General features: G+C 36.6%; 1 protein-coding gene across 1 annotated transcript; it reads right to left on the minus strand.

Moving 5' to 3' along the window:
- Window positions 1–8,677: 8,677 nt before the first annotated feature.
- LOC121411884 (carnitine O-palmitoyltransferase 2, mitochondrial-like) lies at window positions 8,678–32,308 on the minus strand. Its single transcript, XM_041604771.1, has 12 exons — window positions 32,206–32,308; window positions 29,650–29,699; window positions 27,115–27,311; window positions 26,067–26,126; window positions 24,941–25,044; window positions 22,533–22,666; window positions 20,783–20,985; window positions 19,111–19,384; window positions 16,268–16,460; window positions 13,570–13,743; window positions 11,728–11,953; window positions 8,678–9,387 (listed from the first exon to the last, which is right to left on the minus strand). The coding sequence occupies exons 1-12, from the start codon at window positions 32,257–32,259 to the stop codon at window positions 9,059–9,061; spliced, it is 1,998 nt and encodes a 665-aa protein (XP_041460705.1). The 5' UTR covers window positions 32,260–32,308; the 3' UTR covers window positions 8,678–9,058.
- Between the last annotated feature and the right edge of the window lie 18,420 nt (window positions 32,309–50,728).

Below are 50,728 nucleotides of genomic sequence, written 5' to 3' on the forward strand. Positions count from 1 at the left end.
CCAGTCTTCCAATTGCTGTATATGACATAGCGCTTCACCAAGTGTTACACAAATAAGAGTTCTGGGTAAAATTGATGCAAAATTTTACAAATTAGGGAATCTCATTCTAAGCACTCAATGCTCATAAGGCCTAATGCATTACCCAGAATTTTTTTCTTTAATTTTGGCAGACAAGCCCATATAGATTGAGCGTCGACCCTAAACACTAACAATAAGCAATTAGAGAGTATTTACGTTCCAATGCCTTAGTTTTACAACTTCATTCCCTACTCCCTTATAGAGTATGAGGATACTTGAAAGATGAAGTTCCGAACATTGAAATTACCCTGCTTGAGACATGAGCGAAGGACCAAGTTTTTTGTTTTGGTTAAAGTTATCTTGAGGAAAGTATTTCATTGGAATTCATAGGAAGACGAACATAACATGTTTGCAAAAGAGTGTGTATTATCAGCAAGATGGTATCTCATACTCATTTTTTTCTCTGAATGATGAAAACTTGACTTCATAGAACATTTGATCAGTCATGATGGATTCATGTTAAAAGGGCATGGAGGGGGAAGAGTGGCGGAGAGGTGTAGGTGGCAGAGCCAACTTGTCAGAGTTCAGTCAACTCAGTTGCTTTTAGTCACATCATGGCAGGTACGGTGTGTATATACAACATGTACCATGATGTGCCCAATATGAACTGAATCGGCCAAACTCTTCTAATCAGGGGCTCTGGCGAACAGTACAGGAAGGTGTGGAGAGATTGCAATCCATGGATTAAGAAATGAAGAGAGGGACAAAGTAAAAATGGAAGCGGTGGATAAGGCAAGGTAACAAAAGTAAATAGGGCATTGAGGATTCTGCGAGGGAGGGTGGTATGAAAAGATTTGCAGAGAGACTGACAGATGAGTGAATATTCAATGAGAGGATGAAAGAATGAGAATGCAGAGGAGAGAGGGTATGGTAATAAAAAAGAGAATTGGTGGGGTATTACATGTGTATGATCACGAGAGACAGAAGAATGATGAAGAATTTGAGGAACAGATTTTAAGTTACTTGTTTGGTCATAATGTAAAAGCCAAGCGGTAAATGCTACCCAAAATTCTACGGCTAACTTAAGATCAGAATATGACATAGACATAGCTTAACCATTAAAATATGCTCCGTAATTGTCACCCTCAGCAACTGCACTGCTAGGGAATCTTAATGCATTGTCTCAAATACTCAAAGCAAACGATTAAAATCACAACTGAAGCACTCACTTTAGGTCCTGGGGTGGATCATGCATGATGGAATCATCTACTCCTCACTGTGCATCATGAAAAATGGTTCCTTTGGTAGTGAAGCCATAAAATGGTTGATTTTGGAAGGAAGACCAAAGCTCAGACTGGGCAGCAATCCATATCCATGAGGGCCATAGTCCATCCCGTCGATCAATCAGTCGTTTGCTCTGGTATTCCACTTGAATAAATCTTCTGGGCTGCCATTCAAATAATATATTTAAAACAAAGAGATAATTAGGACAAAGAATTATACACTTTTGATATAACATGTACATATATCATCTGAGCAATTTCAAGAGTGGCCTTGGGTGCTAATATGTTGGTTTGATAGGATAATGAGAGGACCTTTCCAATAAATTTTTCAAAACTGACATATTTTCAGGAGACAAAGTTTGATGAAATGCTCCCCAGGTGCTGGAGAGCTTCATGATAGAGTATATAGGTGTAAAAAATTTGTAGCACATTTTAAATCTTAACGCAAAATTACATTACCTAAACACTAATGGATATCAAGTCTGAAAACCAGCTCAATTGTGGCTGGTGCTTGGTTTGACACAAAAATTACACCAGCTCTGAACATCACTCTTGATACCACCCATTACATTGGATGTTTGTAAAACTAAGGGCAGGTCCAAGCTACATACAAGCTACAAAAACATATCATATATGATATACAAAATAAATCGCTACATGAACAGTATTCAACAGAAGTTAACATACCCATCGTGAACATATCATTAAATATACAAAATAAATCAATACATGACCAATAAACATACAAAATTAGCAGAACCCCCATGAAAACATCAAATTTTCAGTAATTTCAGTGAAGGGGTTAAAGACTTAAAACTATTGTAAATTCTCTTTTAGTGAAATTGCAATTACTATGGTAACAGAGCTCAACAGCCAATCACATTCAAAGTTCCCATGTTAGTTACAATAATGATTGAGTTATCATTGTAACTCTTTATGAAATAGGCTCAAAATCGCTATTGCATACCATCATATAATGTTTAAAAGAAAATTCCCTTTCGCATATTCTACTTTCGCATATTCTGATCTTTAGTTCTGATTTACCTATGGACTAAAAAATGTGACACATATCTCAAAAGGTAGGGACTTGCTTTATCAGCATATTTGATACTTAAAACTATTAACAATCATCTGGGAATGATAATTACAATATTTTTCTTCATCATTGGAGCATTAGGAAACACCATAGTACATAAGATGATCACAAACAACGTTTTTAACATTTTCAGCTTCCCATAATAGTACAGACCAAAATGTGACTTCAAAATATGGTCTTTAATCAAGAAACTACAATAATAATAATAATTGTGATATCTTATTGAGCACATAAACCGTCCAGAGACTCTCATGGCGCTAGCCCAGCAACAGTTCCTGAGATAAAAAAAGAGATCTTAACAAATACGACCGAGTGCATAATTTCAAGAAGAAGTTTTGCATTAGCCACCAGAAATCCTGGTGGGGGCTGGTGGCCTCTTGCTGCTCCATTCACCGACAATTTAAGGGCAAACCCGGTCAGCTCAGAACTCACAGGAGCTCTAGCATATAAGGGCACCAGCCCCCATAGTAAGCCAGTCAGACCAGTGAGTAATGACAAAACAAAATTTAGTGAAGAGATTAAGAAAGTGAGAAGTCTCGCAGTGGAGTTTTGAAGAGATTGTTATCTGTTTTGCTGCTCTTTAGGAAGTCCAAAGAAAATAGAGTTACAAAAAAAAGCGTGATGAAATTAATGCATGTTGTTATTGTTCAAATGCTTTAGTCAAGAACCGAAGTTTGAATCCAAGATTTCGCAGTTGATACCGTACTGACTTTGAAATGCTAGATACTTGTTCAGTAAAGGACATGTTGCTATCAAATATAACGCCAAGGTTCCGTACACTTGAGGCAGGCAGAGTGACTTTATTACCTACATGCAGAACCAATTGATTCTGATTGGGCTCCAAGAATTCCTTTGATGAAAGATTTCTTGGAGCCCACTCACAATCAATCAAAATTATGAATTCGGTTTTAGTTTCATTCATCTTTAGACTGTTGGAATTCATCCAGCAATTCATTTTGTGAATACACGTTTCAATATTTTCCAAAGCTTCAGAGATCTAAGGATGGAGGAACAGAGACAAAAAGCTGAATGTTGTCAGTGTAGCAATGGTAGCTAATATTATATTTCTTAATTATTGTACTTATTGGTTGAAGATACATGTAAATATCCAACCCAAAAATTTTCCATCATTACAGGCATCAATAATATTATCTATGTTATTAATGCATGCAATTCAATTTTACATTGCATCTTGGTCTTCTTTCCAAACAATAAGGAATGTATCAGGGTTTTAGATATCTAAATTAGTTTTAAGCAATACTCCTGCATCTTTTGATCCAGAAACAAAAAAGAAAATTTTTCAAATGTACACTTAACAATGGTATTGCGCTCTCACAATACACACAATCATTCAAAGATGTTTTGTATATCTGTGATAAACTCTTCATGTATATCTTTGTTGGTGGTTACATTCAACAATTTCTAAATCACAACAGAGTCACGGTTTGAATTATTTCCAAACTTCATTTAGATAAGAAAAAAAAACTACGACAGCTTTATAAAATGTATATCCTACATTTATCAGAATTTGAATCTCCAATAGGAGAATATATTTAGCTTGGACCTGCCCCAACATTTAAACAAGTGTGTTATAATACACATACACATGTACATTAACATATAATACCATAAAATAATGCAGGCTTTGAGAAAGTATAGGGGGAATTATTTGATTTTATTTGGAGCAGCAATATCACTATTTTATGCCCCTCAGTAAAAACAGTAATTTACAGTCCAACTTCGAACAAATAATTCCCTTTATTTTAAAAAGAAACATATATATGTTATATTTGTCATTACATCCTATTTTTAGTCTTTCAACATCACTTTTTTATTTGAAATAAAAATTGCAAGACCATCCTTGGATCAATAATTTCTTCTACACTTTCTGGAAACCTGATATATTTGTGTACATGAGTGGATTCATAACTCAAAGGTGCTGCCATTGGCAAGCCCTTGCACAGGACGATTTTCGTGACTTGTTGGCCTCATAAACATGTATCCATTCAGGGAAACACAACAAGAAAATGGCCAGTTATCAAATCTTCAGCTTGTTTTGAGAATAGTTGGAATATTTTTGGAATCCACAAAAACACAAATTTTCACCCTGATTATGAAATTTATCAAAATCCTCCCAACCAACAATGAAGAGAAACATCAAAGTCTTGCACTGCATTTTTGTTTTTCCCATGATGCACCATGAGAACTCTAGTAAAGCTGTTCCCTACTGGATCCGGTCATTTCCCATGGATACAGTGGTCAACATTAACCACGGAATTCAGAAAACAACAGATAGGACTGGTGTTGCAGGGCAGCACTGTGAATAATGAATCCACTGCACAACACTTCATTAAAATAACACAGAGATACTGGCCCGTATTCTCAAGAGAGCTTTCAATTGTTCCAAGGTACAAAACCAACGTTGCAGCTTTAAAACATTATCATGCTTAAATAAGGTGCCCTTTTTGCCAAAAGTCTACATTTATAATTGGACTTTTCTCAGTGAACACAATGAAATAAGAATTATTTCCACAAATCTGCATAATTCATGGTTTTGTACCATGGTGCAATTGAAAACTCTTGAGAATCCGGGGCAAAAAAATGAGAAAAGTTAAAACACTGGGGCCCAAATTTAATGAAAGTGGTACATGAACATAGACATAATCTAATGATGATAAGAAATGAAAAGCCAAGCTAGAATAATATGATCGTTCATGAATAGACTATGCTTTCCAGCACTAAGTCCATGCATCTGCTTTTCGTCCAATCATTGCATTGACCAGCTTGGCTTTCATAGAGATGTGACATTGAGATGGACTTATGATGATTTCTATGCAACAGGCCGCTGAAAGCTACACCTTCCGTACAAGAATGTACTGTAAATATCACCTCAAAGAAAGCTTAAATCTATGAAAGAAACTAAATAGAACTTTTTTTCGGGCACACTACACTTTTGAAGAACAGACAAAATAACTGAGAACTGTAAGGATCTAATATGCATGCTGCTTCTGAAATATGTTTTGCATGTAAGCTCCTATATTTTGGGTAGATCACTTGGTGCAAAATAAAACTTAAAGATCAGTTTCTTGTGAGCACTATTTTTTTTTTTTCATTTGTTTTCCAAAATGGTTGGCGATGTACAGAATACCTGATTTTGAGGTTCTTTGAGGTCACTTTCATACATTTAACTTTACACGAGTTACAATAACATAGAGGCATAGAATATTTCAGAAGGTACACTTGAAAGCATAAACGTAATACCAATATACATGAACATCTATTCCACCATCAAGGCCTATTCAAACATGGTGAAACAAATACTCTAACAATTTTCAGTATGATGTGGAAGAGGTTCATCGTGGTGAAAGATTGAGTAGAAGAAATAACCAGTTGTCTCACGATGTATCAAATGTAGTAGGAAAGCGACGTTTGATACATCGTGAGACAACTGGTTATTTCTTCTACTCAATTTTCATTATGTTCAAATAGTGCAACAAACAACCTCAATGATGTTAGTGGATGCTCATTAAACATCCCCCTTGATTTTAAAAGGATGTTTGTACAAAGTTACACAGATAAATACATGACATAATATTTATCAGATGAGAGAGATTGATCTTCAAATTTTTGTAGCAAGATGGCATAAAAATTAGTAATTTTGGCTCACATGTTTTTGGCAGAGTTTTGTTTTGAATGCTTAAACAGGCCTTCGTATGGTGATCAGACCTTTGACCTAGCAACAACAAGGGGCAAGTCCAACCAAAGAAAAAAGTTATTTTGGGCAAATTTAGATATATCAAACAAGAACAAGCGGGTTGCCTCTGGCAGTCTCACCTGCATTACACGATTCAATATAGCTGCAGTGCTGACTCTGAAAACTACTATAAAATAATTATTCACAAAAACACCATCATATAATGACACAATACTACATTTATTGACCCTAAATGACATTTGACCTTGATCATATGACCTAAGACTTGTCAGTAATACTTGATTGCCCCTATGTCCACATTTCATAAACTATATCCATAAACTTTGAAATTTACATGTATGACAGCAATTTAATAATCACCTCCAACATCGCCATAGTTCACTGACCTTAATGGCCTTTGACCTTGGTCATGTGATACTTGATTACCTTATGTCCGAAGTTTTATGAACTAGGCCAATGCAATTTCAGAGTTATAATGGTAATTCAACAAATACCCCCAAAGCTTCATGAACTAGGTCCACATACTTTCTAAGTTATGATGACATTTCAAAAACTTAACCTAAGGATAATTTTTTTTAAGTTTTAAGCGTTAACCTTAGATAAATTTTCTCTTTGTATTCCATCAAATTTTTCTTGGGATGGACTTCCCCTTTAATGACTCTGATTCTGAAGATACAAGTTCAGGGCAAGCATTGTAATAAGCTTTTTGTTTGGGAATATTTTAGTGATGTCTAAATCTTGCAGGGGGATAAAAAAAAACAATGACATACAGTGCGCTGAGTTGGTCTATACACTGCAAAGGCAATATGGACCCTGTCACATTAAACTATTGCAATCGACTAGGACATCGTGTGACATCTTAAAAATGATTACCTCTTCAAGTAAATTATCACAATGCCATCAGAATGAAATGTATTCACTTCACAGGAATGCTATAATAATCACCGCATAAAAAAAACATTTATACAACACAGCTCAGGGCCCGGTCTTACAAAGAGTTATGATTGAAACGATCAATCGCAACTATGGACGGCAAGCAACGTCAACATCTATTATGCATGTTTGTTCAAAATATTTTCTAGCTGTGATGTATATTCATGCATTCTTTGTTTTCTTGAAAATTCATTGCGCTTTTCTATGCATACGAAGGACATTGTACAAATTTTTTCGTAGAAAAATTTATTACACTGATGGATTTCCATAGAGTTACGATTGATTGGATCAATTGTAACTCTTTGTAAGACAGGGCCCAGGATACTTGGCAACGTTTGCATTGTAAACCTGAGTTATTTCCCAACATGCAGTATGCCTCTGGCAGTATCGCCTGTATTATGCGATTCAATATACCAGCAGTGCTGACTTTGAAAAACAACTAAGTTCAAGTTTCATAAAAAGATCCATTTACTTTTTCAGCTTTAACATTTCAAAATCTGAATATTGGTTGAGATTTCAAAGTTGAAACCCCAAACATGGGAATAGTTCATTGACCCTTTATGACCTTTGACCTTAATCATGTGACCTGAAACTTGAATGTGTGAGATGATAAGTGATACATCCTTATGACCAAGTTTCATGAACTAAATCCTTAATCTTTCAAAATCATTATATTAAAAAAAACATTGTCACAGTTTATTGATCCAACATGACCTTTGACCTTGATTAAGATTTTAGAGTTGAGAACACCACCATTGTCACCGCTGCCGTCGAAAAAATAGGGCATATGTCTCGCTCCTGCTATGCAGAGGAGACAAACAGTCAATATAAAACAATACTATGTACACAATCACCTCAATCAATTACCTACATCAATACATTTCATTTCCTTTTGAAGGCATTAAAGAAAGTGCTCATATCGAGCTTTGAATAGATTTGAATATATCTATACAGAGCGTCCCAGAAAAATCAAAACCAAGAATTATTGATCCTTCATCTTAACTTCATCACAAATATGATAGACAAATGACCTATCATTATCATAAAGCTTTAGAGTCTCTTCTTTCAACTGATATAACTTATATGGTTACTTATTCACGTATTCAGTCCCAAGAAAGTATACAAATAAAAAATCATCCAGCAAACAGTATCTGAACGAAAAACAAAAATAATTTTTCAAAAGTTCAATATCTACTCTTTAATATGTTAACTCAATAAAAGAATAAATTATCAAGGAAATAACAAAGTTCTGTTTATTTAAATCAATGTTTGAATTTCACCAATCTCAGTAAATGAAGATATTTTACTGGCTACATGTAGCTGTCAGACTTAATCAACATTTCATTGCTTGCGAGAGCTACGGTAAACCATGAAATTGCAATAGTTTAAAGATTCAATCAAAACATGAGCATTCTTTTCTCCAAGCAAAACTCCTTGCTTGTGTTCTATAATCAGAGTATATCAAATCATATCAGATATTGAACTTTTAAGGAAGTGATTTTTTTTTCTTCTTTTTTGAATTTCAGATACCTTCAGCTAAGTGACTTTTGGTATCTTTTCTTCAAATTGTTTTTCTCACTGATGCATGACTAATAAATCATTTACATGATACTAGATGAAAGAGGAGATTCTAAGCTTTACAAATATACTCATCTATCTATGATAATTGTGAAGAAATAAAAAATAATGACATGCATAATTTATACAGAGCTTAAACGCTGCATACTATTTCCTGGCTTTAGCATGGCTACTCTTAATGGGCGCTCAAGCATTTAATGAATTCCTTCCTACCGGGTATACATTTACTACACCTGGGTGGAGAGTGTGAATGTAGATAAAAGCCAAAGGATACAAGTGCTGCGGTGGGATTTGAACCCTGGACCTTGTGGTTCAAAGTCCGGAGATGTATCCACTGAGCCATAACACATCTACATGTTAAATACAAGCTACAATATACAAATGATTAATTTTGTTAATTCTGGGAAGCACTGCTACATGTATGTACAGCTATCTTTATTGCTTATTTGTTCTACTCAAGACATCGTGAATGTCTTTCCAACAGTCAGCCACGCACGCCACGAAGTCGCTCCCGTTCAAAGAATTGGGATACGACGTGATGTGGCATCCCACGGAATCGTCGGAAGCGGTGTAACCGATCCCGAGACCGTTGGGAACGACGGGCGCGAACCCCCCGATCAGGATAGCCGGTGCACTTAGAGTGCTGGTGGAGAGGATGATGTGGTTGATGAAGCTGTAGGCTGGATCGGCAAAGATGGCTGGGGTCTTGCCTTCCTTTGCAGCCAGCGTACGCAGAGCGAAGAGGTGTCTATCCCATCCTTGTCCTAGAGCAAAAGAATAATAATAATACAATCAATTTGTACAGTGCAGATACCAGGTAATTTTTTTTCAGTACTTCTTTTCGCAAACTCCTGCCTAAATCTGCAACATGGACTATATAGCTTTAACATTTTAGTGAAAGGGTATTTTCCGTGGTTCTCTTTTTTTCATCTTCCAGTGCTCTTTTGAGCAATTCAGGGGCAAAATGGCCATGGCATGTTTTCCTTTGGCATGAAATTTATTCACAACTTGCTGCTCTCGACCCAGGTGAGGTGAATGGGTACCTGGCAGGATTAATTTCTTGATGCACTGAGCCCCAGTGATGGTAGCTTGAGCTAAAGCCGGGGTAATATTAGCAAGTGCTTTGCATCCTCAGGCAAAAAGCACTATATAAATCCAGCTATTATTACCATTATTATTATTATCAAAATCACCTCTAGCACCTATGTATCTATATCCCTGGCAGACACTAGACAATGATACTCTACTACGCTCAACCCTATCTTAACTGGGCTATTTTGGACCAACCCCCCCAGATCTCGGCCGCTGATTGCGCATGATCGCCGTGAAGATTTGCTAGCACGTAGATCCAGATGTAAACTCCAAGAAAAAGTAAAATTGTACAGTAAAATGTCCAAAAAATTGATCGCTTATATTTTTTATTAATTAATTATACAAGTAAGCATATGAAATATGCCCTAAATTTGTTCATTTGCGTATGTTTTTGCTTTTAACCCACTTTATGTAGCTAGCAGAAAGCTATTTTTTGGTGAACTTATCAATCTTTACATTTCTAACAAAAATCTACAGAAAAATTGCCCCAAAATCATTAATTTCCTATGTATTTTATTGGTTTTTTTATTCTTATGTATTTCTTTGTGTTTTCAAAACTTTGTTTTTATTGTTTATTTATGAAATTTGTCGGAGACCCTTTTGCGATCATGAATAACATAAAAATCCATCTAAACAACAAGAGAAAAAATAATCAAACATTTATGATTTTTGGTTGAAAAACACAATTTGCATTGACTTTGTACAGGAATCACGTTTTATGATGCATGTATTTTGGGACTGATATGCGCCAACAAAATATTGCGTAACTTCGGAACCATATACTTTGACATCGCATATTTGTTCTCAAAAGGTGCGCAAGACTTGAAAGTAAAAAAGTCAGTGAGCGGCGCGGTCAAAAAAAATTTGCGCGGTGTCATGGCGATGAAATTTGTTGAGGGGGGGTCAAATTGACCCCACAGTTTAATAAGGGTTAACCCCTCCTCCCTGGCCATATGATCTCCTACAATACACAGGCCTAGATAGGATTAAAAGAAATCCATATCACAACAATCAACTCAAAAGCTTCCCTAATGCATCTATGATTTCAAAACAGGAACAGACTGGGCTTTCCTTGTTACAATGGGAATTTGATTCCATTGCATCCAGTAGCTACATATCTGAATGCACAATCCATAAAGAGTTTCCTTTTAGTGTAAGGTACTTTCAGAAAAAATCCATGGCGTAAACTTTGCAAATTAAATACTGTTGGCTTATTTTTTTTAAGGAAAGCAATTCAGAAGTATGATTAGGGGTGTGACCTTTCAATGCTTGTTAATCTGTAATTCCACATTTTCTTACAAAATGGTATATGTATGGCAGATATCATTCATTTACAATTTTTATGATTATTTGTAAGTTTTGTTCAATTCTGTGAACAGTTTATGTTCCGTTGTTACCATTACCAGATTTTATCTTTAGAGGGGAATCTAACCTCGGGTCATAAAATGTTGTGCGTGAGAGGAAGAAAAATAAGAAAAACAGAAAGGTGGAAGTTTGAAAGATATCGGACAAGCAATATTGAAAGTTACAGGTGTATTAAATTGAGATCTCAATGACTAAACTTCAAATTGGCAACTGGCTGGGGCAACAGTCCCATAGGCCATGTACTAACTGATCAGGGATTTATGGTTTTCTCCTAAAAGTATCTATTCCCCCAGAGCAGCAATTAAAATATAACACTGGAAGCAAATTATTTCATGAAAGATAAATATTATTTGAAGTAAAACTTTTGAATAAAATGAAATGTCACTTTATGTACTGGTCAAATGGAAGAGTGGTCCTTGCCTTTATACATAACTATAACATCAACAATTTGAAGTCTCCATAAATATAGTGACAACCAATTATCACGTTTGATTGAAAATTCAGAACTTTCTTATCTTTTTTGTCCGATATTGTTCACACTTGCACATATCTACTTGTGTGATTTTTCTTTTTCCATCTAATAAAACAACTTTAAATTTGGGTTGGACTCCTCTTTAATCAAAGGATTTAAACCTATCCCAACTTACCCATAGCAGCCTCCTTGGTGAGGACGTTATGTTTATCCGAACACTCGTGTAGTAGTCTCCTCTTCTCCTCCAGGCCTGCTGAGGAATCCTTCTGGAATGCCTGGGAGCAACTGAAGGTTTCCTTCGTGGCAGATCGAAGGGTTTCCGTCCTGCCGTGCTTGAAGGCGGCTGTGCTGCAGGACTCGTACGTGGCACCAACCTTGCCCGTCATCCTGTAGTACGCCATCTGTGTGTGGAAAACAACGGTAAGGTACCTTGACAAAAGTCTGTGCCACGTATTTACGCAGTCCATCTTACAACAAAGACACTACATGTACGCGCAGAGGTGACAACCTAATTGGACCAAAAACTACTTTTTCTCTTTAAAATCCTATCTTTGCCACATCGGAAAAATTTCAGTATTAGTAACATCAGTCACCAGCTTCTGAAAAATTCTATTTTCAACACAAAAATCCTACTTTTCCACACTGGCAAAAATTCACGCATGGAAAATAGCACACAAGCATTAAGAATAACCACTAACTTTACAGTTTGCATACATGTGCGCTACCTGTACTAGCCTCTTGTCCAAGTGTCAGTGACTTGTAATCCATTCTATGCAAACATGACTCTTATATAAAGTTCAGTTACATGGTCTGATGATGAAAACGACAGATTTATGTTTGACTAAAAAGCATACGAACAAGCAAAAAAAAGTGTTTTGAATAATACAACACATGTAACACACATGGTCGAACTTCAGAAAAACTCTACTGTCCTATTCTTGTGCAAAAACCCTTAAAAGAGGATAAAATCCTACTTGTTGGCAGCTAGGTATGCGTGGGGGCCAGGATAAAGTGAGAGAATCGATAACAAAAGGCCACTTGCCGGATTCCCGCAAAAAAGATGCAGCTGTTGACAAGTTACCCACCACAAAGCATGATCATGTTTACCCGCTACAGTGAAAAATTGCGCATTGATTGGCAACCAACATTACCAGAAACATCAGAGACACACATGAATATGGACAAAAAATGAAGGAAAAAAAAGGACTAATTCCACTTCTATTGACTGAACAAAAATATGCATTTTTGGTGTCTTTTGGAGCATCTATTGATATCAAACATCTCCTTTATATTTAGAAACAAAACGTTAACAGCTTTTCAGAAAATGTTACCTTTTTATTGCATGTGGGAACTACATGTATCTAACATGATTTTCACGGTTTTCTAACCCTAAATAATGAAAATTTGTTATGGTCTTTAAATGATCATAACTTGGACAGTCAATGGACTGAATTAAGAGTAGGAAAAACTGGGGTTGAACATACAAAATGATTTATTATTTTAATGGAATTGCACTCTGGAATATGATGAAGCAATTCAAAGAATGCAGGGCCTCCTCTTACAATGAGTTATGATCAAACCGACGACCAGCAACGTCAACATCTACAATGTAAATTTGTTCAAAATATTTTCTAGATATAATGTATATTCATACATTCAGTCTTCTCTTGAAGTTTCAGTGTGATTCTCTTTGTTTACTACGGAGATTTTGGCATCTTCGTAGTTTTCTCTTCCTGTAGAAAAAAAATTGATGGTATGGATGGATTTCCATACAAAATTGACAGGATCAATCATACCTCTTTTTTACGATGGGACCCAAAAGAATACATTTGTATCACCATGCCATTAATAGCCAAATGATCAAATCAAATTCTATAAAGGTTAGTGCAAAGTTATTGTTGTCCAAATATGAAAATGAAATCATCATTATCATCATCGATCCATTTTAGGATAGTGGGTTGCCCTATTTCTTCATGTCCACCCCCTCACACAGTGATTATATCATAATCAAACTGACCTGGAATGAAAGCTGCATGACAGAGTCTGGGCTGATCTTACAACTTTTGAGGAAATTCTTTCCAAGCTCCATGTGTTGGTTGGTATCAATGCGTAGCTTGCTTGTAGCAGCTTCATAGTTTTCTCTTGCAGTCTTGATGGCATTGGATACACTTGGTTCAAGGTCAAGGGTCAACTAAGAAGGAAAAATCACATCAAAATAATAGGACTTTAAATAATTGCAATAAAAAAGGCCATTTTCATTTTCACATGCTAACTGTAATCTATAATTTGTCTAATCATCAAAATGTATTTGGAACAAAAGAATTGTATATATTCCATCTATTCCCTACGAATTTGTTAATTAATTATTGAACTATTCTTATGACACTTATTCTGTTTTGTACATTCATACATATGTATATATATGTTTGTTATGTTTATTATCTAACAAGTGGAATGCCTCTGGCCGTCTCACCTGCATCACGCGGTTCAATATAGCAGCAGTGCTGACTTTGAATACTACTCTAACTCGCACAAGATGTTCAGTGATACATGGTTACTCTTATGTCCACTTTTTATGAACTAGACCAATAAACTTACAGAGATATGATGGTTATTTAACAAAAAACCCCAACATGGCCAAAGTTCATTGACCTTACATGACCTTTGACCTTAATCATGTGACCTGAAACTCGAACAGGATGTTCAGTGATACTTGATTACTCTTATGTACAAGTTTCATGAATCAGATCCATAAACTTTCAAAGTTATGATGGTAATTCAACAGATACACCCAATTCGGCCAAAGTTCATTGACCTTTGACCTTGGTCATGTGACCTGAAATGCGCACAGGATGTTCAGTGATACTTGATTACTCTAATGTCCAAGTTTAATGAACTAGACCAATAATCTTTCAAAGTTATGATGGTAATTCAACAGATACTCCGATTCGGCCAAAGTTCATTGACCCTAAATGACCTTTGACCTTAATCATGAGACCTGAAACTTGCACAAAATTTTCAGTGATGCTTGATTACTATTATGTCAAAGTTTCATGAATCAGATCCATAAACTTTCAAAGTTATGATGGGAATTCAACAGATATCCCCAATTCGGCCAAAGTTCATTGACCCTAAATGACCTTTGACCTTGGTCATGTGACGTGAAACTCATGCAGGATGTTCAGTGATACTTGATTAACCTTATGTCCAAGTTTCATGAACTAGGTCCATATATTTTCTAAGTTATGATGACATTTCAAAAACTTAACCTCAGGTTAAGATTTCGATGTTGATTCCTCCAACATGGTCTAAGTTCATTGACCCTAAATTACCTTTGACCTTAGTCATGTGACATGAAACTCTAATAGGATGTTCAGTAATACTTGATTAACCTTATGGCCAAGTTTTATTAACTAGGTCCATATACTTTCTAAGTTATGACGTCATTTCAAAAACTTAACCTCAGGTTAAGATTTGATGTTGACGCCGCCGCCGTCGGAAAAGCGGCGCCTATAGTCTCACATTGCTTCGCAGGTGAGACAAAAACGAAAGTGAAATAAACTAAACTGAAACTGAAGGTGAGAAATTCATAAAAAGGATTTTCAACCTCTACAATGGAAGCCTATGACTATTTCCAAGAACAAATGATATACAAATAGCGAATAGGCATGAGTGCAAGGTGCTAGATTTCACAAAAGGTGAAAGATGCTCTATTCAATGAGGCATTAGTCAAGTTGAATAGAGCATCTGTTTCTTTCACCGAATGCGAAATCTCGCACCATTGCACAAACAACGCCTCAGAATTTTGCGAAAATATTTTAAAAAAAAGAATTTTTCCCTGCAGTAATCTATGAAAAGGGAGTAAAAAAAAAAAATGAAAACAAAAAACAAAATACCACAAGCGCACACGACCTTGGGCAGCATTGCGCACTTGGCCAGCAGGCTTATACGCATATTGCACCTTCATTTTTACTGAGCGCAATGAATCAAATCGTATTGTGACATCACCTCCTAAAGCCGTGCAACAGATCATTTTGGATGGTACGCCTTGTGTGCAACAGTACGAACGTTTGACATTCAGCCTCCCATTTGCTCGCGTACAACAAGCTATGTAGGCGTTGTACAATGTTGAATAACTCAATTAAAAAGTGGTATTAAATATCAATCTACTTTCTATATGACTTTGTATCTACAGATATAAAAAGTACTATCATACTAATGTTATCATTAACTATATACACAAATATATTCAAATTATTAACACACATTTTAAATGCCTAACAACTTTTTCATTTTCTCTCTCCTTTTAAAAAAAAATGACAAATTGATGAGGTCAAACAAATGATCAATCCATGTGCACTTGCTTACATGCTATTGTTGTAGCACGATTCTTTTAACTTTTACAATGGCTAAATTGAACAAAAGCATACTGCTGTCAACTGGTAGAGTAGAAAATCTCTCAACCACATTCATTAGCACTTACACACATGAGCAATGTTTTACATCAACTATTGCTATGACAATACACAAATTTTGGCATTGGAAGTGTAGGGCTAAACAGTGTTGTAGATGCAGCCAACATATCAGCAGTCGCCACTGTTAATTTTAGAAACCTTGCTCTCCAATGTTCGTACCCTTGGTTTAACGCTTCACTCACATCCATCACCACAATGAACAACTTCCCCCTCATCGAACACAATGACTTTTATACTGACCCTATTCACACACTGAGATGGATCAATGTTGGAGGGCTTTGAAGACGGCGATAGCGCTGGTTGTTCTGTCAGGTCTTTGTATGTTTCATTGAAGAGCCTCAGTACAGCCACCCCATCGCCCCAGGCATGCTCAAAGTTCACCGACATCAATCCATTCTTGCAGACTATGATCTGGAAGGACTTGTCAAACCACCTTCATAAGTAAAAAGCAAGGTATTAAAGCTAAATGACAGAACAGAAGTTGCAGTAAAACAATGATTTTGTGTGAAAGTCTGTAAAACCAAGGTTAAGTATTACTATATCATTGAGGCTAGATCTGGTATAGCCACATAAACTGATCTTTGTGAAATCATACAATCTAAGCTGAAAAGTGATCCCACTGAAGATCGCCTACACAGATAGGCACATGTGGGACAGAGTATATTATTATTGCTGGAATAAAGACCTGACGGAAGTGACCGAATCTGCGCTTATTTTTCTTATTTCTCAGCAATTACACAATTTCTTCCAGAATCCTTTGGCACATATTTTTTTATTCATACAAACAGACACTTGGGTGGTCATTATATTGTATTCTGTAAAAAGTCATTTTGAGATCGTTACCACAACTGGCATTTATCTTTAACAAAAGTCAATTTAAAAATTTAAAGAATTATATATTCCTAAATATAGAAAAACGATCTTTCAAGGAGGCATCCGTTATACTGGCTTGAAAATATGGAACGATATTCCAGACTAAACGTACAGTGTACATATTAAAAATCTCTGTCAATAACTAGCTATAAAACTTGTATGAAAATGAAAAAAATAATCTTTTGCCATCCTATTATATCTTCATATTTTCATAGTCCTTTTCACTCTTAGTTAACATGATAATGTGCAATAGCTGTTGCGACAATCTTTTTTTTTAACCCGAGTCTACGTAATAATGTTGTAGAATCCATTTGGCTTAAGTTGTAATACATGCCTGCCTTCCCATTCACTTCTCTCTTTTGTTTTCACTTGTTTTCCTTCCATTCTTCTCTTCTTCTCCCTGCCCATTTTCTGGCCATTTGTCTTTTCTTTGTATTGTATTGTACTACAGGGGCCCGTCTCACATAGAGTTACGATTGATTGGATCAATTGTAACTCTTTGTAAGACGGGGCCCAGGTATATCCCATCTACAGCATTTGTTTCTAGGGACTTGAACCTTCTCCTGTAAACAAAACTTGTATATATTTATAATCTTTCTGACAAACTGATTTTGTATGAATTTATGTATACACAAATGAGTTGTTCATAAGTTAGGAGTGACTTTAAGAACAATTGGTGATTAACAAAAATTTGGCGCTCATAATTTACATCAAAAAAAGGATCACCAGTTGCTTGTAAAGTTTCTTGTAACTTATGAACAGCTTTATGAAACACCCACATGAAAGGACTGAGGATATATTTTGTATGGTGAGGCTACATATAATCGAGTTCTTCAGAGAAGAAGAAGCGCGTAGGTACGTTGTGGTCTAGTGGTTCTGACCCTTGCCTTTCAAACAGAGGGTCGTGGGTTCGAATCCCAGCCATGGCGTGTTTTCCTTCAGCAAGAAATTTATCCACATTTTGCTGCACTCAACCCAGGTGAGGTGAATGGGTACCTGGAAGGATTCATTCCTTGAATGCTTGAGCACCTAGGCAGCCCAGGTAAAGCCAGGGTAATAATAGCAGGGCCCGCTGGGAGAACAGTTTTTGGAACTGAAATGGCTACCCTTGGTAAATATACCACTATTTTTTATTATCAAATGTATAAAATACCATGAAATAAGAAATGGTATAAAAAATCTTACAATGTAAATTTCTGAAAAAATGTGCACTTGAGTGCTTTCTCAACAGTGTCTTCCAAGATATTTTACAATTTTTTTTTGTATTTCAATTTTAGGCAGTGTATTTTAAGACCCAACAGCTAAAATTGAACTGAGTCTTTCCAACATAAAATTTGGCAGTGTTGTTTTCTGAAGAACTCGACAATATGTAGCCTCACCATACCAAATGTTCCTATTTATATCCTCAGTCCTTTCATGTGGGTGTTTCATAAAGATGTTTGGAAGTTATGAGCAACTTTTCAAGTGACAGGTGATCCTTTTTAAAGGGAAATTATGAGCACCATATTTTCATTGATGTGACGTAACTCCTCAGATAGGATCACCAATCATATATAAAGTCACTCCTAACTTACAAACAGCCTTATGAAACACCGTCTAAATTTCAATTCATAACTGAAGATATTAAAATTAGTCATCAGAAAGTGGGATTCAATCATTGAACCCATAACAATGCATGAAGCTACGGTCATTTTGACCAAATGCTACTAAAGGGTACATGTAAGTGAGGCCTGTCATTAAAGAGAAATTCCAGTAGTTGCAGTAAACACTGATTTCATGAGAAAGTCTGTAAAACCAGGCTTAATTGTCAGTATATCATTGAGGATCTAGATCTGCTACAGTTACATAAATGGAACTTTGTTAATTCTTGAAATCTATGCTGAAAAATGTTCACACTGAAGATCACCAACACAGATAAGCGCACGTGGGACAGTGTATTATTATCATTATTGCTTTGAATGTTGGCCTGACGCTTGACCCGAATCCTGTGCTTATTTGCTAACTTCTCTGCAATTACACAATTTCTTCAAGAATCCTTTGGCACACATTTTTTATTTATACAAACAGACATTTTTCATTGGATTCTGTACGAACTCATTTTGATATTGTTACCACAACTGGCATTTACCTTTCAGGCCTTTCAGGACTGGCAACACGAGGATAAAGTTGGCAGTATCTAAATTAAATATTTCCTTTCCTTATGAACCTACCTGTATGCAGCATCCCCGTACAGATTGTTCCTAGTCACACTTTCAGGAACGTCGGGGCTGGTGTCGTCAAGGCACAGACAGAATACAGCTGAATCTATCATCTTCATTGTTTCGGCATTCTTCTCACTGGTGCCTACAATCTGCTCCCTGACGTTGGCCCATGTATCCCTGTTCTCTGCGGTGAGGTAGCCTAGTGGTGCATCGGGACGGGGCGTGTTGTCGTTCAGGATGTACTGGAGATTGGCTTGGATGTCTGCTGGGGATACTATGTTTCCTGGAAACAGGTAAAAGGGTTGATGGGCAGAGAACTGATATCAGTAAGCTTAAGTACACAGAATTATATGAGTCAAGCAAATAATTGCAATGTACCATAGGAGAAAATGATGGAAAACCTTCATTTCAAGTGGTGACTTGGTTGTAGCTATTTTATGTAGCTATCTGAAATGAAGCTGAAGAAAGACATTGCCTACGTTCAGATTACCAATGAAGTCATTATATTTCTCATCTCCTGAAGCCTACTTTAATCAGATGATACAGTGAAAACAGAAAAGGGGGTATACTTCGCTCTTATGGGAACTAAAAATAATTAATGTGAAGCTAAGAATCTTTCTTAGCTGCATGCCCTGTTTATTTTTAGTACACGCATATTTGTTTTGCACATACTCCAAGGAAATGAAAACATGCACTGCGATGCTATTGATCAACACCCTTATTTAAACTCAATTCAACCCCATATGACAACAAGCTAATATGTTTTAAACAGGTGTTTCAACAATGACTTTCAGGTGTTTCAACAATACAGACATTTTCATTTGGCAACAGTTTCTCAGAGCAACACCAAAAAGTAATATTCTAACTTGGCTTGTCAAGTTCTTGATGACGCCTTAGTACGTTTGTGGGCATATTGGCTATAAGCGAACAAAAATAACCATAATTCAAGTAACATGAAAATACAAGTATGTCAGATACACACAAGAATACACATAAATCATTATACAAAATATGTTCCTTATTATACATCCTTCATAATGAGTGAGGTTTAAAATAGCACAAATTGTCAGAAAATGCTAAAATTAGTCAAGTTTGAAAATTGTTTTTGTTTTCACAATTCTTTTATGTTGGCATGAAAAATAGCACAAGGGCTTCCCTCTTGTTTTCCATAAGTAATTTTGAAATTTGCAAAAGAAATTGGACCAAAACAATGCTTTTAGAGACAAAATTAGTAAATGCTGATATTTCGCTTCTACAGAAGCCAGTCTGCTCCGAAGGGTTAACATCGGCACACCACATGGAATATCAAACCCCCTGTGGAATGCTTTGTCAATGATTGTGATGCTTTTATAGATTTTGTAATGTATTGTGATTGAGTTTCCTATCCTTCCTACATGTAACACATCCTGCTTGAGGTGTTTAAGCAAATTCCCCACAATGCACACACATAGAGGCATCGTGGCGCAGTGGATAACTTTTTCAGACTTTGAACTTTGAATCCCACCGCAGCACTCGCATCCTTTGGCAAGGCACTTATCTACATTTGCAACTCTCCACCTTCAAGTTATTCCTTGAATACTCAATCCCTTGAGCAGAGTAGCCGTGCTCAAGCAAGATAATAGAGACATTGTATTAAGTACGGCATAAATGTCGCATATCAATATTATCATCATGTACTCACCTTCTCGATCAATAACATCGAATGTGAAGTAATGCCCGTTCCGGACTACCAGTAGATGACGCCCACTTTCGTCGGTGACGAGTTCATCTCGACCGATCCGAGGAATACGTGTTGAGTTGAATAGTCTGAAGTACTGGCTCATATCCAGTGGAAATGCCTTGTTTATGATGGCATAGTAGGATGCGATTGACTGAGGCATCCACCTGAATTAACGAAACCCAACAAAAAAAGCAAAAGAATTAAAAATTGATGGACAGAAATGCTATTCATATGAACATCCCCATGACAGACAAAAACAAGTCGAATGCCTTTGGCAGTCTTGTCTGCATTATGCAATGCAATATAGCAGCAAAGTTTACTTAACCCAACAGAAATACCAAAAGAATTAAAAATTGATTCCTGGCATATGGACAGAAATGCTATTCATATGAACATCCCCATGACGGACAAAAAAAAGTAGAAAGCCTTTGGCAGTCTCGTCTGCATAATGTAACACAGCATATACACTCCGACCTCTCTTATCCGGCCTCCCCTTATCCGGATCTCTCTATTATCCTGACGCACACTTGCCGAGATTTTTTTTTTCAATTCAATCTAGTACCTGAGGAAATGAGATTTTAATCTAAACTCCTTCCTTAACCCAAACTCACTTAGATTACATATATTTTCCAATATAGTCTACCTACAACATTATCTTTCATGAAAATATCTCACCCCAATCACTGAAGGAACTTAGGCAGGATAATTTTCCAGTAAATCAGGGCGCAGCAGCGCAAACATTTCATTACGTTCTCTTTTTGTTCCCCGGAAAAACAACACATGTCACGCTACATAACGCTATAGGCCTCAATACGGACAGCGCCATCTATCATGTTTGAGCCTGCAGTCAGAATAACAACGGCTGACATTGCGAAGCTGCGATACCCGCCGCCATGATCTAATTGAAAACATTGTTTCATCGAGTCATTCTCTTTCTTTCGAGGTATGCTCGATCATTTCAGCAGGTAAATTATCCAACAGTTTTGGCCATCGATCAATTTCATTTCCGTAAAAATACCGCCTCTAATTTGCACTGACACTGCAGTGAATAATGTCTGTACGCCCACTACAATAGATAACGTGTAGCTACCGCCGTTACTTGGGCGAGGTGTACGCAGCAGCTGCATGTATTATATATTGGGTCTCCCAGATACGGATAAATCTCTTATTAAAAAATCTCTTTTTATTCACTTTAATATTGAATATTATATACAATTTTGAATGATCCAAGGCAGTGAATGGACAAGATGTCATTTTAACTAGCTACAATGCAATCTATTGGCATTATGGAATAAGAAAACAGTGTTTGGTTTTTTGTTAGAGAAAAAAAAACATATTACGACAAAACGTCAGTTAATCAACATCAAATGGCCTTTGAACTGGACTTTGGACCATGTGATGTCCAATATACCACCTCAATTTAATCAATTTCAAACAAATATTGCCTGATTTCATGATTACTAAATTATGCAATGTAATCTTTTGACCCCTAGATGACCTTTGACCTTATCATCCTCATGGACACAACATGTGGTATTCAGGATTCCCAGCTTTTCAAGAAAGCAAAATTCCCTGATTTTTCCCTGATGAAGATTAAAAATTCTGACAATTATTTAAACCCATTCCCAGTTTCGCATGTTTTCTAAGTTGTTGCAGTGAATTTACGTGTTATTTTCAGTACATAAAAAAAAGAGATTTTCTGGAATTTTACCTTGCAATCTTGCGGAAGCTTTGAGTGTCCGATTTCTTAGGGTTAAGATGGTAGACCTCTGGTTCTAGCTTGCCAGCCCTCATCGTCTTCATCAAACGCAAGGCAGAGACCACAAAATTAGATGATCTGATGAGCTGTTTACAAAAAAAATGTGACGAAACATTATGCTAAAACAAGTTTTTGTGTGCCATCACAAAATATCCTTTTCAGTGAGCAAAAAATTGTTTTTTTTTTATTTTCAGAGCTACTTTTCACAATTTACTGCATAATCTGCAAAATTGGATCAGCTTTAACATTGCAATGAATGGAGATTTTCCAGGGCTCATTTGAGCATCGCCTAGCGCCCTCGTGTGATATTTTCCCTGCTTTTCAGTGATGAAAAACAGGCTATTTGATGTTTTCATATGGGGGGGGGGGCAGTAGTCTAGTGGTTATGACTCTTGTCTCTCAATTAGAGGGAGGTGGGTTTGAATCCCAGCCATGCCATGCACTCCTTTAGCAATAAATTTCCCAACATAGTGCTGCACTCAACCCAGGTGAGGTGAATGGGTTCCCAGCAGGATTAATTCCTTGAAATGAACTGAGCGCAGGAAGGCTGCTTGAGCGGAACCTAGGGTTGCAATAATAATAATAATAAGGCATCTTGGAATAGATTATTTGAAAATCGATGGTGCAATATGAATGCCCATTATTAATATCATTATTATTAATATCATTATTAATATTATAATTACTACTATGTCTATTATGTTTCAATGACTACTTCATGGGCTTTCACAAATATTCACGGAACAAAGAAAGACTTCTAATAATAACAAATGCACAATGTCTATAACAAAGTTACTATCATCCAATCCCATTGAAGGATTTCAATAGCTTTAAACTAATACAAATTTGCAATAGCAGTTAAAAGCTACTGAATTCCTTCAATCTGATTGATGATATTAAATTTGTTATAGAAATTGTGCATTTGTTATTATTAAGTCTTAATGAAAACGGATCCAGATCAGTGGAATAAAATTAAATTTGATAGAAGACATTACACATCTTTTTAACAGACCCCACCCCAAAGAAAATACTGTACTAGTAATGTGGCAGTTTAATTTTGACCAAACAAAGAATCAAATCATTCATAGGGTAGATCTTGGGGCACAAATCCTGGGTCCTCACACCCCTGAAGGAAATTAATATGATTTTTGTGTTTTTATTCTTTTAGACCCCCCCCCCCCCTAATTGGCATATTAATCCTAAACATGCCACGCATCCATACATGTAGTTTTCATCACTCAAAGTATTACTCTTTAATTGTATTAATACATTTTACATAAACCAGGGTAGGAAATAATTTTCCTTTTCAAGGACTATTTCCTATTTTCAAGTTTGGACAATTGCTAAATTTGAGGGGGTTGTTTCTTTTATTCCAAAGGGCTCTTTATTGCAAAACAAGCAATTTCATATGGTAAATGCAAAGATTATTCCGACATATGTGGAAAAATTGTTTTCTAAATACTCTTGAATATTGTTTTATGATAAAAATAATACATGAGATTTGTATAGCGCACTTTCCATCTTGATTAGATGCTCAAGGCGCTTCAGAGCAGAACAACAAAAACTATTTATATATAAATACATGTCTATCAAAGGCACTCTTAGTTATACAGGTATGTTTTCAGATTGCCCTTGAAGGTGGTCATTGAAGTCTCGGTTTTCAAAATCTGTGGGAGAGAATTCCACAGGCTAGGTCCTGCACGAGCAAAGGCCTGTTCCCTGCATGATTTCTTAGCAACTGGAATTTGTAAGAGATTAGATGATGAGGATCATAAATTTCTTGAGGGTTGGCAATTATGCATCAAAGACCTATTGTAACTGGGGGAAGTTCCATTGTCTATATGAAAAATCAAAAGAAAGATTTTAAAGACTATGCGTTCCTTCAGGGCAACCAGTGAAGAGTTTTCAATATAAGGGTGATGTGGCTGCACTTGCTAGATAGAGTTAAAAGTGCAGATGTATTTTGCAATTTCCCAAGTTGAGAATCTGGTTGTAAAGGAAGCTATTACCAAAATCGAATGGTGAGAAATTGGTGAATGTACCAGTTTCTCTGTTGCTGAGCGAGTGAGATATTTTCTTATGAAGCCAATATTGTGCAATTGATAATGAACTGATCTGCAAACGTTTGTAATCTGGTTGGACATGGACATGTGAGAATAAAAAAATCTGAAGATCTTGGGGTGACTCAAAGAAAAAGTCACCAGGAAGCATTGAATTTTGGGAATTTTACAAGCAATTTGGGCAGTCCTGATGGTGATATTGCCCATCACCCCTATGTGTTTCCTGCAATGATATTATACCCCTATTCCTATCAAAACCTCTTTAAAAGCTGAAAATCAAATTAAACCTAGTGACTATACCTGATCATTATACTCCGGTCGATCATCGAACGTGTAGGAGAAATATGGATTAAAGTTGAGTACAATTGATGCTCTGGATTCCAAATACATATCAAACCACGGACCTACATGTACAAATGAATAAAAAAAGATAGTGTTGCTTTATTTACACTCTTTTCTGAACAAATTGAGTTTCTTCATTTTAAATTTGGTAGAAAAGATCAATAATCACGTAAATGTATGATATAATAATAACAAAAAGCTGGATTTATAAAGCACTTTTTCCCGAGGATACAAAGCACTGCTATTATTACCCCGGCTTTAGCTGTGATGCCATATACATGCAGACGCTGAAGCATTCAAGGAATTTCTTCCTACCAAGTACCCATTCACCTCACCTGGGTTGAGTGCAGCACATTGCAGGTAAAATTCATAACGAAGGAAAACACATCATGGCAGGGAATCGAACCTAGGTCCCTCATATTGAAAGAAAAGAGTAATAACCACAGACCATGATGTCCCCACACAAAATAATAATAAGAATAGACCATCAAACTTCTACAATACACTGTTTCTCCATACCAATACAAATTATTCATGATAATAATAATGGCAAATTTCTCCAGGGTAGCCACTACAGTTTCAAAAACTGTTCTCCCAGCGGGCCCTGCTATATTATTATTACCCCGGCTTTAGCATGGCTACCTTGATTGGGTGCTTGAGTATTCAAGGAATTTCTTCCTACCAGGTACCCATTCACCTTTCCTAGGTCAAGTGCAGCACAATGTGGATAAATTTCTTGCCGAAGGAAATTACGTCATGGCTGATATCAACTTACCATTAAGACAAATTTAGTTTTCTCATCTAAAAAATTGCTCAAAACATATTTGGAGTTCTTACATTTTCCGAACAAAAAAAAGAGAATATCAATGAATTTCCTGGACTATAATTAAAGATTTCAAAAGCAAGGAAAACTGAATTAAAAAAAATGGTTGAAAATAAATATGTAATCAATTCAGAGATACTTTTTTTTTTGGGGGGGGCACATTTGGAAATGTCAGGACTTTTCAAGCCTGGAAAATGAAAAGGGAAAATTCCAGGATTTTCCCAAGTTTTCAAGGACCCATCAAAGTAGTAAAATAGTTACCTGAGATGTAGCTTGTATGTTTGTTCCTTTTATTCTGGGCAATGAGTTGGCTGTTCAAAGCTGAAGATAAAAGGAAAAACAAAAGTTACTGTATATGCAGAGCTACAGTACAAGTTGCATGTACCTATTATCATACAATTACAAGATGTTACAAGTGTATATGAAAATTCGTGAAATAAATGAATTCAATCATAGACATATGTGAGCCAGTCAGTTGAAAGATCTTTAAAACCATTGGCTTATTGACACATCTCATCAATAAAGATTATTTAACTGTTTTAACAGCTGTACACTTTTAAATAAAAACCTAATTAGTCTTTTAGCAGTGTAATATGATTAACAAGTGTAGATAGTATATGTTCAATTAATACATTTGTAAATGAAGTAATTATAATATATATTTCCATTGCATTAAAAAAAATGTCAACTTTCAACCTACATGTACACTAAAAATACATTGAAAAAATACACAAAATGAATGTTTTAGAGGAAAAACGTACCGTACAGTGTATATTGCACTCAATAGCATTGCATCTTCAATTAAAGTATTTTAAAGATACAGTGTAACCTGTTGTTTACAAAGGATATCAGGCAAATTTCCTGTAGAAAAAAATATGACACTGATGGATTTCCATACATTTGAGGTTGATCGGATCAATCGTAACTCTTTGTAAGACGGGCCCTGATTGGTTCCTAGTTAGTCTCCTGAGCAATATGCGCATGCAACGTTGATCTTAATTGGCCATTTCATATAGCTATTAATCACTAACCTTTGTGTTACGGGCTCCAGGTTTGACCATGATTTAAATTTTGATATCTTCAGGGCTAGGCCATATTTCCATAGGGCATATTTCTATATCAAAGCACAAATGGGAACTTAAAAAAAAAGGGACAACGATTTGCCTAGCCAATGAGAGCCTGGGCATCAAGACCAATCAACAAGGCATCCACAGCCATAGCTTTCGTAGACCTCAGATTAAATCACAACCTGTTAAACTGACCAAGCAAGTTTAAAATGAATGAAAACGATAAAAATTGGCACTCTTACAATTTCCCTCTCCTTTTTCAAACTCCTGAACGATCTTTTCCGTGGCGGCATACACTTCGGGAGTGAGGACCGGTTCTTGTGAGGCAAGATAGCGACGGCAGGTGTCCGAGAGCTTTGGGATGGGCAGGCGCGGAAGGCTATGCTGGAAGTGCATTGTGGGAACTATGCTATCTTGGATGTAGTCCGACGAGGTCGAGCTGAAAAAAAAGCATAAAACATTTGATTATTTGACAATACAACCTATCTGCCTGGTAATGGAAAGGATAATGTTGAACTGTTGATGATGTAAGACATACGTTCAGGTGGCCAAACAACATTTGCTCCAGGCTTGATTTCGTCCAGGGTAACTTAGGGTGCAATAGGGTTTTATGTTAGGGTAGGCTATAGTGTTAAACCCAGGGTTAAATTTGGACATTCAATCAGTGTGTGGAATTTTGAATGGAGCAATTGTCACCGGAGCCAAATGGAATGGTTTAGGTTAACATAACAGGGGTCTTTCTCAATTTTGTTTTTTTTAAACCTGAACTTTGATAAATTCTGTAATATTGATCATACCTGTATGGGGAAAAACACATGTAGGAAGAAAAATAAAAATCACATTCATGAAGACAATTTTAAAGATTTTTGTCACCCCAAAATCACCATTTAACTTAACCCAGGGAGCTCCCAGGAGTCCACCGTGCATTTAGACTCTAAACACGGGACTGGGGTAGATTGGGGTCTCTATAATTATTTTAAAATGTGAAAACAGAAATTATGCACTTATCACGATTATATGGATGAAGGTCTATCGTGTGACAGCATCCTGACATCGAGGCACAGACTAAAACCTATAAAAAAAACCCTGAAAAGTTCTGTCACACTATCTCTCCTTCTTCAAAATTAAAAAAAATGGTCGATCGAGAGTGAGGCTATATAGCGCTAGCGCATAGACTTCGCACATGTGCCGTACACCCTCGATACCAGTCTCGATCGGCCAATTTGCTATGAATTTTGAAAGGAGAGGTATCATAACAGAACTTTTCGGGGTTTTTTTTAGGTTTTAGTCTGTGCCTCGATGTCAGGATGCTGTCACACGATAGACCTTCATCCATATAATCATGGTAAGTGCATAAATTCTGTTTTCACATTAAAAAATAATTTACTGAGACCCCAATCAACCCCAGTCCCATGTCTAGAGTCTAAATGCATGGCAGACTCCTGGGCTCCGGCCCGCTCTGTGCGCCGGAACTCCCTGGTTAAATTTAACTCATCTCCTTGAGAGATTTATATACACATTTATGTATATATACAACACATTACAGTATATGACATGAAATTGGGATAATGTCTCTGGGAGATAATAAAATTGGGATAATGTCTCACTATTGGAGCGTTGTGGCCCAGTGGATTAGTCTTCGGACTTTGAAACCGAGGGTCGTGGGTTCGAATCCCAGCCATGGCGTAATTTCCTTCAGCAAGAAACTGATCCAAAATGTGCTGCACTCAACCCAGGTGAGGTAAATGGGTACCGGTAGGAAGTAATTTCTTAAGAAGCTGTGTGCTCTATGAACGCCTAGCTTAGCTGGGTAATATAGGAGCGCCTTGAGCCCCTAAAAAGGTGGATATGTGTGCAATATAAATATCCTATATTATTATTATTATTTGGAAGCATGGGTGTTAAAGCGCTGATACAACATTTGCTCCTTTGACAATTGCTTAATTTTGTATAAGATGTTGAGTTAGGTTTGCAAGAAGGTTTTATGTTGAGTTCAGGATAAGATAGTGTTAAATCCAGGGTTAAAGTTTTTTATTAGATTAATGTGTGGAATTCAGAGCAGAGCAATTATCGCCAGAGAAAATGTCATGGAACCTACACAACAGAGGATTATCTTTTGTGTTGGGGGGGGGGTGCAACAATAGATATCCTCCCCCAAGGAACAAAGCAGGGAATAATTTTGCTTTACAAATTTGAATAGCATTTTTGGTCATAACAGCAAAGCTCTCAACTAGTAATGTACAGTCCTATGTTAAAATATGCTATACAAAAGACTTTATGCATAGCAGTCCTTCAAAAAAGTGGAGCAAATTGCCATGCGATACCAGGAAAATCATTCCCTGAAAGGATAATCCTCTGCTCTGCCATCCATGTTTTGAAGTACTGAATAATGATTTTTTTTTACGTCTGTAGATGAGACATCACAGACGTAGGGGATAGAAAGGACATTGCAGCTCAGATTTTTTAAAGAATATAATGTATACAAAATTTGGAGGATATTGTTGGCTTCAATGCATCAGTTTTTTTTTCATATTTTTTATTGACTTTTTTTTATATGTGCTGCAACACAAGGCATCCAAATAAAAAAAAAAACTCTTGGAAAATTATAAATTTCATGTGATCATCATTGGCCTGGCTCATAAAATTTAGAACCAGGCCAATAAAACTGATTAAATCATACTTTTTTAAATTCCAGATATAGGCCTACACTAATATCATTTTTCAAGGAAGTAGGCTGGTAAAACCAGTTTTCATTTTTTTTAAAAAGACTAATTTACCTCTTCCGAAGACTTTGAATTGCTCTCCATGATGAAGCAACTGGAAGGCACTGTAATAACAAAAAGAAAAATAGGAAAAAGTGGAATTAGGGAAACCATCTGATAAGTGAATAATGTGAGACTGCCCAGCTCAAGACACATGACACAAACACACACATGGAGGTCAGAAACTTTTTTTGTAGAGCTAAGCATGTTTTCATATTTCTAATGCAATAATAAAATTATGGATTTGAAAAGAAATTGTGTGATAAAGTACCAAATATGCTAGACCTAGAGTAGAAAGGCTTTGTACCATCATGCACAAAACAATGCCAAGAAATTCTGTGAACATTTGTAGCCTACATGTATAAGCAATGTGATGATGATGATGATGATGATGAAGATCCACAGTATTTATATTGTGCCATATTTCCGTTAAAAACATTCAGAAGCACTTAACTAATTATTATACATCTGCTGAAATAAGTGGATTTTGAGAGACGATTTGAAGAGTTCAATGTTGACAATTTCACTGAGTGAAATGGCTGGCAGATGATCAGACTCTATAATTAAGAAAAAAATAATTTAAAGAATTGAATTTACATAAAGAGCCAAGTTATATGATGAATAGCTGTAATGAAAACTGACAGTGTAAGAAAATCAAGCATTTGTCCCATATAAAAAGAGAAATTAAGCCAAACATTGCCACCATTATTTTGCCACACATGGAGATGTACCTTGTTCATAATTGAATAGTGGTAGCAGACAACATTCAATATATTGAGACATTAACATGATCAATGATAATGACATATTCAAGATGGCAACTTGCAGAAAAACCGTCAGCTCAGGTGAAAATGTCTTCTCTTCTTCCAGCTGGTACAGTCCGCCACTGGCGTATAATCGTGTCTTAGATGAAAGGTTTCTGGATCATCCAGAGGATGGTACACAATTATATTTCCCTGATAATGGAAACCATGAGAAAATTTTGCAAAAAACAGTTTTAAAATTAAATCGCGACCTATAAAACGTTAGTTCAATGTTGGCTTTACGTACAAGCTAGTCATTGGTGATGGCACCCATGTAATCATTATCATCAACATTCATATGATTATCATCTATATTATAATCTCTACACTTTTTATTTATTTACATAAAATTTTATATTTCACATTATATTCCCAAATATATATTTGCTACAATATATTTCAAAATTCCACTAATAAAACTTAAAACTTTATATTACATTATAGTAATTTCTACCTTAACTATCTATTCACTCAAGAATCGTCTCCATCATCATCTCATCGAGTCGAACAGTCAGCGATTATCAGTCATACGCACGCGACACACCACTACACTTCGAAAATACAGTGGGCTTTTGCCCACATAAATATTATGTATAAATAAATATTCCACATCCTGCTATGACACTTACCAAATCATTTAGATCCTTCCGTGACTTCTCCTTGAAGTTTCTTTCTAAAATATGTATATTTTCTTGATCTTTAGTGAAGATTTTACGGAGATAGAAATCAGTCAGCGTTGATATCAATTTTCTCCTGAAGAGGGCGCGCGATTTATATTCATATCAAACACACGACAAGGGAAAGAATAGGCACCTACACTATTTTACACGCATATCGACGCAAAGCATTACGCAAAGTCCGTGAAGTGTCCAATCTTTTCATTGTATAGACTTTGGTATACCGTATACGTATTATTGACGTTCGTCAAAGCTTGTACTGCTGGTTTCTTTCCAGGCACGTATATATTATTTTCATTTTTTTTATCAGTCATCTTTTTAAATTTATGCAAATGAGTGTTATCATCACCAATAATAATCATTAATTATGTTTTTTGAAGGCATTTCATCAATTGGTGCCCATAATTAGTAAATTAATCATGAGGATTGCGCATTCAAAGAATTTAGATACAGTTATAAAATTACCGAGGAGCTGAATCAAGGTTGTGAAATTATTAGCGCCACCAACGGGCTTCCTTGTATTTCCGTGGAAGAGACAAGCGAAGTCACTTTCGAGGCCGAGGTAAGCAAAATGTGTTTTTTTTATCGGATTATTATTTTATTATTATTTTTATATTCAACAAACTCTTGCTACTTACCGGCAAGAGCCCCGGTGCGTAGCGAGAAGGAGCTTCGGCAAATATTACTTCAGCAATGAAGCGATGTTTGCCGACTACTTCGAAATCCAGGGTCAAACACGGTCTATTGTCATGATTGTACGAGGTTAGTACATACTAACCTCATACAATGTGTGAGTGGGTGAGTGGAGCCAACGTACATGTAGTTCAGCGGAACAACCAAAATACAGAGAGAGACTGAAGCTTTTAGTTTTGGTCTACCTTAGCCGCCCTCGGAGCTCGGCCTCGCGCCTCGAAAAGAATTCGCAAATTGACCATGGCAAGAAGACATGATTTCCTATACGTGGGACAATGGTTCGATAATCGTAACGTCAAACAAGACTCGAGACTCAGGATTAGCAAAGAATTAAGAAAGCTGATACCCACATTAAAGTGATAAAGTGATCGACTTGCAAAAAAAACCAAAATCCTTACATTAGCTTTCGATCTCAATCGCTCAACAGTCACCAGTCTCTGAATACCAGCCATTTTTCAGTGCGCGAATGTACCCACTGATCTTCAGTGAATGTACCCAACTATATGTGATCCGCGCGCGCCGCTCCGATCCGACATATGATGAGTGTGAATGTTTACCCCCGCCCCCCCCCCCCCCCATCAAGGGCCAGGGGGTCATGAGGGGATGAAACTACTATTCAATTCAATTCAATTCATTTATTTATTCAACCATCAAAAGGATAAAAACAGTACAATATACAGTATCAACAAAGTATCAGAAAAACAATGATTAATCAGAATGTTTTCCCCAAAATTTGATTCTCAACTAATGCCGCAGGCCCTCTTGGATGATGATGTATTTTGTTTTACATAGATTTTTTTTCGTAGTCTCAATAACTCCGATGGCATATTATAGATTCCCTTTCTGCTGTTGTTGTTTTTATTTTTTTTTTTTTTACTTTTTCTCTTAGCTTTCCCTATATTTCTTCTCTAATCCTTAAAAGAATACCTTTTTATTCAGTTTTAAAGTTTCAGAGTTAAGAACTACCATGAAACTTTTGGGAGGCCTACAGATGGGGGCATGCCGACCTCCGAAAGTTTTACGACCAAGAAAAAATGGAAAAGGGAAAAAGTAAGGAAATTAGATCGTCGAAAGGGTGAACCATGATATTGTTTCTTTTTAATATCATGTAAAATATATCACGTAACCACAAATATTATAGATTTGTTAAAATTCATTTAAAAGGTCAAACGTTGTGCATACACGCTTCACTCTCTCGCCGCTTTTTTTCCTTTTTATATATTAGAACATTTATTAAATCCGCATAAAGCTGTTTTTCATCAATGACCTGATGAAAACGTAAAGAACAACAAAAATCATCATCATACATGAAAATAAAGTCAAAATCTGAGTAAAAGATAACAATGCTTGGTAACATGAACAAATAAATATTTTTATTTAAATGATAACATGAATATAACTGAAGTTTTTAAGTTTTTAAAACGGAACAGTTACTAATCATAAAACTTATTGTGTAATCTATTCACTGATAAAAAAAAATGATAGTATAATGAATTAATTATGGCATTACAATAGGAAATACATAGAAAATCGGGTGAAACGATAACAATAGGGTATAGAGCCTATTACTGTATGTATAATACTACAAAATATCAACGGGAAGATCATTACAAATAATAGCAACGTAACATCAATGTTAAAGAGGAACAAGGGAATTGCATATTACAATAAAGAAAATGTAAGTAAGGGTTAATATAGGCAAAAATATTGGATTACAAATACTATCCGTGGGCATGGTGGATCACGGCATGGGAGTTGGGCACCAGACAAAATTTTGAGTCACTTAAGGCAACCGCACACCTTACGATTGGTCTGCGACTTAATTTTGTAATAAATCCAGTAGAATTTGATGCTAATATTGAGACTTGGATATCTTACTCTGTAATGTTCGAAATCATCGAACGAAGACCTATGTTCAAATCTTTGACTATGATATCATCCTTCTTTACAATAAAAGCAAATTTAATATCTAGTCGTATATGACTCGAAAATAAAGACTTGCAATCTTTCAAAATGGTTATATTAGTATTCTTTCAATTATTTTTAACCTCAAATAAAATGATATGTGCCATTCACATTTTCAGAAAATGAGCAAGAAGCGATTTGTTCAAAAATCGGATAGCGAACAGTCGGAAGGTGTGCGATGGCCATTAGTGTGCACATCATGAAGTGCGCTCAATAGCCAGGTATATTCTGACCTATTAAAGACATTTTAAGGACTGTGCAATTTAAAGGATATGTATCTAACTGATCAAATAAAGCGAATGCGAAGCGCGAGCTGAAAAGTTTTGAAATTCAGATCTACAAAAGGGACATTAACTTTTGTAATCATGATCGACGAATAACCTGTCTCACTAAACAAACGATGAAAGCGCGAAGCGCGAGCTGAAATTTTTATATTAATTGACCACAAACAGGGTCTTTTAAGGCATGTTTTTTTTTAAAGGAATTCATGAAGAGCATACATATCTCACCATAGTCATCTAATGCAAGCGCCAAGCGCGTGCTGAGTCTTTTTTTTTAAGAATTACACCTTAAAAAATGAAGTCATTGTAATCATGAACATGGTACGTATCTAATATTGCGAGAGCGAAGCGCGAGCTTAATTTTTTCTATCAGACATGAAGAAGGGCATTATAAGGCTTATTGTAGGAATTCAGTAAGACCATGCGTATTTCACTAAGCAAATGATTCGAGCGCGATGCGCTAGCTGAATCATTTTTATATTCAAACCAGAAAGAAAGGGACATCTTAAGGACTGTTTTTTAGGAATTCATGAGCAGATATATCTCGCCAATCCACTAATGCGAACATAAGCATGGACTGGAAATGTTTTACATTCAGACCTTAAAAGGGGCAATCATGAAAAAGAAGCACATGTTATTACGTTAATAATAAAAGGTCGAAGTGCGAGGAAATATATTTGGTGTATACCGGGGGTACATATTGACTTGAAAACGGGATATTTTTTAGTGCCATTTAATCCCTTTGAGCATGATTATTCATCTCATTAAACAGACAATATGCGAGCACAAGGAATGATGAACACATAAACCCTAAGCAAAATTTGTTTATAAAGTCATGAAAAAACTTATATCCTCCAATTAGCCGCCTAAGAGTAATGCGGATAATTCAATAAAAATTGCGTTCATAAACTCCGAAAATAAGCTGCATTATTTTTACGAGCGCCCGTCCTGAAAAAGGCGGATAATCGCCATGACAACTGGACACGCCCCCCCCGATGCGGTTGTGTTGGAAAAGGGTGACCTTGTGACCGCACCATGGCAATTATCCGCATTATTTGGAAATGCCTTCATAAACTCAAAATCTTATCCCGATACTATGGAAGCTTAAAAGTGCCACCGAGATGTTGAGATAATTATCTCATCATGTTGACATCTTGTAGAAGAGATGATGAGATGACAAGATCCCGGATCTCATCATGTTGACATCTTGTAGAAGAGATGATGAGATGACAAGATCCCGGATCTCATCATGTTGACATCTTGTAGAAGAGATGATGAGATGACAAGATCCCGGATCTCATCATGTCAACATCTTGTAGAAGAGATGATGAGATGACAAGATCCCGGATCTCATCATGTCAACATCTTTTAGAAGAGATGATGAGATGACAAGATCCCGGATCTCATCATGTCAACATCTTTTAGAAAAGATGATGAGATGACAAGATCCCGGAACTCATCATGTCAACATCTTTTAGAAGAGATGATGAGATGACAAGATCTTGGATCTCGTCATGTCTACATCTTTAAGAAAAGATGTTGAGATGACAAGATCCCGGGATCTCGTCATGTCGTCATCTTTTAGTAGAGATGATGAGATGACAAGATCTCGGATCTCGTCATGTCGACATCTTGTAGAAGAGATGATTAGATGACATGATCATGGATCGAAGATCTTGTCATCTGACCATTTCTTCTAAAAGATGTCGACATGACGAGATCCGAGATCTTGTCATCTCATCATCTCTACTAAAAGATGACGACATGACGAGATCCCGGGATCTTGTCATCTCAACATCTCTTCTAAAAGATGTCAACATGATGAGATCCGAGATCTTGTCATCTCATCATCTTCTAAAAGATGTCAACATGATGAGATCCGGGATCTTGTCATCTCATCATCTCTTCAAAAGATGTTGACATGATGAGATCCAGGATCTTGTCATCTCATCATCTCTTCTACAAGATGTCAACATGATGAGATCCGGGATCTTGTCATCTCATCATCTCTTCTTAAAGATGTTGACATGATGAGATCCAGGATCTTGTCATCTCATCATCTCTTCTTTAAAGATGTCGACATGATGAGATCTGGGATCTCGTCATCTTATCCTTTGCTATCAAGATGTCGACTTCCCGAGATAATTATCTCAACATCTCGGTGGCACTTTTAAGCTTCCATACGATGCCGCTATTATGCGGATAATAGCAGCATCAGAGTAATGCGGATAACTCTTGTCCTCCTCCAATTTTACGACCAAATTATGCTGCTATTAGCCGCCTAATTCATAGTAATTGGGTTTATGAAAGGGGTACAATTTTACGACCAAATTATGCTGCTATTAGCCGCCTAATTCATAGAAATTGGGTTTATGAAAGGGGTATTATTTGATATAATAATTATACATATCATGTAGGCCTACTTATTTAGGACATTTTTGTGCTTTTTGCCCACTGTAAACTTGTTGACTTGGCATCATGAATTTGCCAACTGCAGATGGCTGAACATGACTTACAGTTGTATTCTTTTCTTTTCAGATCGGAATTTTGCCAATTGGGCAGTAATTGTACAGCACTCAGTGCTTTGCCAAACCAAACCAATAATTGTAAAGCACTTTATCGATTGGTAGAGCCTTTAGTGTTTTGCCACTTTAATAGCCCCACTCCATAATTTGCCAACTATACAGTGCATATTAAAAAAAGTTTACACTTAGAAAAAATCCTGTAAAATGACACATTTGTAATCTCCCGAAGATCTTCAACATTTTAACATTGATACAGAGTCATTTAAGCAAATGACGATATAACTGTCGAAAAATGTTTCCGCTTGAGTGAGCACCACTTACTTTTGAAAAGTTAGTGAAAAAATGATTTGCACAGTTCTTTGAAATAATAATAATGATGATAATGGAAGTAATGGCAATAGGAATGATAACAAAAGTAATAATAATGTTATACAAAAAAAAATGGGAAGTATCATGATTGAAAATGTTAGTGACAATCATTTTCTTAATAACAAATTAAAAAGAAAGGTAAAAGGTGAACATTTTGGTTTTCAGCCTTTTTTTTCGTTCACCCCTGTTATTTTTTTTCATATTTTTTCAATATTCCCTCCTTTGTATAATTTATATTCCGGCTTCGCCCCTAACTGATGTATATGCACAGACTTGGCTCCGCGAAATATGAAGGCATCATGACATTTTTCATTAAACCTAGATATTTCAACCCGATCCTTGTAAACAGGTAATATGAATATGAATCAAGCTGAAATGCATTCTACCAAAGTCAAATGTGCATTATTGCGTCATCGCAGGGAGATAGATAACTCATAACGACGTTAACATAATTTGTACATATAAGTATTGATACACCACCAGTGGCGTAACTTTTGGGGCATGGGGGCACGTATCCCCCCCCCATCGGCTGGAAAAAAAATTGCTGGTGCCCCCCCATGCCGTGACCCACGGTACGCCAATGTACACCACAACAGTGCGTATCAAAAAAAAGTTTACACTCTGAAAAAGCCCTGTGAATTAAAAATATACAACATGTGGGTGATTTTTTCGCATATAATCTTGGACTTGGGTCTCATCTATCCAACGAAAGTAAAAGTTTTGACAGAATGTTACACTTGAGTGAGCACTGTCCATTTTTGTAAAGCTCGCAGAAATCTGTTTGCGCAGAAATGCTCGTTTTCACGCTGTGTCAAAGGGAAAGGGCGAAATCAAACTTACCCTGCGAAACATTTCTCATACATTTCCCTTGCACTTTTAGTCAATTGAATAAAAACGGATACGTTCAAACATTTTGCAACAATTTTTCCACCCAAATTGAAATTTCAACACTTAGTAAGCACAACCTTTACCATTTATGCCAGCTGGATCTGAAGACATAACTGAATCTGAACAAAAAGTTTATATGAGACATCTCCAGCATTTTTTTACTAAGGTTTTATCATTTAAAGTGGGTTTATATTTCATTTTTCATTCAATACTTGTTTCTCCACACTTTTTCCAAGCTTGAAAATGATTAACAAAATTAAAATCAAGCCTAAGCCATTCCATGTAAATCACAGCTCAGTGTAAAGCAAATATCGTCACAATGGCCTTGGTGTGTGGGGGAGTTGGGTGGGGCGCAATGCACTCTTCGAAGTGTTATGGGCAAGGAAACAAGTTAAAAAGGTAACAGATATCTTCTAATCAAATTTACCAGCTAAATTCCATGTGTTCTTCATGATTAGGGTCTACTTTTATTCCCATAACTATTTCAAAGTTCTGCGCAAATCATTTTTCACTAACTTTTCAAAAGTTAGTGGTGCTCACTCAAGCGAAAATATTTTTCGACAGTAATATCTTCATTTGCTTAAATGGATCTGTGCCAATGTTAAAATGTGGAAAAATCTTCAGGATATCACAAATTCCACTCAAGCGGTAATATTTTTTGACAGTAATATCTTCATTTGCTTAAATGGATATGTGCCAATGTTAAAATGTGGAAAAAAACTTCAGGATATTACAAATTTATAATTTTACAGGACTTTATCTAAGTGTAAACTTTTTTTGATACGCACTGTAGCACAACCGAATCAGATCGCCAATCGATTTACTTTAACAATAAATGCTTTTAGCACGCATTTTATTCGATTTGAAAATTTTATATCATACGTGCCGCTATTTGATCACAGGACTTCACGTTTGCGAATAATCTTGGATAACTTTCTCTCTAGCTTGCATTCTGATCTAGATTTCGAGTCCAATCAGTCCGCATTCGTTTATGCATCCTGTTAACTTTCCTACAGTAGTGAGTATTCCATTTCAATTATCTTCTTACCATAGTTCTTAGTATTAATCCGAATGTCCATTTTCCCCTTTTATTATCATTTTTGTGTGTGAAATCAGGCTAATAAATATCTTCTTCTATTTAAGGGCCTTTTTACACGTCAATATTTCACACGGGAAAAAAATTAAGGATATTGCACCCCGAAAAAAACTAACAAGCAAAAAGAAAAGGTCTTCACTTTCAAACGGGGGGGGCACACATCTGTTTTAACGTCATTTTTACATTACAAATTTTAATTATTCTTCTCTAAAGGAAGGGGCGGGTCAGCTGTGCACCCACCCCCTGGATCCGCCAGTGAGTCTACATGATCATGAATTTGTGAGGATGGAGATGTTAATAAAGACAAAAAAGACATGGGAACTTCCTTCCTTTTTTAATGGCCAGGAAATAAACCACGTGACCTTGACAAAAATAATTGACAAATAATTTGAACATGATAAGATTATAATTTGTTAACAAATTCTCGGCATTACTCCTATTTGTTTAAGATCAGTATGCTCGATCTGTAATGAAAATCATAAGATCAGTATGCTCGATCTGTAATGAAAATCATAAGATCATAAGTCAGAAAAAATTGGAAAATTTCCAATTTTTCGGACTTATGATCTTATGATTTTTATTACAGATCGAGCATACTGATCTTAAACAAATAGGAGTAATGCCGAAAATTTGTTAACAAATTATAAAAAAAAACCTCTTAATTTACTATGATAAGATTAGCACTTATCATGTTTGAGGTGATACTTGCGGACATGGTTTTAAAAAGGCTTTTCTCATTGTGACAAAGTGGTCTTTTCTCTCAAATTTCTTTTGCAATTTAACAATTCATTTTGTCAAGAATAATTGAAATTCATGTATTACTTCATTATTTATTTAAAACAAATTATGCCCCTGTGGTAATCAAGTGCATGTGTCTTTATGTGTCGTATTTTCATTTCAAGGAAAAAAATACAGTTTATCTCAAGGAATGGAGAACCATGTTACAACATTTATCTATTACGCTGCTATGCTTGTGTTCACGTCTTTGGGCACCTTGATCAACCTAGCCACCGTGTGTGCCATCTTGTTGAACAGCGCCTTAAGGAAGGAGCAGCATATATTCACTTTCAGTTTGGCTCTTGCGGATTTTGCTTCAGCTGTCGCCATGTTCATCACCAACTTAATTGAATTTCCCGAGGTAAGATGTAGACATGGATGTCTTTCGATATTCATGGTTAGGGATGACCAAGCCCGTATAGCCAGGATTTTCTATGAGGGGGTTCCAAATATAATATCCAATTAAGCGCATAGGGACGCATTTGGCAGTGATATGCGCTATGTAAGTATGTTGGTATTATCATTATTATCACTATAAAGAGTGAACATGTCTCAGGGGCGGATCCAGCTTTCGCCAAAAGGGGGGCCGAAAAATATTTATGTTTTTTTCTCGATTGGCCGCTATAAATCTATTTTTTAGGGGTAGTCCTAACCAAAGAATGAAGTTTTAGTTTTTATTGTTAGAAACAAGATAAGGTATCTCATTTGGTCTTAATACATATAGCGAGCGCGAAGCGCGAGCTCAAATTCTTTGTATGTCCTCAGACTAGACCTGAAGATTCTGAGCAGTTTTTATAATCATGAACAAAGACAAGTATCTAACTAATCAATGCGAGCGCGAAGCGCGATCCGAAATTTTAATGTAGTAACGTAAAAAGGGACTCAATCAGGATCGACTGTTTTTAGTGATTAATGAAGAAGATACAAGTATCACCAATTAAATGATGACAGTGCAGAGCGTGAGCTCAAAATTTTTGATATTCCGACCTGAAAACTGAACAGTCTAAGCGTGTTTTTATTTAAATAAAAAACAGGCTGTGTGTCTCAAACAATTAAATGCGAACGCGAAGTACGAGCTTAAATTTTTGAAATACTGACATGATAAAGGGGCATTTTGAGAATTTTGGTAAGAATTTCCAAAGAGGACCAAAGTATATGTAAACAAAAACAATGCAAGCGTGCAGCGCGAGCTGGAAATTTTGACATATATTTACAATTTGTGTAAATCAAACAAAACAATGAAAGCTTGATATGCGAGCTAAAATATTGTGTACAAATTGATTTCAGAACTGGATATATTAAGTGCCATTTAATCCTCTTGAATGGGATTCATTACACATGCAATTAATGCGAGCGCGAAGCGCGAGCGATTTTTTTTAAATATAAAGTCTATTTTCCAATTCTTCCCCTCACCTTTTTCTTGTTTCCTTTCGGGGTTGGGCCGGCCGTTACGAGGCTGTAAATACACATCATGGGTATAATACCTCTTTCTTACTTTTCTTTCTGTTTTTCATCGTTTCTATCAAGCTAAAGAGTACACTGTTTTATGCAGGTTGCCAAAAAATAGGGGGGCCGGGGCCGGCTCGGCCCCCTCCTGGATCCGCGCCTGTGTCTATTTCATGACCACTTCCGTTTTTCCTTAGGACGAATCCAGTTTTCGGAAATAGGCTTACGGGGGTGGGTGGTAGTAAAAATCAATCTACATTTTCCCGATCAGCAGCTTAAATAAATAATGCAAGGACCAGCTCATTTAGAAAATATATTTCATGTATCCTGAAAAATGAACAATCAGAGCAATATTGGCAATGGTGATCAAGATGGGTGTCGAAGTAACTTAGATCTAAACCAGTGATGCGAGCGCGAAGCCCCAGCTGAGATTTGTAGTATGACCTGAAAACAGGAAAAAGGGATCTGTTTAGAATTGTTTGCAGTGACTTATGGGGAAGGTACATATCTCATCAACCGAACAATGCAAAAATAATGAAAATGTTTGCTATTCCGACTTGAAAACTTAACATTCTAAGCATTTTTGTACAAGTGATCAGGATGTTATCTGAAGAAAATGAGTGATGCGAGCAAGAAGCGCGCGAGCTGAAATATATAATATACTGACCCGAAAAAACACGAAAACGGAACCTGTTTGCAGTGACTCATCCGGAGGAAACATATCCCACCCACCAAATAATGGGAGCGCGAAGCGCAATGTAAAATATTTTTGTTATTCTGAAAGCTTGATATGCTATACGCAATTTTTGTACTAATGATTAGTATTTGTATCTAAATGAGCAATTGATGCGAGATGAAATTCTTGATATTTCGAACAGAAAAAGACACTTTTGGAACGGTTTTTACTAAAGAACAAGATACTTATAGGCCTATCTATAAACAATGTGAAGTGCGAGCTTTTTATGTTTAAACAGGGTCTCCTCCCAACTCTCTGGTTTAAAACTAAAAACGGGACTTTCTATTCAATTGTTTTTGTAATTATGAAAAGGATGGGTGTCTGAAAGAAAAATTATTTCGAGCGCGAGCTGAAAATTTGTGATGTTCCAGCACGCTTTCATACATAAAGAACGAGCTTCGTATCCCAATAAAAAAAATTGATGCGAGCGTGAAGATCGAGTTAATCAAGTTTTAACATGAATTATAGGAACATTGTGAAGAAGATTGTTTTTTAATTATTAGGGAATATCTCGTGCAGTACAATGAGATGTTGGTGATCAGGTGTCTATTTGTAAGACAGTGACTTCCATTCCATCAATATCTCTGCCCGAGGAACAAATTAAACCTTCCTCTATAGAAAAAAAGAAAGACCCTACAAGTCATAATACAGAGAACGAACTTCTCGGTTCAAGTTGCTAAACTGTAGTCATAGACTCTGGTAGTTGGAGTTCACCTCGTTCACAAGTTTGCCGCGCCATACAGGCTGTACAAGCCACATTTTATCTCGAAATCTCCGTTCGAGATTTTTTTCAATATACGCTCTGGTCTGATTGAAAAGGGACCTGTTAAAATAATTGGACATTCTAAGTACTCTTTGTAGACATGAACAGGAAAGGTATGCCTATACAGTGCGTATCAAAAAAAAGTTTACACTTAGAAAAAAATCTTGTATAATTATTGATTAGTAATATCTTGAAAATTTTTCCACATTTTAACATTGGTACAGATCCATTTAAGCAAATGACGATATAACTGTCGAAATGTCGAATATTTCCGCTTGAGTGAACACCACTTACTTTTGAAAAGTTAGTGAAAAATGATTTGCGCAGAACTTTGAAATAGTTATGCGATTAAAAGTAGACCATAATCATGAAAAACACGTTTAATTTAGCTAATAAAATTGATTTGAAGATATTTTTTACTTTTTTTAACTCGTTTCATTGCCCAAAACACCACGAAGAGTGCATTGCGCCCCACCCACTCCCCACACACCAAGGCCATCGTGATGGTATTTGCTTTACAATGAGCTGTGATCCACATGAAATGGCCTATAGGCTTGATTTTCATTTTGTTAATCACTTTCAAGCCTGGGAAAAGTCCGGAAAAGCAAGTATTAAATGAAAAATGAAATTTAAACCCACATTAAATGATAAAAACTTAGTGAAAAGTGCTGGAGATGTCTGATATAAACTTTTGGTCAGATTCAGTTATGCCCTCAGATCCAGCTGGCACCAAAAGGGTAAAGGTTGTGCTTAATAAGTGTTGAAATTTTCACTTTTGGTGGCAAAAAAAAATGGTTCCAAAATGCTTGAATGTATCCATTTCATTTCAATTGACTAAGAGTGCAAGGGAAATGTAAAAGGAATGTTTCGAAAGATAAGATTGATTTGGCCCTTTCCCCTCGACAAAGCGTTAAAACGAGCATTTCTGCGCAAACAGATTTCTGCGAGCTTTACAAAAATGGACAGTGCTCACTCAAGTAACATTCTTTCAAAACTTTTACTTTCATTGGATAGATGAGACCCAAACCCAAGAATATATGTGAAAAATTACCCACATGTTGTATATTTTTTAATTCCCAGGACTTTTTCAAAGTGTAAACTTTTCTTTGATACGCACTGTATAACTAAACAATTAATGCGAGCGCGAAGCGCGAGCGGAAAATAGATTAAAAACCTAAAACGGGACGCGATTCGTGTTTTGAAAATCATGAAAAGGAAGATTAATCTTCCTACATTCCTTATTCATTCCTTCCTACATTGATTATGCGAATGCGAAGCGCGGAAAGATAGTTTTTTTTATATTCTGATATCAAGAACAAGTCAAGAACAAACTGTGTATCTCAATAGACCTGTGTGCCAGTGACAGTTTTTGAGATTTAGACCTAGAATCTGGGCATTGAAATACATTTCTTTTATTATTAAAATCAAGAATGCGCAAGCACGAGCTGAAGACGATCAAGGGTCACTATTTCAACCACTGTGTAGGAAAATTGTGCAGTGGATATGGATATGGATTGCACTTAACAAATGATGCGAGCGCGAAGCGCGCGCCAATTTTTTTAAATATGAAATAAAAACTGAAAAGGAAAAATTTCATTATTAGGACTTCATGAAACTGTTATCTTATTTATCAATCTAATATTAATGAGAGCGCGAAATTTGTTGTTATTATTCCTAAAAACTGGGCATTTTAAGGATTTCTTTAATTATTGTACATACAATGTATGGTAATTCTCCTATGCAGAATCGGCCGTTGATGGAGTGCAGGAAACCCATGCAGGAGAATGTCTTGATGGGCGCGGATTTGTGGTAGCGCGTGGTTTGCGTCCATTATGAACCCACAGAAAGCGGTGCCACTGCGATCGGGCCAGTCGTTATGAGTTCGGCCGTAAATTAAACATGGGTATAATACCTCCGGGTATAATATCTCCAGGGGCGTCGATCCATTTTTCAGATTGGGGGGCAAAATCATTAACATTCCAAAGGCGCTGGTTCGTACAAGACACCCACATATACACAAGCGCGCACACACACCCACGCACACACATACACACACACACACACATACATATATATATATAATATATATATATATATATATATGACTCATGAGACACAGACACGTCGTATCTCACCAACAAATTAATGCGAGCGCGAAGCACGAGCTTTTTTTTTTTTAGTATACTGGCAGAAAAAGCGTACCTGTTTAGAACTGTTTGTAGTAACTCATGAGGAGGATACATATCTCATTACACAGATAGTACGAGTGCCGAGAGTGAGCTAAAATTTCTTTATATTCTAACCTAAAGCTTGATATTCTAAGCATTTTTGGTACCAATGATTAAGATTGGTATCTAAAAGAAGAATAGATGCGAGCGCGAAGCGCGAGCTGAAAATTTTGATTTTCGATCTGAAAAAAATGACAGTTTAATGGACGTTTTCGATAAAGAACAAGATATATATCCAAGAAATGATGAATGCAAATCGAAGCAGGAGTTCTTTTGAGGCTTTAAAGTGAAAACGGGACATTTGCATTCACCTATTTAATCATGAGAAGTATGGGTTTTTGCTACAGAAATGATGCGAGCGCGAAGCGCGAGCTGAAAATTTTTATATTCCAATCAGAAAAGCAGGCATTTTGAGCACGATTTTTAATAAAGAACGAATTGTGTATCTCATTCTCGCTTGCTGAACATTACAATCTTGTTTTTTTTGGGCCACATCCGGAATTATTGGGGGGGCAAAATGATATGTTTGCCCCCCAATATGTTCATTGGTGGGGCGATCGCCCCCCCTGCCCCCCCAGGATCGACGCCTCTGAATATCTCCTTCGTACTTTCATTGTTTCTGTCCAGTTTAAAAGGATGCTGATTAATTTGTTTTTTTCTTGAGATAAATTACACACCTAGATGTAAACAAAAGACGGGGTTCGAAATTCATAAATCACTATAGTTATATTCTTTTTTTTTTCAAATGCAGAGCCCATTTCAAATAGAAGAGGTATCGTGGCTTATCTGTCTTTTTACAACTGGTTTGGTCATATCAATACTAAGCACTCTTGCTATCGCTTTCGAGCGTCTCATCATCCTTCGCATTGACGCTCTTGGAAGCCGTCGCATCGTCACTGCCAGACGATCTGTAAATGCCTGTGTGGTCGGGTGGACAACAGTGCCGGCGATATATTTTTTTCTCCTTGGATTTAACAGAGCTGCATCAGAGCTGCTTCTTTATTTTGTATCTCCGTGTATCATAATAGCATCCCTCTTCATCACGGCCTTATGTTACATCCTCATCTACAAAAAGATGACCAGGATCTCGGAAAACGTCGGACTTAACGACGCAGCGCTCCAGCGACGCGCGAAAAACAGCAAGAAAGTACTCGTGACCTTTGCCCTTGTGGTCGCAAGCACGAGCGCTTGCTGGATCATCATGTGCTGCATTCTTCTGGTGGAGTATATCTACTATATGTATTATCAGCAAGGATTGGGAACTTTTTGGATCGTGCCAGCCGATGTTGGCAACGTGTTGGTAAGCATAAACGGCATACTTAACCCGGTCATAATCTGGTTGCGTCTGACTGTATTCAGAACCCAGCTACGCACTTGCTTTGAGAGACTACAGGTGTGTCGAAAGGCGCGTGAATCCCAAAGCTCGTCCCGAGTAGCATTGGATTCGACTACCGTCACAACGAATCCATCAGTCTCTACCATCAACATCACTATGGACGACATCAAGGCAAACTGACTGTAGGACCCAGTGATGAGCCTAACCTCACTAATTTGCATCTAGACCCGTGATTAATTTGCACATAAGTAGCATGGGGGGTCGGGTGTCCGGACACTTTATTTTTTTGAAGCCTTCTTTTTTGTCTGTGGATTACATTAAAAATAGGAATTCATTACTTGTAATAATTATCTATTTTATTCTTTAAAATATTTCCTAACATTTTGTACTAAAAATTGATGAAACTCCGCTTGTAAATTTTTCCAAATGACATTCTAAAATTGATCGTCCGGACACACAACCCGTCCGGATATACACAACAACTGGGTATACAAGTTGTAATATTTGAATAAAAGTAAACATAACTTACTTTTGCACTATAGTTTCTCTGTGCGCATGCACAGAACTACTCGTCACCAAGGCCCTACTGGGGGCGGAAGATTGATTTAATGGAGAGAGATGATCTCTATAACATTTAGGGAGTCCTACTAACCTCAATTGGGGAGTATCGCCAAATACTAACTGTAGTTAGAACGAGGCATCACACACCCTGAAAATTATAATGTATCACATCTGTAATCGATTCATGGCATTGGATTCTAAAGGTTACGGTATAAGCCGAATTTAAGTGTGTTAGGGGGACCTAATAGTCACAAATGCAGCATTACGCACATTAATTTTTTATTAAAAAAAAGTTAGATCGGTTTAGTTTGTATTCGCTTTTCGATGGAGCTTTAAAATAGATAAGAGACACAGACTGTAAATATATTATGTGGCAAGGCATTCCAAATATCTGGACATTGCATGGTGGCGTATTGTCTAATGAGTAAGTAACATTCTGGGATTGGTTAGGTGGATATCCTTTGAATGCTGCGTTGGATGAATGTATAAATATCTTTATTGTAGACAATAAGATTGCGAAATGGAATTGGAATAGTATAGATGAAATTTTATATAAAAATATGGGCTGTTTGGTATGTGTTAATATCCTCAATTTTTAATGTCTTTAAGTTGTGAAATACTGGCTCAGTGTGTGCAATGTAATGTGAATGTGTACAGATGCGAAGTGCTTTTTTTAAGACGGAATATCGTTTCTATTCTCGACTTACTACTATACCCCCAAACTATGTTGCAGTAAGATAAGTGCATGGGATAAAACGAATCGTAAAGCATATTACAATAACGTTTTCGAGGCACAATATTTAAATCTACATAAGATCCCTATCCCTCTGTGTTAACATAATATAATATTACGAATGTGACTGTTCCGAGTATTAGTCGAGAGAGAGAGTGAAAATACTCTCATTTGTTTCTTTCAATGATATATTCATGTAAAAATATACAAATATCATACATATGAATATAAATATACAAATGCAATCATGAACAATTAAGATGAGATTAACAAATAAAAATAATGAAAGATAAAGGTGTCCCAAAAAGGCTTGAAAAACCAAGAATAACTTTATTCAATGGATTCCATTGTAACAGAAACAGAAAAACAGAAAACCGTTCTACAATCATTTCTAAGCTTTGTGTTACGGGCTCTAGATCTCTGTGTTTCGTGCGCAAAATTATTTCATGCGACACCATGCATGCCATTCGCAAATTGTGATAGCATTGTACGTACGACTGCTCATCAAGCATTCCCCCCATGCCCCGGGACTCCGGCCGCGCCGCTGGGCTGGAGATTTCATTAGAAACGATAAATGTACACGGTGTATTATGACATGGATAAGAGAGTGGTTTTTCAAACAAATCGAGTACACATTAAGTGAGGAAAAACTTAATTAAGCTTTAGGTAGGCCCATACTGTATATCATTACAGTCCATGGAATCGATATTGCATCTAACGTTGATTATTGGTGGATCGCTGGGAATTAAATCCGTTGGTCACATTCACCTCTCCAGCTAAACCAGATCGTATGCGTTATCTGCATGCACGCAAATCTGTCCAAAAATGATCAGGATTTTTAAATTATTTTTCTTTGCTGACTCCTACACAAACGGCAAGCCATCTCGCACACAAAGTGAAGGACATTATGCCCGTGTGCATGATGGGCATTATATTTTACTAATTCCATCGAAATGGGGGATTAGATTTCAAAATTCCGGGGGGGGGGACTGCTTCCATTGACGAGTGGAAACCACTTCAGTCTTCAGGTTTCGAAAAGCACCCCAATTACGTTACATACGTAACGTGCCCACTATTGAAAAGGACATCCCTTTTTACGCGTGGTCGCGCCTGGTATCCCCTCGTCAATGGACGTGGCACCCCCGGGCGGCATCCTCGAGCTCTCGGAGGAACCAAATGTGGCTCTGGAAACTCGTCCTAAATCGGATACGTCGCTGTTACCATAGTATTTTGCATACGAACCGCGCAGATTGAATGTTTCCGTTGCGGTGCGATAGGTAAATAAATTCTCATGTCACACAATTTACACTCTTGCCCAAAAGTCTCTTCCAAAATCAACTACCGTCGTAAATGTAGGTTCGCGTTGTCCAGCGAAAAGTCGCTATTAACCATTATCATACCCAGAGCTGGAGACATGTGTAAAAAAAGGTAACAGACTTGATTCAGTTTGATTGCGATGATCGGAGGGCATGTCGTCAGTACTTCATTTCGAACCAAAACACTGGCGACACACCAGCTGGTCAGTAAAGGAACCACCAAAAAGAAAATACCCAGTTAAATTTGAATTAATCAAAACACCTAGAACTTTGGTTTCTTGCTTTTCAATGATGAGTATATCGTCAAAAAAAAACGTTTTTAAAGAAAAGTGTGTTTAGTTTTGCCTATATTTAGGGAGAGTTTGTTAGCTCTAAAGCACATTGATAATTTCTTCAATTCTAAATTAAGTGTTGGAACAAGTATATTCAAGTCTTTATGCGAATAGAATATGTATCATCTGCAAATCAAATAAAGGTTGATTCTCTAGACGCATTCATATGTCATTTACATGTAAATACTAAGGGGCCTAAAATAGATCCCCGTGTTACTCCACATTTCAACGTGCAAATATTAGATGATTTAGATTTGAAACAAACATAATGGCGATGACTTTAAACCAAGCGAGAACCACCCCCTGACCCGAAATTTAATTAATTTACAAAGTAAAATGTGATGATCCATTCAAGGCCGTAGCCAGAAGCATTTTGTGTGTGGGGGGGGGAGATGGGGGTGTACCAGCTAAATTTGCCAACTAAATTTGGTCCGACAGCGCCAATGTGCGCGCACAGGGGGGATGATGGGGGATGTGGACCCAGATCGTGGGTCACGTCATGGGGGTGGGCACCAGACAAAATTTTGAGTCACTTAATTAGTGTACGCACGAAGTGTGCTCAATATCCAAGTATTCTGACCTAATAAAGACATTTTAAGGACTGTGCCATTAAAAGGATGTGTACTCACTGATCAGATAACGCGAGCGTCAGCTCAAAATTCTTTGATATTCAGACCTAAAAAGGGACATTTTAATCAATTTTCGTAATCATGATGCATACCTGTCTCACTAAACAATGCGAGCACGAAGCCCGTGCTAAAATTTTTGTACATATTGACCTAAAACCAGGGGCGGAGGCAAGGAAAAACGCCCCTTTTTCATAGTGGAAAATACCCTTTTTCCAAAATGAAATGTGCCCTTTTTGAAGTAAAACATAATACATTTTATAGTAGAAAATCACAAAATTTTTGGTTCGCGCTACGTACTCGCATCAATTATTGTTTAGTGTAAGGTATTCGTCCATTTCATGGTTACAAAAAAATGTATAGAATGTCTAGTTTTCAGGTTGTCACTTTCGTGTTCGCATCAATCATTTTTTGTTAAGGTACTCATTCTATTTGTGGTTACAAACAGTACTTAGAATATCGAGTTTTTAGGTGAAAAAAATTACAATTTTCTGGCTCGCGCTTCGCGCTCGCATCAATATTTGTTTAGTAAGATACCCATCCTGTTCATACAAAATGCTTAGAATGTCCAGTTTTCAGGTTGGAATATCACACATTTTGCTCGTGTTTTGCGCTCGCACCAATTATTGCTTATTAAGATAGTCATTCTCTTTCTGATTAAATAAAGTAAAATGCCAGTAATTAGATCCACAATTGCCTCAAAAACTTCAGATTGGAAATTTTTTCCAAACCACTCGCTCGCGAAAAAAATCAAACCTAAATATATATCTTATCAATCAAAAATCACTTTTAGAAAATTGCTCAACTTATTACTATAAAACACACAACTCCTTCACACAGATGATAATCTCATGGTAAAAAAGCCCCTTTTGCACTAATGCCCTTTTGGCATATAAGTACCCTTTTTTGGCTTTGCCCCCCCCCCTAACGAAAATACGTTCCG

The sequence above is a fragment of the Lytechinus variegatus genome, chromosome 3, assembly GCF_018143015.1.
Source record: "Lytechinus variegatus isolate NC3 chromosome 3, Lvar_3.0, whole genome shotgun sequence".
In the NCBI taxonomy this organism is placed as follows: Eukaryota; Metazoa; Echinodermata; class Echinoidea; order Temnopleuroida; family Toxopneustidae; genus Lytechinus; species Lytechinus variegatus.

Coding starts and splice junctions, on each gene's coding strand:
- LOC121411884 (XM_041604771.1), bottom strand. CDS start 32,259: ATGGCTGGTATTCAGAGACTGGTGACTGTTGAGCGATTGAGATCGAAA. Junction 22,667..24,940: donor GACCGGAGTATAATGATCAG/GTATAGTCACTA, acceptor TTTTGTAAACAG/CTCATCAGATCATCTAATTT. Junction 20,986..22,532: donor AGCTTCCGCAAGATTGCAAG/GTAAAATTCCAG, acceptor TCGTTAATTCAG/GTGGATGCCTCAGTCAATCG.